The sequence below is a fragment of the Leishmania braziliensis genome, chromosome 36 (genome assembly GCF_000002845.2).
Source record: "Leishmania braziliensis MHOM/BR/75/M2904 complete genome, chromosome 36".
In the NCBI taxonomy this organism is placed as follows: Eukaryota; Euglenozoa; class Kinetoplastea; order Trypanosomatida; family Trypanosomatidae; genus Leishmania; species Leishmania braziliensis.
The window spans coordinates 336812-404952 of NC_009327.2; the positions used below are offsets into that span (position 1 = coordinate 336812).

Genomic DNA, 68141 nt, shown 5'->3' on the forward strand with positions numbered 1-68141 from the left:
TCGCAACACCGTACCTGGTCCATTTCTACGGTGCGTTTGCGCACGAGGGGTCTGTTTTTATCGCGATGGAGGCGATGGACGGCTCCCTCGACGAGCTCTACAAACCGGTCCCGCCACCAGTGCTGGCGTGTATCACGCGACTGATGCTGAAAGGGCTGGCGTACCTGCATCGTACCCGACATCTCATTCATCGTGACTTGAAGCCAAGCAACGTTCTCTACAACAGTTGCACCGGCGACATCAAAATATCCGACTTTGGTGTGAGCTCGAATCTCGAGTCCACCAAGGCGGATGCGCACAGCTTTGTTGGTACGGTCACATACATGAGCCCTGAGCGGCTGCGTGGCGAGTACTACTCGTACGGTGCCGATATTTGGTCTTTGGGGCTGGTTGTCGCTGAGCTGGCAGTGGGTGTGTGTCCCTACGCTGGTTTGCGTGGCGGCAGCAGCGAGGCGCGCTTCTGGGCACTGTTGCAGCACCTCAGCAGTGACGGCCCAGCACTAGAGCTACCGCCGGAGATGGACGCCGACTTGGCTGACTTTATCAGCGCGTGTGTCGTGAAGTCCCCTGACCGACGACCGACATGCACTGACTTGTTACGTCATGCATTCATTGTGAAACACGCATCCTCGACACCGGTGTCAGAGGCAAAGCAGTGCTGGACCACCACTCCCACCGTTCCTGCTCCCGGAGAGCTCCTCCCGCCTCTCAATAGCCACTCGCCTGCTGTAGGGTCAGTTGCACCTCTTGCATGTGAGGGTGCCACTCTCAGGGCTTCTTCGTCATGCTCTGCGGCGTCGCCGCCGTCAACAATGCTGCCCTCTCCCCTTGAGCGGTACGACGGCGAAACGGATGCGGACGTCGCAGACCGCACGGTTATTGCGCGATGGATTCACGCTATGATGAAGCGGGAGGCCTTTCGCAGAACGAAGGGGAACGGCTACGAGGTGTCGCACCGGGAGCCACTTGCTGACGTGTCGGTCTCCACAGCTATAGATTCAAACGAAGGCGGCAGGACGGCGGGCGCCCCTGCGCTCACCTTAGACAGGTCACGCACTAACGAGCTAAGAGAGCTCCCCGCCGGGAGGAGTCGAGACCGACAGTCGGGTGACAGCGGCAGTGCCTCCATTGCGCATGAGTGCACCAATGGCGGACACCCTCTCACATGCAACGACGTGCGACGGACCGCCACAGTGGAGTCGTCTGTGAACCTCGATGATGAGCTAAACAAGCTTCTCTTCTGAGGGGTCTTGCTGCTGTTGGTGGTTTTGGAGTAGTCTTGCTGTCTCGTCCTTTTTCCACTTTCTTCCCTCGTCGTCAAGGGCAACAACGCACCACATTAAGGGATAATGTGCGTGTGCGTGGATGGTTTAAGACTTGATGAGCGCAAGGAGACTGTAACTTGACGGTGAGAGGATACCAAGTGCTAGTCCTGTGCGCCGCTGCCTGGTCGTGGTGGCGCCTGTCCGCTGCGGTGGCAAGCGAGTGGACACAATAGGAGTGGTAGAAGAGGCTGTCCAAGGTGTGCCAATGTGCGTTGGAGGGGTTCTGGGGACTAAAAGAAATCCATGAATGAAAAGGGGTGGGTGGGTACGCCTGCGCACACGCAGACATCCTCTTCATGACACGCGCACTTCCACTGTACGGTAGGACAACTGACCACACGCCACCTTTCTCTTATCGGTCTGCTGTTTGCTCACGATGATGACTAATCTCTGTTTGTTGTTTTTGCTTGGCCATCGTTTGGGGGTCCGGTGGCGTACGCGGTGTGTTTGCTGCAGCGCGACGCCAAAAAAAAAAAGAGAGGAAGTGAGAAAAAAAAGAAAGGAATGCGAGATGTCGTGCCGTGTTATGTTTTTCTTTTTTTTTTTTTGTAGCGGCGGTGGTGGTGGTGGTGCGCTGTACTAATTTTTTTCGTTTGCTTCTTTTTTCCTGTGGAGTGTGTTTTGGTGTGGGTGGAAATTTTTCTTTTTTCTTTTGTGTGTGTTCGTGTGCGTGTGTTTTGTGTTTTGTGTGTGTGTGTGGGCGTATGCTCTCTCATTTTCCTTTCTGCTCAACCGCAGCTGAGAAAGAGAGGGGCAGGGGCCGAAGGTGACGGAAGGCGGAGCTGCGGCGATACCTTTTCTTTCTGCGGTTTATTTTCTGTTCTTTTCGAGTCATTGACTCCTCCTTCCCACTGCCTTTTGTTTCTCGTTCGATTGCTGTTTCACATGTGTCTGCTGGCAAGGAGGATCTCCCTGCCGTTCTCTGTCTCCCACTGTTCCTTGTGGTCCTTGATGTGGTGCGTAAGGCACACTTATCAACTTTACGACTTCCATGCATCCCTCTTCTTACCCCCTCCCCCTTTTTTTTTCGCTCTGTTAGTTCACTTCTCTGTCTGTCTTCCGGCTTTTTTTTTTTGCTCTCCCGTCTCTCTTACCTTACGTCTTGTCCTTGTGGCGCTGCTGTGCTAATATTTCACACACACACACACACTCTCTCTCTTTCTTCCGGTGGTTCCCCTCTCGAATTCCTTTCAACGCCCGTTGCGTTTCTCTGCACATGGCCCAACTATGTTTTACCTTGAGTGAAGCGTCATGTGGTTCGGTGTGCACCATGATAGAAATGATCGTGGACGTTGTCTTTGTTTGGAAGCATCTCCTTTAGTCTCTCGTCGCTCCGCTTCTTTATTCTCTCTCTCTCTCGTCTTGTTCGCTCGTCTTGGCTTTTGTGGGTTCCTCTACGTGTTGGTCTTTCTATCATCCCTCCGGGACCTCCTCGGTTCTTTTGTGTGCACACGCTTCGGTTGCTGATCACAGGACCTCTGTTCTCACAGAGGTCTTCATTATCGGAGAGATGCGATGATCAAAATCTCCCTTTTCTCCTTTTACGAATCGCTGTTATATTTAATTCCTACGTAAAACGTTGCATATATGGCTCTCTTCGTCTTCTATGTGTGTGTGTGTGTGTGTGTGTGTGTTGGCGTCAGTTGAGTTGGCGTTGGCAGTCTTGAGCCTTTTTCCCCCTTTCCGTGTTCTACTTCTTTGCCAGGAGATCTTTGTGACTTCTTAGCTCTGTGATAGCGTCTCTCTCCTCATCACTCTTTGCGTGAAAGCTTTCTGCCACTGTCCTCATCATTCCTCCACGTAATTTAGTTGCATCGCTCCCCATAACAGGCACACAGACACCCATCTTTGTTATCGAAGGTATTCATGTATGCCGTGCAGCAATGAATCCGACTCGATTCTACCGAGGCCCTGTCCCAGGCCCAACTGCATGGCGTGGAGCAGCCGTAGACGCACGCGTCACAGCGATGCGTCGACTCGGTGACCGGGGAATGAGCCTCCCCTCCCCCTCCCTGCCTCGATCTCTCTGCTCACCCCCTGCTTCACAGCCGCTCACATGGTGCCACTCGCCAGGCGGTGCGTCACTCTCGGGGGGAGGGGGGGCACTCCGGCTCCCCACGCCACTGGGCGGCGAGGGCCGGGCAAGATGCACTCGAGTCGCGCTGGCACCCTCTCCATCACGCGGGTGGCACAGCCGTGTGTACTGTCGCAGGTCGCTCCGACGCAGCGCCACCCGGTGCGTGGCCGCCGACATGCGTAGCTCTACATCGATCGCGCTCCCCCAGATCGTAGGGACCTGGCCTGATCACAACCGGAAGCGGCTCGGCATTGGCATGGAGAGGGGGGCTGTCCTGGCTTCCCCACAGAGTGGGGCTAATGGCCCTGATAATGCCGGTCACCTTACCTTGGCATGGGGTTCGTGTGCCCTCTCTTTATGGGAAAGCGAGTAGCGCACCACCGGCTCTCGGATACGGTCGCCGACGCATGCTGTTGACAAACTGATCTTTTCTGATGTTGTGTGGAAGAAATCGTAGGAATTCTATCATGGAGTTTACTGATTCAATGGGAATCGGATCGCTTGTTGATGGAATCGTCTCTTACAAGACGGGACGAGGTGAAACCTCCTCTCTTCTTCGCCTCTGCCTCATTCTACTTTTTTGAGGTATCGCCGTGAGCGCGGAGGGCTCTCTGGAAAGGCACTGCATCGCTGACACACAGGCCGTCCGGGAGCAAAGAAGGAGAGGTCTGTGCGCTCTGTAGCGACTCGCCGTTTCTTTCTCATTCTTTTTCTGACTCTCCTTGTTCTGCTGGAGACGTATAGTGTTCGCAGTTTCACTGAGGCTGCCGCGCACTCGGGGATGCAGAGCAAAGTGTCAGAGAGCTGGACGGCCGCTCATTCAGATCCTTCAAGTACTGCTGCCCATGCGCAGTTTCCCTCATTCTTATCGATACCGTACCCCTCCTTGTTCCCTCTTTCTCTCCCGAACACATCATTGACTTCCTCACTTTCTCCTGCGTCACACATACATGCGCACTTGAAATGAACAAGCCATTGCGGCATACACGCTTGGCTCTCGCCGTCTTACCTGCCCCAACTCTACCTACATGGACAAGGAGGCTTTGCGGAGGGCTCAGCAGGCTTCGCGGGCGGCCTTCCTACGTAAGGAAGCGGCTCAGCGTCATAAGGCAGCCAACACAGTTGTCGAGCAAAAGCTGAGGGACATTGAGCAAGGCGTCGTTCCTGCATCTGTAGTCGAGGCGGACTTCTTGCTGCACCGCTCCGCCGAGGTAAGCACCGCGAGTGACCTTTTCGACGTCGCACGCCGGCGCCAGGCCCTCGGTGGCGAAGACGAGGCCTTGGATCGATGGAGCGAGCTGGCAGCAGAGCTGCAGCGTCATTCACACCTAGCCACATCTCCCGCCGACATATTTTCAGTTGCGAAGGAGGCGAACAACAATAATGCTCGTGTGGCGTCTGCCCAGGCCTCGGCAGAGGCGGTGGACGCGGCATCACGGCCCCTCTCCTCCGCAGGTTATGTGGCGATGAGTGAGCCGGAGGTGGCGGAGCGGTTGGCAAAGAACGACTATGTGCGAGAGAGAACGTTCAGTGAGCTCCAGGAGGAGCGTGCCGTAGCTCTGCAGGGCCAGAAGGCGCGACTTCAGCAACAGCGCAGAGGTCTGCCAATATTTCAAATGCGGGAGAGGCTGGTGCAGCTCATTCGCGACAATCGCGTGGTAATCATTGTGGGGGAGACTGGATCGGGGAAGACGACACAGCTGCTTCAGTACCTCTATGAGGAGGGCTTCCACCTTGGACCCCAAACGCGAGATGGGCAGCTCCCCACCCCTGCACGGTCGGCTGCTTCCTCGATGGTGAAGACTGAGGCTAACGGCGAAGGGGATGGCGCCCTTGCGGAGGAGGGGGCGGAAGAGGCGCTCCGACTCATCTGCACACAACCTCGACGAATCGCCGCCATTAGTGTCGCAGAACGCGTCGCGCAGGAAGTAGGCTGCCCTTGTGGCAGCATTGTAGGATATAAGGTGCGCTTCGATGACAAGACGGGTCCCCTCACTCGAATCCTCTACGTGACGGACGGTATGATGCTGAAAGAGTTCACCAATGACCCCGATCTCTCCTCGGTCGGTGCCATTATGGTCGACGAAGCCCACGAGCGCTCTCTGAGCACCGACATTCTGCTCGGCCTCCTGCGCGATGTCATTCGTCGCAACCCGAACCTGAAAGTAATCGTCGCCAGTGCAACCATCAACGCTGAAAAGTTCAGCGACTTCTTCAATAAAGCGCCGGTGTTCACTGTTAGCGGACGCACCTACCCAGTTGAGCTCTTCTACTCAGACGAGCCGGTGGCGGACTACGTGACGGAGTCGGCCCAGACGGTGCTGGCTTTGCACCTATCGAAGCCGCTTCCCGGCGATGTGTTGGTATTCTTGCCGGGCCAAGATGCCATCGAGACGTGCGCAGAGACCCTTCAGTCGTATTTGGACGAGGCGAAGGGCCAGATGCGGCCACTTCTCATTCTCCCGATTTACTCCTCGATGTCACCAAAGGAGCAGGCCCGCATCTACGAGCGCACGCCGCCTGGCATGCGGAAGGTAGTGATCGCCACGAACATCGCCGAAACATCCATCACGATTGATGGCGTTGTCTATGTGGTGGACTGTGGACTCTGCAAGCAGGACTATTACAACCCGCAGGCAATGGTGGAGGAGCTGCGGGTGGTGCCGACATCTCAGGCAAGCGCCACGCAGCGCGCGGGGCGAGCCGGTCGAACGCAGCCAGGTGAGTGCTATCGGCTATTCACGGCCTACACCTTCCACAACGAGCTGCCGCCAGAGACGATACCAGAGATCTTGCGCTGCTCGATGAGTGCAGTTGTACTGCAGCTGAAAGCACTCGGCATTCACAACCTCCTCCAGTTTGACTTTCTTGATGCCCCGTCGACCGCGTCACTGGAGCGCGCGTTGGACCTTCTTTTCCTCCTCGGCGCCATGAAACCGGACGGCCGGCTGACTGTCACGGGGCGACGCATGGCTGAGTTCCCGCTGGAGCCATCTTTGAGCAAATGCTTGATTCGCGCGTGCGCTCTGGGCTGCGGGCGGCACATGGCCATGGCAGCCGCCATGATCACGCTTGACAGCATCTTCATAAACACGCGCGATGCCAAGGAGCGGAGTCATATTAAGAGCGCCAGAGAGCATCTTTTCGGCTTTGGTAACGGTGACGTGACCGGGTACATCCGACTCATGGAGGAGTGGCTGCGTGCGGGCCCGCGCGCTGGCGAGTTTTGCCGCTCCAACTACATCAACGTGCGCTCGATGCTGCGCGCACGGGATGTATTGGACCAGATTCTGAAGACGTTTGACCGCATTGGCCTTGACGTGGAGCTTGTCTCCGCCAATAGCGGCAACGACAGCAAGGTCCTTGACGACGACGACGGTGCGCTCGAGAAGGCACTGAGCGGTGCTGTAAATCAGATCGACGTGGAGTCCATCACGAAGGCGCTTCTGTCGGGGTTCTTCTTTAATGTGGCGAAGCTGGAGGCGAACGGCTGGTCGTATTCGGTCGTTCGACCAATTGACAGCGGCGTGCCAGCTGGACCGAAGCGACTCGAGAGCGTGGGCGCCGATGACGCTTCCCTCGCCGAGATCCACCCTGCCAGCTTTCTGTTTGCTGCCGGACGCAGGTCTACCTCGAGTCGAGATCTTTTGGGTGCCACAGGGGCTGAGGCTGGTGTTCCCGCTGTTCTGCGAGAGAGACCCGCTCTCGTTGTGTTTCTGCAAATGAGGCGGACAACGAAGCGCTTCATGACGCACGTCACTGCTATCGCGTCTGCGGAGTGGGTACTGCAGAGTGCTCCGATAAATTACTTCCAGCCTAAGGAGCTCGAGACAGGTTTGCGCAAACGACAACGTGCGTGATCTTCTACATCATGCAAGACAAACGTAGGCAGTAATGTGATGTGGCATAGCGCGGCATGCAATATGAGGGCGGGGGTGAGATGTCGCCGCTGCGCTCTCTCCAGTCGATCTTCCATGACATGGCACTGCGAGAATCACCAGGGACGCGCCTGCACGCACGCTTCAACCCAACTGCAAACGCCCTTTGTTCACTTTCCGCATGGGTTGCCTTGTACAGTTTTACGGGAAAACATGACAGAGACCGAATGCGGCAGCCTCCAACAGCACCGCCTGCACAACATACGAGTGAGACGCGGTGCTGCTTTTCGAAGCGATCGTGGGGATTGCTCGAGGCTCTGGAATGAGTGGGGCGCCTGCGACGTGACGTGCGTGTCCGCTGACGACATGTGAGCTGCTTGTTATTCGTCCCTCTTTTACGGTCTCTTCTGGGGTTTTCTGCGCCTTATACTCAGCTGTGGCCGAAGTTGCACAAACACTGTTCATCTTGCACAGGGCACGCGCTTACTTGTCATGCTTCTCTACTGACCTCTTCTGTCGTCACCCCCTCTTCCTTTTCGTTTCTCAAGGTTGCAGATGCTCATGTACTACAGACTGTTGTGCCTAGTATGCTGCGGCGTACGTTATGCCGTCGCATGATGCAGCTGCATGCGCAGCCCACCCCTAACCCACTCTGCCACTCCTTCTCCATTCCCGCAGACAGCTTCGAGAGCTTTGTGCCGCAAGGGCAGTCGTGCGAGGTGGCGCACCGCGGCCTCGCATGGGTGCACCCGCTCTCCCAAGGACTCTTTGAGCAGTACCCGCAGGAGGTGATGTGCGTCTTCATCGCGCCTCGGCATGTGTCCATTTCGGTCTACACGAACGTGGACTGGTCTAAAATCGAGTGGAGCATCAGCAGCTTCCTAGGACACTACCTCATCTTCAATAACGCGTGCGTATCTCCGGCCAAAGAGTACACCCTCATCGAGGACGACCTGGAGCTGAAGGACAACGACTCTGAGGTGTTACAGTGCATCAAGGAACTGCTGCGAGAACAAGTGCGTCCGATGGTTCAGCGCGACGGCGGTGACGTGAAACTGCTGAACTTCAACGAAAAGACTGGGGTTGTGTCACTTGCGATGCTTGGCGCCTGTAGGACTTGCCCCTCTTCACAGAACACCCTTAAGGACGGTATCGAACGCGTCATGAAGCATTTTCTCCCCGAGGTGACGGAGGTGATAGAAGCCAAGGAGCACCAGTTCTATGAGGACTACGGACTTCTTTTGGACTCGGAGAAGGCGCTCTTCAAGGAGGCTGCGCGACTAGATCGAGAGCGGAAGGAACACATTCAACCCAAGCTAACTCCCACAGTTCTCTCCTATGATGCTCTTAGCGAGCCGGATGGTGATTGAGTGCTACCGCGACGCATTGGTGCTCGCGCTCATGTGTCGGTGTTGGTTGCAATGAACACCTCCTGCTGCGCGTTACCGCCGACGCCTTTCGCGCCTACAAGTTTCGGATCCGTTATACACACATATATGTCTTGTCATTTGCGCTGTGGTGCGTCTTCAAAGCGGCTTGGGCTGCGGTGTTTCCGCATTTCCTGTTCGATGGAAAGGGGGAAGGAGGGGAAGCCAGTGTCCCCCCCCCGTCCCCCGCAGGTGCTGCATTATTTTTCTTTTTTTTTGGTGAGGAAGGGAGGGGGGCACGCCATCGGACGAGACAATGAAGTCAAGCAAAGCGACTCCTCCCCCACCCCTCAGAAAAAAAGACACAATAAAGAGAGAATCATATCAGCTCACCAAAGGACAGAGGTGTGTGTGTGTGTGTTTGTGTTTGTGTATACAGAGATGTATACAGATTATGTTGCTGTCCGCCGGTGAGCACCACAAAGACGCCCACATACACGCGCACGTCGAGTAGGACGTTTTGACGGCGGTCGAGCGGCGCTTTGCCTCTTAACAACGCCGCTCTACGTCTCGCTATTTCTACTAGCGGCGACTGCGACTCCCTCCCCCTGCCCGCTTGTGCGATACTGCTACAAGGTGGACACGGGCAATGTCTTCCAATTGGTGAGCCCCCTGTGGCAGCTCCTTGGTCATCGCGCGTATGTCTTCCATTTCCGCTCCCACTTGTGACAATATGCGCTTCCGCCTCGCGCTGTTTTGCACCCAAACCCACTTCACTGTTTCTCTTTCCCTCTCTCTGTGCACCCATGTTCGAGACATCATCCAATAGCCGAAAGAAAGCAAGAAAGGCCACTGACGAGCTGCCAGCGCTCTTTGTTGGGCTTGTATGTGTGTGCATGTGTGTGTGTGTGCTTCACTGCAGGCTGCTTGACGCCTAGTCTTTTTCTCAACTTTTTTTCTTGCTTTGTTTGTTTTGGCGTCTCCCATCTACCCCGCTTGTTCTACTTCGCACAGCTCACTTCTCGCGTTCCAGTGCGTCTAGCGCGCTCGCTGTTTGTGGGCTCCTTTGCTTCGTGCCTAGGCTGAGTATAACACACTCACAGACTCCACAGTGATCTCTCCTCATTCGTCTCCCCTCATCCACTCCTCACCGGCACATCTATTACCTTTAAGGCAGACGATGTAAGGTGGGCATCAAGAGCAATCATGACGCTGCGTACCCGCTTTGAGAGCTCCGATGATATTGGTGTCTTCTCTCGCCTCACCAACGCTTACTGCCTTGTGGCCGCTGGCGCGTCGCAGAACTTCTACTCAGTGTTTGAGCAGGAGCTGGCAAACCACATCTCTGTCGTGTACACGTCCATCGGCGATGCCCGCGTGATTGGCCGCCTCACCATAGGCAATCGCCACGGGCTCATCGTACCGTCGATTACGACAGATCAGGAGCTACAGCACCTCCGAAACTCGCTACCCGACTCCGTGAAGGTGCAGCGCGTCGAAGAGCGTCTCTCCGCCCTCGGCAACTGTGTGGTTTGTAACGACCATGTAGCGCTCATCCACACGGACCTGAGTCGTGAGACGGAGGAGGTGATACGTGACACTCTGCAGGTGCAGACATTCCGCACCTCCATTGCGGAAAACGCCCTGGTCGGTAGCTATGCCGTAGCCACGAATAAGGGTTGCATGGTGCACCCCAAGACCCCTGCACAGGACATGGACGAGATTTCGTCTCTCTTGCAGGTACCGGTAGTGGCGGGCACGATCAACCGCGGCAATGCCGCCATCGGCTCTGGCCTTGTAGTGAACGACTGGGCCGCATTTTGCGGTCTGAACACGACAGCGACAGAAATCACCGTTGTGGAGCGCATCTTCCAGTTGCGCCGCGAGACCGTCGGTGGTGACGAGGGCAACTTACTGCAGAACGTTCGTGAAACCCTGGTGGACGAGCTGGCGTAAACAAAAGGGTGCACAAGAAAAATGTAGAACAGTCAGCTTCGGGAAGTGGGGATGCCACGCACCCCGAGGAACTGGAATCTCCGCACACCTCTATGGAGGCTCAGCAGACGCTATTTTTTCGCGAAGCCGGACACGAGGCGTTCTTTGCCTACTATTCCGCTCTCTGGGTGTGGTGCGTAGTTTTTCTTTGTACGATTCCTGAAGTTTTCTTTGTGTTCTCACCTCACTCTTGTCGTATAGTGACGTTCCTGTGTGCTGTTGTGTCTCGTGCGCTGCCGTGTTGTTGTTCTCGTGCTTGTGCCCCTCTTTGCGCGTTGCGTCTCTGCAGTGGTGCGCAGTGCTGGTGCGGCGCTCTTGAGTTTTTGCTGTTGTCGTCGTTCGTTTTCTTTTTTGTTTTCACGGCGGCCCGCGAAATCGGTGGCTCTCTCACTTTTTCTCTTTTCCTCTCTCGCTGGACTCTTTAGGGTGATGTTAGCCTGAGAAGGAGACAAAGAACTGAAAGCACTCCTCCACCTGTGTTACTGGGCGTGTGTACGTGCGTGCGCGAGTGCTCAGTGCTGTTGTGATACGTAGTTGCTCGAGGTGTGTGAGTGTGTGTGTATGTGTCTGTGTGTTCCCTGTTGTGCGTCTTTGGAGCTCCTATTGGATCCCTGCGCAGCTTGTTTTTACTTTTCTTGGTCTCTCCTCTTGACGTCGCGCTTCCTGCCCCAGTATTCACCACCTCCGATCCTTCCTAGATTCGAGACTCCTGCTGGGACTTTTGTAAATGGGTCGCCAGCACCAGCCGCGCCAGCGTTGAAGCCTCATTTTATGTTGTCTTCATGACACAGACATCATTCACTTTGCACCTGTGAGCGTGCTGGCACCACTAACATCACTTCGTGCTGGATACCAGTCCATGAGATGATCGCTGGGTTTACCACTCCGACGCGCATACAAACCCGCTGGCGATTTGGTTTTCATTCGTTGTTTCCTTCTCTCTCTCTTTTCGACTTCCACTAAGTAAACGTAATATGTGGATAACTCACACAGTAACATCACTCTCCCGCTGTTAGGATAGCAAACAAAGAGGGTGAGAGTGTGCGTATGTATAAATTCATTTTTTTTTTTTCGTGATGGTCATCTTTTTTTTTTTTTCTGTCTCTCGCCTTCTCTCTGTGTCTTCCTCCTCGTGTCGAGCGCGCCAGCTGTGTCGCGCTGATACAGCCAGCCAGCCAGCCAGCCCCCCCCCCCTTATTTTGCTTTCAACGCCTTCATCTCTTCGTCAACACATGCACGTGGGCGCACATCAACACCAATAGGGTGAGGGGGGAGGGCGCGGTTCTCTTCCTTGCAGGATTGTTTTCATTTGACTCACTTCTTCTTCGGCATCGATGATGACACTCCACTTCCCTAGCGTTCCTGTCAGCGAAGACTGCCCTGTGCCTATGGGGTAAGTCACGTGTAAGTGAGGTGGGGCAGGGGCAGGTATAGACCAAGGCGAGGCAGCGATGGACTTGGCTGGAAGGACTAGAGCTGCAGGAAATACAAGGAGATGTCGCGACACGCAACACGATAAACGATGGTGTAGGGGGTCACGCACCTAACAGTCGCCAAGCTAAAGGGAGTGTCTCTAGTCTTGGTCTCAGGCACACGCGCCTAGTTACTCTAGGTAGGAGCACGAAGCTCCATCCTGGGTAGTTGGTGTACTGACGCGTATCTTTCTGCTGTTCGCTATCGCCGTGGCACGCACACATCAGTGCACAAAAGAAAAGGGCATGTGGTGTGCAGCGTCGCTTTGGTACACTACTGGCTGTGCCTTCGAGTCGATGTATATTTGCTTCTCCACCTCTCTCATGCAGCACCGCAACTCTGCAGTACCTTCTTCCCCATCGCCGCGTCTCTCTCTTCCCTCCCGTTTTCCCCTCTCGAACTTTCGATACATAAAACGCAAATGCCCTGCGATGCGAATGCAGTTGCGAAACAAAACAAAGCACAAGTCCCCTCCCTATAAGAAAAAAAAACAGTAAAGCAGCAGCAGCTCCCCACAGGCGTGTGTGTGTGTGGTCTGTTGCGCACTCATTGTGTTGCTTAGAATCTGTTCTCACAACACAACTCAATATCCTTCTCCACGCTTTCTTGTCGTAATTTATTCCTTATAGAGCATTGCTTTCTCCGCATAGTCCCCCGACGGAAACGTCGACGCTTCAATTCATAGGAACGCACAAACCAGTCACCACCGCACAATAGCACAGCCTCTTCGAGGAAAAGATTACATCATTGTTTCAGGCTGGATATCGTTGTGGAGCACGCGCATACGAGCACATCCTCTTCCATCTATTCATACACACTGGGTTGTTCTCACGGAGGTGTATTGTGTGTGCGTGTGTGTATCGTTTCTGCTGTAAATAGACGAAGCCGTCGTTAGTCATTCGCACGGGTGCCCTCTGTTTCCCTTCGTGCTTCTCTGTCATTGTGTTGCAGATTGCGTACGATCTGTTTCCCCGCCCTCCGCCCCCCTCTCCTCCTTCAGCATCTTTGTCTGACTCCTTTTCGTCTATTTTTCTTTTTTTTTGTGCTTCTCTGGCGTCTTTCTGGCCGTCTCTCTTTCTCTCTCCTCAATTATTTCCCCCCGTTTCACCAGGAGCCTCCTTCTCCCCAATTCCCTTTCCAGAGTGCAAGCTAGAATCTGGTGGACTCCTGCGTACATCGTGGCGGGTTGCATTCTCTTTCTTTCTTTTTTTTTTTCGCGCTTGTTTCGTATCTCAAAATTTCTCACATTGGCTGTGCGTCTGTTCATCCCGATCGCGAAAGCGCACGCTGTTTGGTGTTCCTTCTCCCTTTCGATTGCACATCTCATTTCTGCTTCTTGCATCTGTTTGTCGGCGCTGCGGCTGATTTTCTCTGGTGGCTGATTTGGCATCATCTCTTATCCATCCCTCCCTGCGCCCTCATCGTGACCCTCTCCGTCTTTTCGGCACCTCCAATACCCTGGAAAATAGGGGGGGGGGCTGAACAACAGTGTAGTCTCAGCAAACGGAGCGTTCGCCTCAGTTTGTTGTCTTTTGGACAATCAATGCACAGGCGATTGATGCGTACAGAGCGGCTTTTATAGAACAACACGGGAGCGAGCAAGAGAACACGAATCCACGAGAGCAGAGGTACCGCTGACTGACAGACATCCCTTTGGTTTCGATCCGCTGCACTTCATCACCCTTTCCCCTCCTCCTGTGGAAGCGCTCCTACGCATGTGTGTGTGTGTGTGTGTGTCTCAATCTGTTTTTTTTTGTTGTCCGCTCCTTACTTTCACCTCCCTGTCTTGTCTCACTCGGCGCGCTGTCCCTTCCTGCGCCTCTCTGTCTTCGCTCTTCTCACCATTTTTTTTCCACCGAATATTTGTCATAGCACCTTCAGTGTGTGTGCGCGCCGAGTCCCGCACCTCCATTTGCGCTCTCTTACACAGCCATACACGCACACGCCCATAAAAGACGCTACCTTGTACTACCACCCCCCACCCCCCTTTTCAAAAAACGCCACCGCTCTTTTCTGTGTGTACCTGACCGCTCGGTTCTTGCCTTTCTCCTCCTTTTTGTTGTTGCAGCTTTGAGCTCATTGTATGTGTCTGCGAAGCTCTTTTTCCTGCTCTGTTTGTTTGTTTCTTTGCTTGTTTGGCTGATCCAGTGTGCTTGATTTGTCGCCTGTTTCTTTTTTCTCTGTCGTTCCTGTCCCTGTATTACTCTAGCTCTTTCTCGTTGGCGTTCTCTTCCTTTGGCGGTATCATTAATTGTGAGCTGCCTTCTTTTCCCCTCCCCCCTACCTCGCGTGCGCTGGTCTTGTTCCCTCCTGCGGACGCCGCTTTCTACCCTTCGCAGTTACGCCTCCAGTACATCGGTGGAGACAAAGAAACCCAAAGCGTGGAGCACGATGGCCAACACTCAGCGCAGCAATACCATTCTTCCCAAGGTGGGCCAGCGGTTTGGTCCCTACCAGGTCGGTGAAACCATCGGCCGTGGCACTTTTGCCAAAGTAAAGATCGGATACCATGAAACAACGAAGGTCCGTGTAGCGCTCAAAATTATCTCACGCAAGCTGATGGACAGCGATGCGCGTTCGGCGCTGAAGATCAAGCGCGAAATCAAGATCATGCGAGTGCTGCGCCACCCGCACATCACTCGCCTCTACGATGTCGTCAAGACGAAGCACGATATTGTGCTAGTCATGGAGTATGTGTCTGGCGGAGAGCTGTTCGACTATATTAGCCGCCAGGGTCGACTAGAGGAACCCACCGTGCGCACCCTATTTCAGCAGCTGGCCGCCGCTGTCGCCTATTGCCATCGGTACCGGGTCACTCATCGAGACATCAAGCCGGAGAACATCATGATGGAGCACGGCTCCCACAGTGTGAAGCTGAGTGACTTTGGCTTATCCTCCATCACGCATGATGGACGCTTCTTCGAGACGAGCTGCGGCACCCCCAACTACGCGTCCCCGGAGGTGGTAAGTGGGCGGCTGTACGGAGGCCCAGAGGCGGATGTGTGGAGTTGCGGCGTTGTGCTCTACGCAATGCTCTGCGGCACCCTGCCATTCGACGAAAGCAACATTTCTGTCCTTTTCAAGAAAATTCAAACGGCAGACTATGTCATCCCTAGCTACATCTCCCGGCAGGCGCAAGACCTGCTGCACCACTTGCTGGTCGTGAATCCCCTGGAGCGCGCCACAATGGAGCAGGTGATGCAGCACCCCTGGCTGCGACCCAACTTTCCCCGCTATCTGTTGTCACTGCACTACGCCGCGATCGTGGAGACAACGCGTTTTGCAAGCACCTATTATCTCACGGAGGACATGCTGGATGTGGAGGTGATCTCCGTCGTCGCTTCCCGCTTCCACGCCTCTCCGGAGACGGTGGCGTCGATAATTATGGCGGAGGAGGAGCGCATCCCGTCGATGCGGGCCGTCATTAGCGACGAAGACAACCCGAATTCCATGGCGCGTCGCTACCCCGCGGCCTACTACTTTGAGATGTACTCAAATGTGTTGGACTCGAAGCTGTGGCCGACACCAGTGGAGATTGCCGCCGCCGAAGTGGCCCTGCGCAGCGAGGCCCACGACATCTTTGTGTCGTATGTCATTCTAACACAGAAAAAGCAGAGCAAGTTGGCCCCGCAAGAGCACGGCACAAATGCGTCGTTTGGAGAGAGCGCCCACACCCTCCTTCAGTCGCAGGCTCAGCAAGGGTACGGCTCCCTCAACGCCAACTCGCTGCATCAGCGCTCCGGGAACGCAAGCTTCACCGGCCTCAGCTTCAAGGAGACATCTTGGAGGTTGAACGCGCATACCACCGTGCCGCCCACGCCAACGAAGCCGAAACACCATAACGAGAAGACGCTTCAGCATCTACCACCGCCGCCGCCACAGTCTACCATGAGCTCGTGCCTTTTGGTACCTCCCGCTGGAGACCCTTGGCAGTCGGGGTACAACGCCGTCGCGGCGCCGTTTCTTCCCCTCCATGCAAAAGGCTCGACCCATACCGTGCTAGGACACATCCTACATGTGCAAGAGCTCCCGGTGCAGTTACTCCTGTCTCGCAGAATTACAGTGAAGCCAGTAAAGAGGGAAACGTCTTTTTCGCTTTCCTCGTCTCCAATGCATCAGAAACGAAGTTCGGGCTTTGACTGTGTCAGCGACCCCGGTAGTGCGTCAACCTCGATGCTAACCGTTCAGCAAGGGAATCTACTGCAGCCGCAGCGAACCCACACGACGAGGGCGTCCTCATGTACACCGAAACTCTTGCACCCGCAATCAAAAATGGAGGCGGGTCTTAGCTGCTCCCATTCGCAGAGCTACAACGATAGCCCACTGAGGGGCAACGGCGCCGACATGCGCCACAAACTGGCCGTCGCAGGCGGTGAGACGGCGCTGGACACGTTGTACCATGCAGAGACGGTCACGCGCTTCGGCAACGACTTCATCCGCAATGGCGTTGCATTTGTAAACTCCACCAGTCACGAGACACTGAGAGAGGTGTACGAGGCCATGAAGGAGGAGGGGTTACTCTGGAAGGTCATCTATGATTATTACTTCTCCGTCGTGCGCTATCCAAACATCAAGCTACAGGTAAAGGTGTACCGGACAACGTTGGACGAGCAACTGGTGGATGTCAAGGTATCCACACAGAGCGGGATGGCCGCCTACGACGTGGCGTTGTCGTTGCTAGAGCGGCTGCGCACCCGCGCGGTGAACAGGTGCAATGCGCAGATTCTTCAAAACGGCGGCAGCTCCCAGAAGAGCCACATGCCGAGCATAACGTGAGCGCTTCCTCCCCCTTCCCCTTGTTGCTCCTTCTATTTGAATGAAGAGCAACGTGGCATCGACTCGCTCTGGAGCAACCCCTGAAAGAAGGCGGAGGGGAAACAATAGTGTCCATTGGATTGCGCTTATGCCAATGCCGGTCATCTGTAGCGGCACTGTCCTCTTGTGTCCGATACAACAGTAGTTAGACAACCTCCCTCTGCAGCGTCAGTCCGCTTCATGCGATGCTTCTCTTTTCTTTTCCTGTGCCTGTGTGTGTCCGTGTGTGTGTGTGTGTGTGTGTGCCCTGAGCCACAAATCAGAGGACGTTTCAACCGCCTTCTTTTCGTTGCGAAGAGTTTTCCAACCATATCTCCTTCACCCATATGGCAGCGCAGATAATCCTACATTCGTGTTCCATGGTAGAATGGTGTGCAAGTAGAAACGCACACAAAATCCATCACCCCTCCCCCTTTTCTCTCCCTTTTCCATTGTCCCGCTTATAGGAGTTGCCGATGTTTGTGTTTCGTGCGTGTGTTATCGTGTACTTTTTCAGTTTTCCTCAGGGGATCCGTCGATGTCCTCTACGACCCCTTCTTCTATCCTCTCCTCGACTTTGTTGCTGCGCATGGCTGAGATAGGCTGTGTGTGTGTGTGTGTGTGTGTGCTTGGAGAGCATACCTGCTTCACCGCTGCTCGACAAACGTACCCATGTGACGTTGCGAATTGGGGTGTGGTGCCGCGCTTCCACCTCCATATCCTCTTGCCGGCCTTGACACACGGGTTTACGGCTCCGTGGCATCCGCCTAATCTACAGTTTTCTCGTGGAGGTCTCATCTAGAGACCTCCACTTTTGCTTTCACATCTCGCTCTCTCTCCCTCGCCTCCTGCTTCTCTAATTGGCGCCTTCAAGACGAAGGTGCGCAGTCGTGCATGAAACCCCCAAACCCTCCCCCTTTTCTCCGACAAGGAAGTCCGAGGGAAGGAAAGTGCCAGGAAAAGGAAAGGAGAAAACTTTTGATGGTACGCCTACTTAGCATACCATATCGCCTACCTCAACTTCTCTCTTCCTCCAGAGCGCCTCTCCCTTTCCGTTCCTCTCCTTTTCTCGGCGCCTCGGCTCTTTTTTTTCAGCGGCGACATCACAGGGAAGGAAGTACGCCTGCTTCTTTCTCCAGGATCTTAAAACTGTCACCTCTCCTGCACTACGACTTCCCCCCCTCTGACTTCCCTTTCCGTTCCAACGACAAAATAAGTACCTGAAGACGCACACCTCTACGCGCACACATACACGCAGATACCTTCGCTACACAATCGATCACGCGTCCTGCCGCGCATACGTGCAGGAGAGAGAGTCGCACTTATACATACCGACACACCCCTACCCCTTTTTCCCATACACAGGTGCTCAGGACGCCTACGTATGATTTTTTTTTTCCACTCTCGACTGTTGCGTTTCTGCCTATTCTTCTTGGTAATTTTGTATTCGTTGTTGCTTCGTCTCCGAGTTTTCTTCCTTCGAGTACTTCACACGACTCCCTCGTCCACGCTTTCCCCTGCCGCTCTCTCTCTCTCTTCCGCTTCACTCGGCTCTAATTTCTTCGCTTTCGCTTACCGTTCTTCGGATGTTACCGCAGCCGTCCGCCATCACTATTTCAAATTTGTCTTTCTCGACTTTCCTCACTTGTATCGCTATTCCGCACCTTCACACCGTTCTGCTCTTCGTTTTCCCTGTCTGTGCTCACCGAACAGCAGCGCGTGTGCGCCAGTCTTTCTTCGCATGCTCACGCGCCAAGGGCACACGTCCGCACACTTTTTGGTTCTCCTTCACTTCGGCAGAATTGCATCTTGAAGTCGTTCTGTTTCGCACGGCTGCTGTTTCTATTTCTGCTGTGTGCGTGTGTGTCTGTGGCCTCTCTACCATGTTGTGTGGACATTGAGCGCCTGGCTGGGGGGCTGTGGTCCGCACCCTGTCCACACTCACCATTGTCGCCATCTAGAAGATCCGCTGAGCGCATGTCCATCCCTCTCCATCTGCTCTACAAAGACACGCAAACAGGCCTTCGAATCACCCTTCTTATCCGATATGACTCGAGAGAGTTTATGACTACATGTCCGCAAGCTGTCGTCATGGAGTAAGGCGTCCCTGCGAGCGCAGCCCTCCGCCATGATCGTTTCTTTGGGTCATGGAAAGCCATACTTGGAGTGCGCACTGATTGTGTATCAAAACATCCGCCCTCTGTCACCGGAGGTGGGCGAAGTGAACGAGGCAGTGCTGAGGGCCCACCTTTGTCTATCTGCCATCATGGACGAGCTCGTGCTCTCCGTAGGTCACTGCAGCCTTCCTCGGGAAGCAGGTCAGCAAGGGTGGCTTCCAGTAAAATATTTGGGAGTGGGCGCAGAACTTGAGCAATGCCACTGGTTTGCCACACGTGTTCTAAAATGTGGCAAGTGCTCAGGTGCTAAAAGCGCTGGGAGGACCAATGGTGTTGGAAGGAGGAAACTCCAGCACAGCGGAGTCGGTGCGGGACGCGATTGATGGCAGCGTGGATAGAGGGAGCTCTGATGTAGGAAGCGGAACTGTAGCAACTGTGGCTCCGGTTTCCCATCGAGAATCCCATGCGAGCTGTTGCTCTATGTAAAGAACTGTTTCGACGGCAAGGTTAGGTACCTGAAGGTGGTGCTGCGGGATACGGCGTGCGGACTTCGACGTGATGAAGAGTGGGGAAAAGTACCGCTAGGACATCCATGCTCGTCACATGCATGCTGATCAACCTCAAAGCAAACATGGGAATTGGCAGCAGAAAGTGGTACCTCGATTACTTCCGTGAGGCCTGCTCCATGACAGCGAAGAGTACCCTGTTCCTCTAGCGGCCGTGGCGGCCCTTGTTGGAGGTGGCACTGCGGACGAAGCAGAAGCACACTGCAATATAGTCCGCCGGTGGACTTACAGAAGGCGCACATATTCGCCGAAGATCACAAACAGCAAGGCCGACGAACGCGGAGACGAGACCTCGCCCTTTCTCGCGTTGTCGACCATGGGTTCTCAGCCGACGGAGCGGCAGGGGGATCAGTGCAGAACCCGAGTCCCGTGCGGGTAGCGCACCCGCTCCTGCGGGTGCTCGATAGGTGGAACTCTACAGCGGTAGCGGGGTGGTCCACGCAGGAGTCCCCAGCATCTACCGGCGCCGAGCGTGACGAGTGCCACAGTGCTCGCGAAGCGTTCCAAACACTTTCATCTGCGAATAGTACTCCTGTCGCCACCGCCTCTGGGCGTAACTCCCCTAAGCGGGGGCCGCTGCTGTTAGCGCGCTGTACCGCAACTCTCACCTTTCCCTGGCAGTCCTTGACACATCGCTTTCTAGCACCACACGCCGGTGGGAATATCTGTGGACGTCAACTCTGCAGAAGCCAGCGAGCACTACGCTAGATTACAAGAGCCGATGGAATTCAGCTCTGGAGGCACACTTAGAAGGAGGGAACGTTTGTGGGTAGGCATGCACGCGATTCCTCACACTGCTCCGGCAAATATGTATGGGCGGAAGGAGTTTAGCACAAAGTTTGCCTTGTACACTGACATGGCTCGATCAGCTCGTTGTCAGCGCTCGCATCTCCGGTGCCGAGTTCGGGGCCTCCACGTAGGCATGCCGCCGCCGCCGCAGTACTGCATCCCCTCTTATCCCTCACCGCGCGTCGAAGGCGGACACCTTTCCGAACAATGCCCAAAGAACTTTGCTCACGTGCCGCAGATTCTCACTTTCTACAACGTGTTGAACACCCATGTGCCAATGCGTGACGTGCCGACACAGAAGACCGGCTGCGCGATTAACTCTGTTCATGATAGGCCTCGGCATTGTGCCGCTCGGCCTGTGGGAGGAGAAAGCCCACGTGCTCCTGAACGAGTCTGTGATGCACCCCGCTACTCCCAACGTCCCAGGCTCGCCACCGCCAGAGGAGAGTGGGAACGATGTAGCTACCGAGGCGCATCTGACCGTGGCCGTTGATGGTCTGGCGACCCTACAAACGTTAAAGTAAGGGGAGAGCCTTTCCAGCTTGTTGAACTGACACAGGAAGCGCTGCTATCGCACCTTTCCCGAGTTCGTGCAGTTCAGGGCGTGCCGCCTCAGGATACCGGGGAGCACTTAGCGCTGGCTGTGCCGATGGACGTCACGGTGCGGTGCTACGGCTCCTTTGGAACGTACACGGTCAAGTGATGTGGCTTGTGGGTGTCCATCCTTTCCGGTATTGGGACCTCAACTTGCACGCCCTTCGCGGTGTCAATCGCACCAGTAAAGGGCTCGAGGGAGTGCAGCCGCACCCCCCTCCCCCTGGAGGGGTGGTGGTGGGTGCCCCCCATGCACCACGTGCCTACTGTGATGCAATCTACCGACGACCGGCAGGCGTACCAGCAGCAACGGCGGATCAACGTCCTCTGTGGGGAACTTGCCGCCGGCGGGTATGAGGAGCAATAACGGCCAAACAGCATGCATGTCGTCGTCATCGCCTACCTCCTCGGCAGCTGGGGCGTCGAGCGACCGCGTCGGCAATAGTGGTGGTGTGTATGGAGCGCCGAGCTGCCCGTCGAATCCGATCAGTGGGGAAGGGAGCGGCGACGTTGGCGCAGAGGCTGGCGAAGTTCAAAGTGATACTAACCCCGTGAGCACCGATGTGATTGAAATGAGAGGGTCGGTTGTGTGCGGCTACTCGTTACTGCTACGACACCTTCTCTACTGGCGCAATGCGCTTCTTACGGATTGGGAGCACCACAGTGCCTGCGGGTGCTGCAAGCGGCCCATTAGGCTGCCGGCGACGTCTCTTTGGGGTGTGTGTGCTTCGTGGCAGCGATGGAGGTGGTGGTGAAAATGTCAGGGCTTTTCCTACGACTTAGTTGTTGGCAACCTGGTCACCAGAGGAGTCAAGTGCGTGCGCCATCGAAAAGCACATGAACAGTTCGTGGGGTAGTGGGAGTTGTCCGTGTTACGGCACCCCGCTGCGTTAACGGGAAGTAGTTCGCATAGGACGAGAGCGAGAGGATTGAGCAGTGAGAAAGTAAACGCAATGCTGACGATGCGCGTGCGCGTCAACGTCTGTTCTCTCCGGGCTGCATTTTGAGCGCCACATTGTGATTGACCTTACCTTCACCCGTGTCGCTACACAAGGTACGATACCCGTACCACACTGCCCTACTCAAGCCCTGCACAGGCATACCACTCACACACAACAACGATGGAAAAAAAAAAATACTCGAATAAATCCGAAATGGACGTGCTAAAAAAAAAAACTTACGAGTACTTCATGAATGGTGAGGCAGCGCTGCTGACCTCCTGCCCTCTTTACTGTGTTTTCACCGAGAAAATTGTCCGCTGAAAAGGCACGAAGAGTAGCACGACTCCTTACCCTCCTACGCATGATCGTGCGCTGCGATGCCTCTCAGTTTGTGGGCCTCTTCCTCCTCCTTACCTTGTGGGGATGCTTGTCGCTGCTCTCCGCCATGCGGTGGTGTCCTGCGGCACCTCTTTACCTTGACCTTTGTTTTCACCTCCTTTTTTCTCTCTAACAATTGCGTTTTTCGACTGCTGATGTCTCTGACACTCTCCCTCGCTGCATTTCTTCTGATGATGCGTCACGCTCAACACACTCCTTTCGCACAGATACACACTCGCTCAGTCGTCGTGCGCTTGAAGGCGGTACTACCCGCCTGTGCAACGCGACTCCCAAGTCTGTTTAACACGTCTACTAGAGCGTTTCTTTCCCTCTCTTTCCTGTTTATCTCCATATTGTCTTGCCCCTCCCTTGCCCCCGCCCCCTCCCCATTCCCTGACGTCCCCCCAGCTCAGGTTTCCTCAGAGGCGTGTGACACGAACGGGCGTACACCTTATCGGCCCTGCCCCCTCTCTGACCACCGCCTTTACTTGCCAGAACGTGGGCGTGAAGACAAGGAGCATCCAGAGCTCCTCTCTTATTGAACACAAGTGTGGAGCATAGGCGAGGACCTGCTGTGACATTGACAAAGCCCTTATACAAAGACGCAGAGTCGGGTACCGCGAAGTAGCCGTCTCTCTTTGTGATCACTCGGTTGTTTTGAGGCATTCTCAATCGCTCTCTTCTTTGTTCCTCTACGGTGACACTTTTTGGTTCATTGGATTGGTTTTCTTTTATTATTTTATTCTTCTACTCACGGCTCATTATCCCTTTCCCTGGTGTTTCCCTATTAGTGACTTTTCACCATCTCTTTCGTGTATCTCCTGCAGGAACCCACTGCAGACGTGTTTCCTACACAAGCCTTTTGTATATTCTGTGTATTCTTGTGTAGCTCTGCGTCTGCGGGAGCTCTTTTGAAGCCAGGTCAGACGATCTTTCTTTTTCTCTCTCTTTGTTGATCGCGGCTGCCATTCCGTCGCTTTTCATTTCAGTAGCCTCGTTTCCTCGTCTCTGGCAGCTTATTCGCCATCGTCTTTGCATTCTCGTGGTACATCGCTGTTCTAGACGAGGTGGGAAGCTAGTGCGAGCACACACACTCTCTCTCCCTTGCCTTTTCGCGTGTGTTTCTGCTCGTGCTCCCTGGATTGCTGTAGTCACCAGCATCGGTGGCCTAGACCTTCTCTTCTTCGTCCAGTGTTTCGTGCCTCATCCACCTCTCCCCCCCCTTTTTTTTTTACATTTCCCTTCTCGTGTTAGGGAGAACGAGAATCAACGGTACTTGCGTGTCGGTGGCAGTATTTGTTTCGTCTTTGCGCCACTTTCAGGCTCCTATTTTCGTTTTTTTTTTTTGGTTGTTTGGCCTTCTTTTTTTTTTTTCTTTCCCAACACCACCTCCCTCACTTCCCTGTCTTCCAAACTTCACTCCTTCCGTTGTTTCCCTTCTGCGTTCCATCACATTTGTGCCGAGCTTCCATCCCTTTTTGTTGGTTTTGCTGCTGCATTCACGTTTTATTAAGGTCACACGGGGCATTACGTACTCCGCAGCTCTCGTTTGCGTTTGTTTGGTCATCTTCCACCCGTCTCTCGCTCTCGCTTGCTCTGTGTGTGTCTCTGTGTGTGCATGTCGTTGGCTTGTTTGTCTTTGTTTTATTTCGGACTGTGCTTTTGCCTCCCAACTTGCTTCTTGTTTTCGTTTTCCCCCTCTCCTTTGTTTTTTCTTTTTTTTTTTGCTGTTCACACTTGTTTGCGCATAACTGACTATATAGTCGATCCCACGTTTGTTTTTGCTGACCTACGTATTGCTCGTTCGCGTCTATCGTGTTCTTCTCCGAGTTTTTCTGTGTCGTATATCCGCTGAACAAGAGCGACCCCTCTGCTCGTTCTCTTCCTCCCCCTGTTCCTCGAAAAGACAACAACAACAAACGAACATCAAGAAAAAAATAAACAGAAAGGTCAAGGAGAGTGCACATACGTGTGGTGGCTGATACTCTCCGCATAACGCTAAGTAAACTTATGTACGCTGCGTTCTCGTCAACCCCCCCCCTCCCCCCGTATTGTGCCTGTAGGCTGGTTGGGTGATTTCTGAACTCGTTTTGTCTTCTTCGCCCGTCCTGCACTTCCCTTGGTGGAGTGTTCTTTCTGTTTTTTTTTTTTGTTGTTGTTGTTTCTCTAACTAATTGACCTGCAGACTGAGCAAGTGCCTTACTTCCTGGCCGTGCTCTGCTTTTTTTTTTTCGTTTACTTCGTCTCTCTCCCTTCTCTGGTGTATCTCCCTTTTTCATCCTCCTTCCTCTTCTTCTTCTCCGCATTCTCTGATAGGCTTCTTTTTCTTGGCTTCATAGTTTCCTTTTTCTGTTAACTTCTATCCGTCATTTGTGAGTGACACAAGTACGGACGCAGAATACCGCTTCGTTCTCCTTTACTTGTTTTGCCTGGTGCTTGTTGTAACAGTGGTAGTTGATTTTGCGCGCTTCTCGCGCTCTCTCTTTAGCTTGTGTGCATTTCTGCGTCTCGGTGGGTCAGCTCTCTCTCCCCCTTCTCTTCCTTTTCTATCCACTGGTCTTATTGTGTAGAAATAAGCAAGTGGCACTCTGCTCCCTTCATTTTGTTTTCCCCTCTTCTCAGTTTTGGTCTGTTTCGCACTCCTGCCTGTGCATGCCTGCGTGTGTTTGCTTTGCCTTTCTTTTTTTGGGGGGGGGGAGGGGATTTGTTCACACCTATCATAGATTCGGTTGTCAGAACGAAATCACTCACACAAAGAAGGAGAGAGGTCGATCACCGCGGTGGTCTTTGTTGTTTCTCCCTTTTCGACAGAAAAAGCGAAGACTACTTAAACTCACACCTGCGCGTCAAGATAGCGTTGGAGATAAATATATATATATATATATAGTCTAGTATTTGGCCTTGAGCTATCGCTCTTCGGGATTGAAGAAGTGCAGTCAGACCTTTGCTTTTGGGCGTGTGTGTGAGCGCGCGTTTTACAAGTAGAGCTTCGTGAAGAAAGAGTGACAAAAAAAACGTCTTCTAGTGGCATCGAGCACCCTTTTCTTTCCATTTCTGTGCTCTCGTCCTTGTGGGTCACCGAGCTGCCATTATCAACTCATCCGAAAATAACAAAAAGCCCACCATTTTCGGTAAGTAGCGTTGGATCTTTTTTTTTTTCACGTCGTGCTCTGCCGTACTTGCACTCCTTGTGATCTTTTTTTTCTTCCTTCGAAATTCTTTTTTTTTGGAGGGGGGTATTTTGGCTGTTGTCTGTTCCATTTTTCTTTCACGAAGCAGTGGAGCGGGAAACAGTGAGCGTTTTTTTTTGCTAGTGATCTCTCTCAGTGTGTGTACATCTTCGTCTCTCCCCTCCCCTTTTTTTTCAGTTCTCTCCCTCCTTCCTTGACGGTAGGCGAAGAGTGGCCACCCTTACCTTTGGTGCCCTATTTTCTGTGGCTCTTGGTCTTTTTCGTTCTCTGTTTGGTTTCTCTCTCACGCTACGCTTTTTTTCTTTTTTTTTTTTGACTGCAGTTTGTTCAATGTGTGTGTGCTGCAGTTCTCTCTGATTCTCCTGTAATTTGGCCAAACAGCGTCTTGTCTGCGTGTGATTCTCTCTCTGTCCTTGTGTCGCGTTTGTTTCTCTTGCTGCGTGTGTGTGTGTGTGTTCTCTCCTCCGCTTCTTAGCTTGCTCGTTGGCATAGCTCTGACTCTCTGTGCTTTTTCCTTTTCCTTCTCTCGACATTGCTGAATTCATCATCTTGTATCCTTTTTTCCGCCTCTTGGCACCAGCGTCTTAGTCGTACGTTTACTGTTCTTCAAAAGTAATCGTGGTCCAGAGCCATACACACGCACCTGGTCCCATACACCCCGACACTCATAGTCAAACACTCTTGTCAAGCGGAGAAGGAGCGACCCGGGTCAGATTCTACGCTCAAGCGGCTGTGTGTGGATCCCTTTCATCCTTACTTCTGTGACGACAGCCTCACGCTTTGTAGACCTGAGACTGCTGAAACGATTCCTTTTTATTTACTTTACCTTCCTCCTGCTCATTGCCGCTTTACACCTCCCCCCCCCCGTGCCTTGGCGCGCTTCGTCTACGACTTTTTTTTTGCCTCTCCTTCGCATCTGTCAGCATTACACAGACCTAGAAGATCGGAGACACCGACTCTCACAGAGTTTACATCGTAGCGTGCACTATCGACTTTACTTTCCTGTAACAGCAATATACATTCGCCTTGCAAAAAGAAAAAAAAGAGGAGGGGGAGAGGTTGCGGACTGGGTTTCTCTAGAGATTAGCGCAAGCGCTAAAGGCTGTTTTCGTCCTTTTGCTCAAACACACACACCCACCCACACTCCACACACATTGACACCTTTCCAAGCAATACTACTCATAATAAAAAGGTGAAGAAGCGCCAGCTCGAGGATACCCTCTGCACGGAGAAAAAAAAAAAAACAACCAAACAAAAGAAAAACAAAAAAAGCGATACGCGCACTCGTTCTGAGGCGTATTTTTCCTTATCCTTTTTGGAGGTGGGACTTTGCTTTTGATTTCTCTTCCACGGTAACCGAGTTGTTTTACTCCCTTGTGCTCTCTCTCTCTGTGGGTGCGTGTGTAATTCACTGCATCCAACTTTCTTTCAGTCGTTCGTGGGGCCTCTTTTTTTCTGAGCCTCTCTCTATTGCTTGTTTGTTCTCTGACTTTTTTTTTGCTTGCAATTCTTGTTTGAGGTTACTTTTGTATGCTCAGCCCTCAACACGTGCCTGACAGTCGCTGTTCTCTTTTTCCTTTCCTTTATAAACCACTACCACCACCACGACCAAGAGGTGTGCTGCGGCTTTACTTCACACTTGCGCTGCGTTTGGGTGTGCCTGTGTGTGTACTCGTGCACTTTGCCGCACCACCTTCATCAACTCGTGTCTCTCTCCCCCATCTCGAGCGTTATCAAGGGAAACAGCACGAGCAGAAGCGAAACGCTTATCTTTTGTCAAGCACAGCGCAGCAGGCACTGAGGAGGGCGCAAAGAAGGCGCTGCACTGCGGCTCATTCTAGGGGAGTCCGGGTTGGTCTGCCTTGGTCTCTGTCTCGTCGTCTTTGCTGCTGGCTCATCTTTTTTTTTTTGTTTCCACTTGAACGTACTGGCATTCTTCAGCTCCACACAGTTTTCTTGTTTCACTTTTGTTTCCCGTCTTTCTTGCTGGTGCGTCTAACGTTGCTTTCACCTCCATCGTATCGTTTTAGTTTTCTACTGCATCCCTCGCCTCCCTGCCGCGCCGAGGGTTTCCTTTTTTCCTTTTTTTTTCTCGTTCATTTGTTACGCTTTACGCAGGGACATGCTGAGACGCAGTAGGGTGTTGCCGCCCATTTCGGAGCCCACTCACGGCATCGAGCTGCCGGACGTCGAAGCAGAAGACGCAATCTACACGCATGATAAGGAGAGAAATCCACTGGTGCGGATTGGTCCTCGCTGTGCAACTCTCTGCTCCGATCACGAGCACAAGTTGTTGAGTTGTTCCAAGTCATGCGCTACGGTGCCGGCGCCGCAGCACCAGCGTGTGGGCGATGCAGTTGTGTTCAATGTGCCCAGTCTCTCGTCTGGTGAAAACGTGGCACGGAGCAGCAGCGCCCGCCGTCATTTGCGCTCAGAGGACGGTGGCGTCACTGAGGCGCCTCAGCCTGCATTCCGAGAGGGTGGGACGACCGAGCTCCCTGAGCCCACCCCGGCCTGTGCTAGCCCACCGACGTGTAGCAACGACGAAGATAATCAGGTAGCCGTAGATAGCCAAGCCAACCACTCGGCGGACTTCATGAACTCGGGTCGCAGCTGCAGTAGCGAGATTCAACCCACGTCGGCAGGCAGGGATGCTGTTCTCCTCAGTGAATCCAAGGAGGACCCAGCGGATTCCGCTGTACGACGGAAGCTCGCGCGAGTGCGGAGCAAAAACTGCGTTTTGCTGATTGTACTGCTGGCGATCGTTATTGTGCTGGCCTTAGCTGGTGGCGTTGGGGTTGGCTTTGTGAATAAGAAGTACTTAATGTTGATGCACCGTATGTATTTGGTATCGAGAGAACGCGTCATTCTCAACAGCTCGACGATGCTGCTTAAAGATTACCATACTGCACTGCATGCAGAGACGCGAAGTCTCATGGCGTTTGTGCACAGCTCGATGGCCGACAAAACTCCAACGAACACAACCGAACTGCAGAGGGCCCTGTATATTCCCTTTTTCAACGTGTGGTGGACGTGGCTGTACTCCGCTAACATCCCAACGACGCATTCGATTTACGTATCCCTCTGCGAGGAGTCCCTGATCAGCACCGAAAAATGTCCCCTCATGGCTCTGACCATCGCGTGCCTGCCGCAAAACTCAAGTCTGAGGTGCTTTTATATGCGCTCGTATGAACTGAACAGCTCGCAGATGGTGGTCAACCACATCGACTTTGACAAGACCGGCGTTCCACGGATTGGCCCCTTTTACAGGCTCGTGCCACTGGTGGTGAACCATATGCCCAAAAGGTCCCACCACAGGTATGACTACTTCTTTAGCCAGGACCACTCCATCTTGCTCAACGGCGTGGTGCACAACACCCTGACCATTCGGCATCAGACGCAGATGAAGGACCTTATGGTCATTTGTGATACCAGCAGTCGCATTGATAGTTGGTTTGAGAGGTTCGAGCGCGGGCTCCAGAAAAGAGATGGCAGCCACTACATACTCTTCAGCAGCAACGGCACGATTCTGGCGTACTCCCATGATGATGACCAGGATAATAATGGGGAACCAGTGTCCTCCAGCTACAAAAACCGTAGCTTGATTCGATCGAACGAGCAAGGAGTCGACAAAGCAGCTCTGGAGAAGCGCATGGTGGCCATCTTCGCCGAAGCACTACAGAACACCACGTTACTGACAGACCATTCGCTGTCGAGAGACCCGTTCATACTCACGAAGAGGATAGACAACTACGTTGTGTTCTTTGAGGATATCTTACGCTTTCGCAGGGCCCACGAAAAATTCAACACCTTCTTGGTAGCCGCGTACGCTGTGCCGCTGGACATTTCTCTGGGCCTCCATGGCTTCGTGCATATTATGATTTGTGTGGGCATCATCATCATCTGCATGTCCCTCCTCGGTGGGGTTGCCATGGTGACTATGAACGAGATGCAGCATGTGGTGGAGTTCATTTCGAGGCTCTCCACGCACGCTGCCACATACGACACCAAGCAGATGCGCATTGCACTCGATCGCCAGAAACCAGGCATACTCGCCCGCATCATTACTTCCGCTGATGTGATCAATCACGAGTTTCAGTGCATCTTAGCAAATCTGAACGCGCATCGCCCGTTTCTGCCGCAGTCGCTGCTCGCCAAGTGCAATGAGTCCTTCGACGAGGCACTAAAGCGGCCGAGCCTCGAGCGCCGCGACGTGGCCCTCGGCGGCGACTCCGCCAACGCCTTCTCCGTCAATGAGGACGAGATACCCGCCGAACCGCTGGCGCTGCCCTACCTGGGGAACACACTCGAGGGTAACGCTACGAACCCGATCGAGAACTCGCGACTCTTGCAGCGCGGTTTTTACCGAACGAAATCGACCATTCTTGTCGTCAGTCTCTCGAACGTCGCCTTGGATGCGGGCGACTCCGTGGATGTGGTGAACCTCTTTGTGCAGACGGTGCTGAATCACGCGACAAGCGCCAACGGTGTGGTGGAGGTCATCGAGTTTCAAAAAATCGTCATCTCCTTTAATTCGCACTTTCCGGTGCCGCGGCATCAGGAGAAGGCGTGTCTGTGCGCGCTGGCGATGCGCGACGCATTCTACGGCATGGGGTGCAGCGTCGGCATGGGTATAGCGTCGGGGTGCAATTACGTTGGTACCACCGGAACAGAGCAGCTAAAGGCGCGTGTAATCATGGGCGAGAGCGTTGTGGTGGCGCAGTCGCTCACAACTCTCAACAACTTCCTCGGCTGCTCTATTTTAGCCACTGACCAGGTGGTCTGTGAGGCCATCGTGACGGCTGTCCCGGTGGATGTCGTGCAGCTCTACTACGAGCAGAACCATCAGTGGGTGCAGTACGGTGTCTCTGGGATCATCGGTAGTCAGCACACCATTCTTTCTCCAGATATGCAGCTCGTCAAGTCTGTTTTTAAGCTAATCCGCTACCGCCAAGCGGAGGAGGCGCTGGAGGTGGTGCGGAGGTACATGGACGCTGCAGCTGAGCGGCGCGAAATGCCTTCGTGGCCGGTGCGCCGCATGCATGCCCTAGTGGAGCATCAACAGCAGTTGATCAAGAGTGGTTATCGACGACAGTGTCGACAATGGCAGACCCTCGAGGGGGATGAGATTATGATGAACCGCCTCTCCGAGGCGAACCATTTATGCAACTGGCAGCGGCAGCACCGTCTCAAGACAACTGTCAGCACCACCAACGAGGACTCCCTCGCCAGATTGTCGGCCACAGCCAAAGTGGTCTCTGGTGAGTTCGGCTTTGTCCCCAGCGACACCTTCAACTCGGGCTGCGAGGCGGCACTCGCGCGAGCGTTGATGGGTGAGCAATCAAAGCACATCATGACGCGGCAGCACTTGGCACCGGTGTCGAACGTATGCTTGGGTGAGGATGCCCTCTTTCCTGTTTTCGCGCTCAAGAGCAGCGACGAGGAAGAGGAAAAATCATCAGCCTCGACGCCGTCGTTGTTGCTGCATGACTGCGGCACAGGCAGAAAAGGGGAGACCAGTGGTACGGACTCTGAAGAAATGAGGTCCATGCTGCTGGTGAAGACACGCATGCCGCTCAGCGTGGCGCGTGAGGCTTTGCGCGTCGGGGCACCACTGCTGCCATCCACCGGCTCATCTCCATCGCCTGCTCTACCGTCCGATCACACTGAGTATGCCCATAGCGTACCTGGTATCTCGACCTCGTCGAATAACCACCATCAGTCGGCGCTGGATGGCCAGCGCAACGGTGCACCTAGCTTTCCACACGGTGGTACTTTTCACGGAGGGGCCTTGGTGACATTGGGCACGCTCGAGGGCAACACTGGAGGAGGATTCACTACTGGTGCGGGCGTCGTTCACATCAATGGTGACTCCGATCGAGGCACACCGGACTCGGGACATAGACAGAACAGGAATGTCGCTGGTTCAGCGAAGACGCACACAAGCTGCGAACTGCCGCAGCGTATAGTGTCGGTCAGTGGCCAGGTTTTTCACAGGACCTCGCAGATTGTGGGGCGCGGGTCCTTTGGGGAAGTGTACCTCGCCATATCCGAGACTGGCTCGCTGAGCGCCATTAAGGTGTTCCCGCTGAATGACCAGAATGCGCCGCAGCTCATTCGCGAGGTCGAGGCGCTATCGCAAATGCGGCACGAAAATATCGTCGGTTACGACTGCTGCGCTGTTCAGGACAATTTCTTCTTCATCATTTGCGAATACATGGCTGCTGGTACGCTTGGTTCGCTCATTCAGAAGCTCGGGATGATCCCAGAGCGGGCGGCGCGCAAGTACGCATGCGACATGCTCTTCGGCCTCGACTACCTTCATCAACACTCGTGGCTGCACTGCGACATCAAGCCGGAAAATATCCTCATCACCTCTGACGGCACGTGCAAGCTGGCAGACTTTGGTGCTGCCTCACTGGGGCGAAGTTTGAGGGACGCCGTTTCGGTGCGCGGGACGCCGCGATTTTCGGCTCCAGAGGCTATCCTGGGGACGTGGAATCGACAGGCGGATATCTACAGCTTTGGTATCACCGTTGCTCAGATGGTGACGGGCGTGCACCCATGGCACAACTACAATGAACCTGACCACCTGTTCGTCGTGCGCTACGCGGGCGAGATACGGCATAGTCTACAAACCGGCACGCCATGCGCAATGCAGCCCGACCTACCGACCACTCTGCAGGACAAGGAACTGCAGAGCGCCATCCGCCGCTGCTGCGAGTTCGACCCTGCTAAGCGTCCGACAACTGAGGAGCTGGTGACACTGCTCTCCTAGTCGCTGCCGCTCTTTTTTTTTTCGCTCGACAATGTAAAAATAAAACTACAGTAGAGCGTGACCTCTCTCTCTTGCCTTTAATATCTTTTCACGTCCGTGTGTGTGTGTGTGTGTGTGTGTGTGTGTGTGTGTGTGTGTGTGTGCTCTGCTTTGCTCTACCAGCTCCCAGTCTTTGCTTGCCTTCGACTTGGTTTTTCCTCTTCGTTGGCTCACCCTTCCTCCCCTTGTTCTTCTCCAACTTTCTCTGCTTCTTTTTAGGCGAGCCTACCTCGGCATGGGCTGCAGGGTCCAGCACCTCCCACTCTGCTGTGTGGGGAAGCCAGGCAGCCCCCCCCCCCCTCTCCCTGCCAATGTCAAGCCACCTCTGCTCGTCTCAAGGCTAGGTGACTCCGGCGTAGCGCAGTCCGAGGGACTTATCGCCACGGATCTCGGCGGTCCGGTCCTGGAATGGCGTTGCGTCCAAAGGCCCTTGCGGCTGTGATCCAGGTTGTGCCACCCATATGCCAGACAAAGTGTGAACGTGACTCGAACACATTCCACCGGACCCTCGCTGTCCACTGGTGGTGGTGGGGGGTGCCTGTACCACCCCGAGAGAGGGATGGACCGGGTGGCGAGCGGCTGTGAAGCAGGGGGTGAGTAGAGTCTGCGGCAGGGGCCGTGCTCAGGTGACGGAGGCGGCACATTGCTGCAGCGCGTGCGTCTAGCGCTGCTTCGCGCCATGCCATTAGGCCCGTGACAAGGAGGAGGCAAGTGTGACGCTTGACGCATGTTGTATGGCAGGCATGGGCAGCTTGAGGAAGCAGTTTTTTCTCTCTTCTGCGAGCTACTGTCTACTCAACTTTTTTCTCTCTCGTCCTCTTGTGTAAATATCGATCCTGTGAAGATCCATGACTGGACGAAGTTGGCGACCGTGGTGGTTAAGGAATGGTGTGGATACCGCAAAGGCCAGGAGTGCGCTGGACCAGGGGCCATGGAAGGATCTTATGCTCACGGAAAAGGATACGGAGAGCGTTGAACATGGAAAACTATGCGTACAGAGCATGACGCCTCTGCAGTAGCTTTACCCACGTCTCCTCCAATGCATCCTTTCATTCGACCTCCCCTACGCTCGTACTTCGTGTGCACGCATGCGTATGCGGCCTCTCGCTCACTGTGCATTTGTGCACCCGTGTATACCCGCTGCCCCTTCTCTAGCCCCTCAATTTTCTGAAGTGATTCACACCTTAGCCTATTTTTTTTATATGTGTGTGCGTTTCTTTTCTGTTGTAATTATGTATTTCCTCAGCATGTTGTAGCCCCTCGGCTGCTGCTCTGTGTGTCAACCGGTCGTTTGGCACTTCCGTTGCACGTTTGTGAAACTGAGTGTTTTTGATTGCTGTGCGCGTGCACAAACACTCTTCTTGAGCTTCGTGCTTCACCCAGATGTATGCGGTCGCCTCTTCTTCTGAGGTGATGGCGCTTTTTTTTTTTGCTATGACTTATGCGTGTTTAAGCGGATGCCCCTGCTTGAAATGTTTATGCGTGAAAGTTCAGTTGCGGAGCGCGACTACCCTGCGGTGCAACCTGCGAAAAGGAGGAAAGACACATTTTTGCTGGTTGGAGTGAAAGAGCAAAACAGCGCGAGCGTCTCACCAAGGAAAAGAGAGACAAGGAAGAGAGCAGCTCATGCATGCCGACAGAAACGAAAAAGGGCACACCCACCATGGGAACAAGCAAATGTGGTTGAGCGTTGATAATGCTCACCGACTCCCTCTGCATGCTGTGGCCTTCGTGCGTTAAGGGTGGCGCTACAGTGCAAACGGCAAAGAAAACACACGGCATCGTCGACAAGGGAAAAAAAAGTCAACCGAGAGGGACCATCGCAAGTGGAGGTTTCATGTGTTGCGTTGGATATGGGTGGTTTGACCATCGGGTTTTTCCTCGTCAAGTTGCACGTACGTGCGTCTGCCTCTTCTTCCTCAACCGTGACGCGCCTTCCTGTACACTCTTCCTTTCCTTCTACGCCTTTGGTGACCACTTCCTCTCTCGCCCTTTCGCCTGGCGGGAGGAATCCACAGGCACACAACTGTTACTGGTCGAAGGTGCCTAGTTGGATTTTTTTGTAACTACTTTCCGACGCTCTATCACGCGTGCCTTAGACTTGCGCGGGAAGTTTGCTCACTTGCGTGCGCACCCCCTCTCCGTGGCAGCTGTGATAGCAAGGCGGAGCGGCTACCGTGCGCACATCCCGCATACCACCCTCGTCATCTGCTTATGTTGATCTTTATTAGTAGGCAAAGACTGGCAGACAAGGCGGCTTGAGACGGGAAAACAAGAGGCCTCCACACACACACACCATAAAAAGAAAGAAAGAAGGAAAGAAATCGTGCTAGCCTCGGGTACCCGATGCAGCTTCGCCGCACGTCCGCATGGCGAGCGCTTTGCCGTATTCCTCGTGCCGTATGTATACAGTGCTGTGAGTCAGTTTCGGTGGCATGTACGTCGTCGTCGCGGCCAACACCATGTGAGCCGACGAAGCGTTTCTCCAGCCCGATGGTGCAAGAGTGGTGGGTGAACGCTGCCCAGGAGGCAGTCATCTCCCGAAAAGCCATCATGCGAGCAGAGCGCATTGTTACGGAGGCCGACGATCCGCGCTCCAACAAACGGCCCTTCTATGACAGTGATACCAGACGCTGCCTCGTGTGTGACACCCGTCTGGAGGGCAGCTACAGCACGCATAGCCACACTGTTGACCACATACCACGCGTTGCGCTGCTGAAACGCACAATCAGTATGATTCTCACATTTCTCGAGCAGGCCTCGTCCTCACCGTCGACGCCGCCGCAGGCCTTGCCGGAGAAGGCTGGTTCACTGGCTGGCAGTAAACGCTTGCTGAAGTCGGCGTTGCCTCACACAGCAACGGCCACCGCCCCTGCCCCTTCTTGCTTCCACACCCTGTATGCCGAGTCACCGCTCTTTGGCGAGGATGGCGTGCCTAGCCGCGGTCTCCTCTACCACCGCCCGCACACGCTGCGCGAGTTCGACCTGGTAGACGTAATCATGCGACGTTGGTGGAACACCCTGCATAATCCACCACCTAAGCGGGGTAGTCTTTCGTTTGACCGGCTCCTTTCGCTGTCCTCGACGGAGCTGCAGATGCGACGATGGCGCGTGCGCTATCTACTCTACTTTCTCAAGTCCCGCGGTGTTCTGCGCGTTTCTATGTCAGTGAGAGGCGACGATATGAGTGCGGTGGCGCCTTCCAGCGAGCGGATCCACCGTGGAGAAGCCTTTGAGCGTCTCGAGATGGTTGGCGACTCTTTCTTCAAGAGTCTCACCCCCGACCGTATGCACGCCGTCTTCCCAGCTGATGAGGGTGGACTCACGACTGGTCTCCAGTATTTTGAGCGGACGTTGGATTCGAATCATGGTCTGCTGGCCATCTACGACTACCTTGGGCTGGACGACATAATCGGCTGCTATCTAGCCAACAACAAGGCAAAGGCCGACGTTGTAGAGGCAATTATTGGTGAACTGAAGGTCCTATTGTGGTCGGCCGATGTGGTGTGGGGCATGGAGTACTACGCCGTACCTGGGGAGCGCGCTACGCTGGTGTACCTCCGAGCACTGGTGGCACACACCATCGCCGAGCTGGGGCACACGGTGCTGATGTGGCAGTTGGAGAGCACACTGCGCAATTGTCGAGAGTTTATTCTCAAGCATACTGTTGAGGGGTATTTGACCGCCAACGGGGCGAGAGAGCATCGAGCTAAGGGCGAAGAGAGCGAATTCGAATTCGTTGCGGATCTTCCCAAATACGCACCGCTGCCGCCGTTGCTCGCGTGGGAGCGACAACGCCCGGGCGCGTCAGTGCCGAAGGGTGAGGTGCAGTACGCCACTAAGCAGTTGCTAGCCAGAGCACCACCTTCTCCCCAGGATCCGCTTCGCAGACTCGCCCCGACCGCGAGCTGCATCCCAGAAGGTATTCGGAAGCACTACGCCGTAGGGCAGAAAAAATGGAACCCAAATATGTGTGCCGCAGCCGTTGAAGCCCTCTGTGACTCCCTCACACTATCTGCACTGCCACGCAACAGCGGCCGCACCGCGGACGCTCTATCGTCTGACCCCCAGTCGGGATCGTTGCCCCTTTATCCAGAAGCGCAGCCGTCCAAGACCCCGCCGGCGTCCAGGGACGTACGTCGCCATGTACTGCCAGCTCTGGTGACTGCGAATTGCATAGTAATTTGTACTACCAACCTGCCTCTTGCTACTACCATGTAGACTAAGAAGTTCACCGGGTAGCACTGCCGCACACCACGTCGCCCTCTCTTTTCCGTTATAGCGTCCCTTTCGTCCTCGCCAGCAGCTCGGTTTTTTTTTTTCACACTGCAAGTCTTCACTAGGACTCCCCCGGTTGGGCAGCAGGGCTCTATGGTCGAAGTGTGTGTGGGTGGGTGTGGGGAGGAAGCGAGGACCGAAGAAAAGACATTCCTTTCTTTGTTTTCCCTTTCCTCCCTTCCCTAGCTGCGCGATCTCGCTTACTCTTCTTGAGCTCCGTGCTCCTCGCGGCGTGAAGTGGCTGACGCCCCGCTCCCTTTCAAAGAAAAATGCGCGGCCTTCCTCTCAATGCCCTAAACAAAAGGGTCTTGTCCTTCAAAGCCAGAGAGTGAAGCAGTCTTCGTCGCGTGTACCGACTCGCACTTGGCATTGTGACCTGCATTCGCATGTGTCTCTATCTTTGCTGAACTCGGCACGTTCCTATCTTGAACTCCTTGCTGCCTCCCCTGCGATGTTTCTGTGGTGCATCCTTACTGTCATGCTCTCCCGAATCTTTTGCCTCATTTCTGCATGTCTACCTATCGCTCGTATCTTTCCCCTCTTGCTCTTTTCTCTCTGGAAGCTGATAGAGTCACATGGAGAGGCGCAGATAGCTATGTATGCATATACGCCAACAATCGAGCTTTGCCTGTAGTGGTACGTGCATACACCAGAGCGTCCGCAGATTTACTTGCTCTGCAGCCTCCCCTCTTTTTAAGGCAGATCGGCGTGTCGGTTCTTGTCGATCTCTCTCTTCCTTCCTTTCTCTTTCTCTTCTTCTTGCTACGGCTTCGTCTGCTGTGTTGGTACGGCCTGAGGCGCCGTTATGCGCTATTCATTCCATGTAGACGAGGAATTGCACACGCACGTCACGAACCACTCTCACAATCGAAACTGGCTCTTCCTCTTCCGTCTCTGTTTGTTTCTCTTGACAGTTGAGACCCTCTCCTCTTGCCTTGCTTAGGGTTGGCTCAGCAGTCTAGCCTATTGTTGTTATCGTTGTTAGTCGTATCCTCGTTCTGCCTCTGTTCTCTCTATTTTTTTGTTACTGCTCTGTGCGTGCGTGTCCCTCCTTTAGCGCGTGCATGCTGAGAGTATTTTTCTCTCGTCACCTCTCTTTCTCTTCTTCCCGTACGCGATTGTGTACGTGTTGTCCACCCATTCGCCTTGGAGGGCAACCATATGGGGGTCATAGTGCTCTCTTTTTGTTTGCTTTTCTCTCGAGTTGTTATGCCTTTCATCCCGCAGCCGTCAAAAAGGCTCACGCAGCCGCTCTCTGTCGGAGTGTCACTGTCTCTGGAGGTGCCTTTGCAGACGTCTTCCTGCATGTTCTCCTCCTCCACCTCGTCCACATCTTTTTTTTTTTTTCACAAGCGACTCCCTCGTGAGACACAAAGGAGAAGTGACTGTATAGGGGTATGGTGGGAGTAAATCTGGAGACGCAACCAGGAAGGAGCCACCGAGAGTAACGTTTGCCTGGCGCAGCATCGCTTTGTTTGCGTTGCGTGAGTGTCCCCTTTTTTTAAACGGAGTTCGTGGGGGAAAATCCCTCCCCCCTCTGCCCCCCCCCCCCCACACATAAAAAAAAACATCAATAGATGTTAGTATCAAATGTCTCGGTGCGCAGAACTGGAGTGCTACGAAGGAAAAAAGGTCCTCCTTGAGCAGCAAAGTACGCGCGGCTGTACAGGAGATGGGGGTGCACCCCCCCCCCCCCCCCAAAAAAAAAAAAACTTAACACACACACGCAGGTGCCACTGAAAGTGGGCAATGAAAGCGTCAAGGTAACTTGGAAGGACCGACACGGACTCATAGTCAAAAACACTGTTCACACACACGCATAAATTTTGTAGGGTCGGTTGAAATTTGTTGCAACATCGAAAAAAAAAGGACATACTGTGCTATTTGTTTAGCACTGGCGTAGCAACCTTCACGTTTCAGCATCCCCTCCAACACCCATGTACACACAGGATTGCCGGTAGAAGCGAAGGAGATGCTACACCCAGGGTACTCTTGTTTATGTTATTTTCCCTTTAAGATGGTTTCAACAATGTGAACTTCTCGGATACACTGCTGATCTCTATCTTCGTTGCCAATAAATGTAAAAGCGCTTCCGTGCCTCCGTCTCATCCCTATACCCGCAGGGCTCTCTCATGTCTATGTGTAACTAAATCATCCTTTTCCCTGTTCCCTCACCTCTTATTCTCGCTAAACGTCACTGCGTGCGTCCCACACCACACTGTTTTCGCCCGCGTCACCTTCCACCCTCCCCCCCGGCGTACCACACGTGGCGCTGTTCTGCTTTCTCCCCTTTTCGTGCAACTCTCACCGCCACTATCTGCAGAGTATCCAAGGATGTCTCTGACGCTTATCCCCGATCACTTCCAGCACATCGTGCGTCTGCTTAACACAAATGTGGAGGGCAAGCGCAAGGTGCCGTTCGCGCTGCGCATGGTGAAGGGAGTGGGTATCCGCTTCGCCTACCTGGTGTGCAAGAAGACCGGCATCGATGTGGAGCGCCGCGCTGGCACTCTGACAGCGGAGGAGCTGGAGAAGGTCGCCGAGGTGATCGTCGACCCCGCGAGGTTCAAGATCCCAGACTGGTTCCTGAACCGCCAGCGCGACCCCAAGACCGGCAAGACGGAGCACCTGTCCAGCTCGATGGTGGATACCCGCCTGCGCGACGACCTTGAGCGCCTAAAGAAGATGCGCGCGCACCGTGGTGTGCGCCACGCGTACGGCCTGCGCGTGCGCGGCCAGCACACGTGCACGAGCGGCCGCCACGGTAAGACGGTCGGCGTGTCTCGCGGCAAGTAAATCCAGTGGAATACCGCCCGTGCGTTTTCTCTCCGCTCTTTATCCAGCACGGGTCCACCGCTCATCGGACGAGCTTCACCACGTCGGCTGTCTCAACGTTTGTGGCGGTGAGAGTGGAAAAGGGGTCTGTGCGGGATTCTCGAGTGGAAGGGATGGTGCTGGGGAGTGAAGGCTCGCATGGAGTTTTGCTTGTTCCTGAGCAGTGGACAGTATACCCATGGCCTTCTTTGGTTACATCATTTGCTCGTTTTGCTTTCGCTTCCTTCTATCATTTGGCTACCCCCACCGCCACGAACATCCCAAACAGGACAACAAAAACTACAGCCGCCCACCCACGCGGGTGAAACAGCACCCTCACTTCCTCGCTCCCTCTTCTGATTCTCGGTTTAGTTACCGGCTCTCTGGACTGCAGCACAGCGGATTCCAAACAGCGTATGCGCTGGAAGAATCCGCATGCCTGTCGCATATACTATCAGCGGGGGGAGAGGGCAGCTATGCTGGCGGAAGAACTTGGAGGGGCATCAGACAGATAAACTGACCGCGCAGCTTTTGGTGTCAACCAGAGCTTTTTACGCGCCTAGAAGAGCCTTGTTGGCTGTGCCCCATGGTATGCAGCTGGTAAGACTATCTCCTCCACCGGCTGTCAGTCTGCATCGCGTGCGTTCACAGTAGTAAATTTCTCGACTCACTTATTCTCAGTCTTGACGAAATGCGTTCCCTCTCCGACCTTTTCATTGGCCCCGCCTCCTCCTCCCGTGGGTGTATGCCCGCCCTCTCTCTCCACGGTATCACCCGCTTATCAACACTCTGATGTTGCTGCACTTTGGCGACTCGCTTACGTACATCATTGTCTCACGAACGAAGAACACAACAAAGAGAGTATCCAAGGATGTCTCTGACGCTTATCCCCGATCACTTCCAGCACATCGTGCGTCTGCTTAACACAAATGTGGAGGGCAAGCGCAAGGTGCCGTTCGCGCTGCGCATGGTGAAGGGAGTGGGTATCCGCTTCGCCTACCTGGTGTGCAAGAAGACCGGCATCGATGTGGAGCGCCGCGCTGGCACTCTGACAGCGGAGGAGCTGGAGAAGGTCGCCGAGGTGATCGTCGACCCCGCGAGGTTCAAGATCCCAGACTGGTTCCTGAACCGCCAGCGCGACCCCAAGACCGGCAAGACGGAGCACCTGTCCAGCTCGATGGTGGATACCCGCCTGCGCGACGACCTTGAGCGCCTAAAGAAGATGCGCGCGCACCGTGGTGTGCGCCACGCGTACGGCCTGCGCGTGCGCGGCCAGCACACGTGCACGAGCGGCCGCCACGGTAAGACGGTCGGCGTGTCTCGCGGCAAGTAAGGTTGGTGCGATGGAAGCTCTCCTTCAACTCTGCCCCGCTGCTTTGCTCTTATTGTTTCCGTTGAGCTTCGACTCACGGAAATCGGAGTGGGAATGTTTGCGGGGGATGGAGTGAAGTGCAGGTGCTACCGCAGGAGGGGACGAAGGGAGATGGGAAGGGAGATACGTGAATGGACTGTGTGCGTTTTTTTTTTGCCTTTGCGTGTTCTCCCTCACCAGCTGTCACGTGGGCACAACAATGCGCGCCTTCGCCACGTCTCTCCTTTTCTCTTTTTTGGTCTCTTCAGCGCCTTCCTTTCGTGTGCGTGTTTGTTGGTGTTTTTTTTTTAAATTTCAACTCATTTTATTTTTTTTTTTTTTATGGCGTGTGTGCGTTTGTTTTGCCGCGCCATTTTCGCACGATGCGCGTTCGTTTGTTGGTGGTGGTGGTGCTCTGCGCTGTGCCTCTGTTTCAAAGCAAAACGAAAAAAATACGCAAACAATCAATAAAGACGAATGCCGGTACGGCACAGGGCATCGGCGAGACTTGGGTGGGCCGGGCGTTCGGTGCTCGGCAGCGCCTTATTTCCGCCGGCAAGGCCCAAAGCGTCCGCGTTTGTGTCATGGCGATGCCTCTCGGGTCTACTGCGGACGCTCAGTACGATGTACTGGCACGGGAGGGTTAAGCGCACTGCATTTCTACTGGCACACTGGACGTCAAGTGGACACTTTTTACAACGCACCAACGACGTTCATGCACCTCCCTCACCTTTTACTGCAATGTAAGTCGCTCATAACGTTACACCTCGCTGTTAACCTCTTATACCGCCCACCTTCTTTTCCCTCACTCTGTCCTCTGATGCCCCTCGGCCCTGCGATGCTCACCCTCGCCTAAATACGCTGAGTGACTGACCATCCCACAGGTGTCTGAGGGCGAAGCACGCGCCGAATCATCGAAGACGTTCTGCCGATTTCTCTGAGTATTCACTGGTTCTTTATACAGTCTCAGCGAACACGAGCGAGCGAACACGTAGGAGGGGTAATAGAGCATCGAGAAGAGCTAAGAGGCAGTAGCGCTGCTTGAGCCACGTCAATCTTTGCGTCGCTTGGCTTCCTCGGTTCCTTCTCTCCCTTCCAGGCCCCCTCAGGCGTAGTGCTTCACTCCATCACCTCCTTCTGTTTGAGTGTTCTTTTTTTTTTGTCCTTCTTTCTCAGGTATGCGTGTGGCTGCTGCTTGTCGCGGTTTCTATATTTGTGCTTTGGCTCGGCCTTTAGGCACCCTTGCGCATCTCCACTTTGACACACACACACACACACACACACACGCAGCGCCTTTTAGCTCAACAACCGACCTTCCAGCCACTTCTGACGAGAACACGAACACTGAACGAGCCGTTCCCTCGAACTCATCGCCGTCGACCTGTTGCCAACTTTTCTCTGTGCTCGTGCGCGTCTGTGCATTCATCACGTGTCTTACTTTCTTTTTTATGTCGTGGGTGCGTCCGCTTTTCCATCAAGAAACGCCCGATTTCACCTGCACTCAACCATGTCCATTTCCTACGAAGAGCTGCTCGCCCTTCGGCGCGCGCAAGTGGCAGAAAAGCAGCAGCAGCTGCAGGCCACTGCGCCCTCGGCTCCGTCGGCTACGTCTCCGACTTCAAGCTGCTGGAAAGGTATACTAACGGCACCCGAAACCCTGCAGTGCCATCGGCTACCACAGGCGTCCGAAAGTGCCCCGGCGTCCACAACGCAGAGCACCGCGGTCAGCCCGTATTGGCAAAGGACAGATGGGAAGACCACAGCCTGCGCATCGAATACCGTGGCAGCCGAGCTGGAGCCGAAGGTGATGGCGCCCACCTTCTCGGTGCGAGGTGAGGTGTCGCGAGCACAGCTTATCCAGCGCAAGCGTCGGCGCATCGACGCTGGTCCTACGCTCCCCGAACTGCTAGTCACGCGGGTCAAGTATTCTACCGCGACGGAGAACCTGGAGAGTAGTGTGGAAAAGGGCAACGCAGGAACCGCCCCTTGCGTTGTGACCGGAGATTACGCTGCGTGGCTGCCTCTGGAGGCCTTTGATGATGCTTTTCGCTTCGAGGAGCTGTCGCCAGCGGACTGGGCGGCGCGTGTCGCAGCGGCTCCGTCGGGTTTCCCTTGTCTGTTTTGGAAGCTGGACCACCGGCAGCCTCACAGGGGAGGCATCTGGGCCTCAGGGCGTGTTGTAGAGGTCGATGTGGATAAGCAGCTGTACCACGTTTCGCCGGACGACGTCAGAGACTTTCGCAGCGCCATACCAAAGAAAGCCGACGCCTACGGCAGTGCAGAGGACGCCGTGTTGCTCGCGCTGCCGCGCGTTTTCGTGTGTTTCGCTGCCGAAGATCCCGATAACTTTGCGGACCGCTTCACTGCCGCCTACAATCGCCGTAGCGCTGCCGAAGCCGTGCTGCGCACAGAGTTGTACGTCGACTCCATCCCTCTAGACGAGTACACCACACTCGATCCGCTTGTTGCCCGATGCGTGCGCGACGCCGCTCTCAGTACGCCGACGCTTGTGGAGAGTGAGTCGAACCTAAACGTGGCTGGTCTACTGGAGGAGGTGCGCACTGGGTACAGCCGCGTCATGAATGCCGAACTTTTCCGCTTCATAACGCAGGGCAGTGGCCTTTCACAACTGACGGGTCCCTCCGTTACGTCGTCGGCGACGTTGTCGGCCTCGCCGTTATTCGCAAGCGACACAGGGTGTCCAGCCCCGCTCTACGGCGTCCCCCCTCACCGAACCGAGCGCTTCGCAGCTACGGTGGCGGCATTCCGCCAGAAATGCTTCTGGAGCACCTCCCCGGTGCTTGCAGGCCTTACGCGGGCCGTGTACCAAGCCAACAACACCTTGCTATCTCGGTGTGCGTTCGTGCTCTACTCCACGGCGAAGATGAAGTGGCCGCTGAGTCTCATGGAGCTGGAGGAGATGGAGACGACTGCGATGCGCGACTCCTTCTTGCATGCCAGGGACAACTGGCTGACCCCGACTGTTGACATGGCCAAGTGCACGCTTAGCGCCCTCTCGTCCACGGACGCGGTTCATTTATATCACTACGACGTGAACACCTACACGGGTTGCACCACGGAGCGATACCTGGGGCAGATTCAGCTGTGCATGCAGGACGCCCTCCAGCATTACCTGATGAGTTCACTGGAGGCGTTGACCCGCTTTGTCGAGCACGCCGGGGACAGCGAAGTCACGATTCGTGGAATGGCCGATGTCGAGGTCACACGCGGAGTCCATCCCGCTCCACAGACCCCGTTCGGCGCCGACCAGCGGCTTACTGCGGGTTTTCTGTTGCCTCCGCCGTACCCGCTGCCACCGTTGCTCTCTGTCGTACTCCTGTGCACGGCGCACGACGATGGCAGCGCGAAGGCTACACCGGAGGCGCCCAATGCTCAGACGGCCGCGGCGCAAGCTCTGATGGCAGACGTAGGTGACGTACCGGAGGAGGAGAAGGGCAATGCAGAGAAACGGACTACTGCGTCCTTGAGCTACAGCTGCTCCGTTGAAACGATCCGGTCGTCGCTGCACGGACTCCTCAAGCGGTGCCTGACACAGCACAGTACTCTTCATACGGTTGAACGCGTCCTCTTTGACTTTCTCTACGACTCCGCCACGGCGTTTCTCCAAGTACCCGACACGTCGTGCATGCTGATGGAGTCGTGGATGCAGCGACTGAACGTGGTGCTTGACCGCGTCGCCGTTGCCATGAATGCGTACAAGGAGACGTACACCCCCTTTACGGCAGTGATTGAGCTGGACTTGGACGCCTACATGGCTACTTTTGATGAGGGCTTCCCACACACGCGCGGCGTCGAGGCGGAGGTGCAGCGCTTTCTTACACTGCAGCAGGAGGTGCTGAATTGTATTCCAGTATCCGCAGACTTGGGCCTTGTGCGTGTGAATTGCGGCGAGCTGCGCCGCGCATTGTCCAAAAAGTGCGCCATGGGAGCCTCCAAGGTGCTGGACGTTGTGGCTGCTCGCGCGCTTGGTAAGGAGATCACGGTGAGCGAGCGCTACAGCGAGCTGTACGCAACGCTGCGCAAGCCGACCGAGACACCGGAGGAGGTGGTCGCCACAAAGGACTTCATCAAGACTATTCCAGAGCACGCTGTTGACTTGGAGGCGGCCATCGAGGAGGCGAAGGAGATGCACGACCTACTCGACAGCTTCCAGCGTCCCCTCTCTGAGGAGGAGTTCAACAAGAAGTGGAAAGCGATTACCTGGCCAGGCCAGCTTGACAGCGCCGTCAACGAACGCATTGAGGAACTGGAAGAGACGAAGCGACGTCTCTTGGCGTCCATGAACCGAGCGCAAGATCTCTTCGAAAAGGAAGTCGACCGAATTCAGAAACTCGTCGATCAGTACAGCGAGCACCGCAACGCCAGTCGCATGACTGAGATTGCTGAGGACGTGATGCGGGTTCAAGAGAAGATACGTCAGCTACGCAGCCAAGCAAACACCTTCAACACCCACGAGTCGCTCTTCCACATGGAAGAGACCGACTACTCAGCGGTGCACCAGCTCGCCACAGACTTCGAGCCGTACGAGGCGCTCTGGCTCACCTCGGCGAACTGGTACACCTCCCTTAAAAAGTGGCACCAGATAGCGTTCATGAGCATCGATGCGGAGGAGGTGGAGCGGGTCGTAGGTGACACTCTTCGCATCATGAACACGTGCACTCGCAACCCGCAGCTGACCCCGGAGCTGGTGCAGGTGGCGGAGCGCACCCGCGAGAATGTAAAGCAGTTTCGCCCGCTTGTGCCGACGATCAAGTATCTGCGCATGGAAGGCATGCAGGAGCGGCACTGGAGCCAGTTGTCAAAGGAGCTTGGCCAGGAAGTGGAGCCGGGCCTCACGCTGAAGAGTCTCGACGATGTGGTTCGCATGAACTTGACTCAGCAGAACAACGTGCTCATGCGCATTTCCGAAATCGCGTCGCGCGAGTTTCACATTGAGATGTCGCTCGCGAAGATGAAGGCAGGGTGGGCTGACATGCGGATGGGTGTCACGTCGTACAAGGCGACGGGATGCTATGTGGTGTCAAAGGATGTGGTGGATCGGACGCAGGAGAAGCTGGACGATCAAATGTTACTGACGCAGAGCCTCGCCTTCTCGCCCTTCAAGCAGCTTTTCGAGGACGAGATCGGCAACTGGGAAACCTCGCTGAAGCTCGTGCAAGACGTACTGGATGCGTGGCTGCGGTGCCAAAAGTCATGGCTCTATCTCGAGCCCATCTTCCAGTCGGAGGACATCTCGCGCCAGCTTCCGGGCGAGTACAAGCGCTTTCAACTGGTGCACAAGAATTGGAAGTTCCTGACAAACAAGGCGCACGAGGTGGACCGAACGCTAGATTTCTGCACCACAACGGAGCGCTGTCTCGAGCTGCTCAACGAGAACAACGACACGCTGGAGGTGGTGGAGCGAGGCTTGAACCAGTACCTCGAGAACAAACGCGCCTCCTTCGCCCGCTTCTACTTCTTGTCCGACGACGAGCTGCTGACGATCTTGTCGGAGGCGCGCGATCCACAGAAGCTTCAGCCGCAGTTCCGCAAACTCTTCGAGAACATTGCCCGCATCGATATGCGCAACGCCGACAACGAGATGTTCGGCATGTACTCACAGATGGACGAGTATATCCCTTTTGTGCAGTCCGTGCTGCCGCGCAAATACGTCGAGAACTGGCTGACGGAGATTGAGCACATGATGAAGATTTCGATCCGGGTTCAGCTGGAGGCGGGGGTGAAGAACTCGGCCACCATGCAGCGCCATGATTTTGTGCTGCAGTCACCGGGGCAGGTGGCGATCGCCGTGAACCAGATTATGTGGACGCACGAGTGCGAATTGTCGTTGAAAGAGCACGGCTCGCTCGCCCCCTACGTCGAGACAGCGCAGGAGAACTTGATGGTACTGGTGGAGACAGTGCGGCAGCCGCTGACAAGCCTACAGCGCATGAACCTGAGCGGCCTTATCACGATTGAGGTGCATGCCAGGGACATTGTTGAGCAGCTCGCCAAGGCGAGGGTGGACAGCGTCCACGCCTTTGAGTGGGTCTCGCAGCTGCGTAGTTATTGGGAGAACAATGACTGCTTACTGCGTCAGGTGGAGGCGCAGTTTCGCTATGGCGGCGAGTACCTTGGCAACACTACGCGTCTTGTAATCACGCCCTTAACCGATCGAATCTACCTGACCTTGACCGGAGCGATGCACATGTTCCTCGGCGGTGCCCCAGCCGGGCCTGCTGGTACTGGCAAGACGGAGACAGTGAAGGATCTTGCGAAGGCCGTAGGAAAGCAGTGTGTGGTGTTCAACTGCCAGGAGGGTATGACGTACGCATCGATGGGCAAGTTCTTTAAAGGACTAGCCCAGGCCGGTGCGTGGGCGTGCTTCGACGAGTTCAACCGCATCGACGTCGAGGTGCTCTCTGTTGTGGCGCAACAGGTTTCCTCGCTACAAGAGGCGGCGCGCACCCGGCAGTTCCGCATTCCTTTCGAGGGTACTGAGATCCTTGTAGACCCCTCCTACTCCGTCTTTATCACCATGAACCCTGGTTACGCTGGCCGAACAGAGCTGCCGGATAACTTGAAGGTGCTGTTCCGCCCCGTGGCGTGCATGGTGCCGGACTACGCCATGATTGCGGAGATTCGCCTCTTCTCCTTCGGCTACTCTGATTCTCGCAAGCTAGCGCAGAAGATGGTGGCAACCTTTCGTCTGAGCTCCGAGCAACTCTCATCACAGGATCACTACGACTTTGGCATGCGCGCCGTCAACACGGTCATCTCAGCGGCTGGCCTGATGAAGCGCGAGCACCCCGATGAGGCCGAGGACGTGTTGCTGCTGCGTGCGCTGCGGGACTCGAATGCGCCGAAGTTCCTGGAGGAAGACCTGCTCTTGTTCGACGGCATCATTTCAGACCTCTTTCCAGGCGTCCAGCTCACCGCAGTCAACTACGGCGACCTCTTCACCACTCTCGAGGCGAAGGCGTCCTCGATGCACCTGCAGCCGACGGAGATGTTCCTCAAAAAGTGCGTGCAGATGTACGAGATGAGCGTGCTGCGCCATGGCCAGATGGCGGTGGGGCCGACGATGGGCGGCAAGACGTGCGCGACACGCGTCCTGCAAGCGGCAATGACACACCTGCGAAAGGAGCAGAAGAACACCAAGTTTGCCGAGGTCAAGACGTACTGCTTGAACCCCAAATCAATCACAATGACCCAGCTGTACGGTGGTTTTGACGAGGCAACTGGGGAGTGGCGGGACGGCATCATTGGCGAGGTGTTTCGCCTAGCAGCTCGAGACACAAGCGACGCGCGGCAGTGGATCATCTTTGACGGCCCAGTCGACGCGCTCTGGATTGAATCCATGAACACGGTACTGGACGAGAACAAGAAATTGTGCCTCATCTCTGGCGAGATCATCACGATGACGCCCTACATGAACTGCTGGTTCGAGGTGGAGGACTTGGCGGTCGCCTCGCCAGCTACCGTCTCACGGGCCGGTATGATTTACCTGGAGCCGAACACGTGCATCGGCGTGCGTAACTACATTCGCAGCTGGCAGCAGTACAGACTTCCCATCACAATGGACCCGTACAAGGAGCAGTTGCAAGAGCTGTGCGAACAGCTCTTCCCGTCGCTCATTCACTTTGTACAGACGGAGGTGAGCGAGTACAGCCCGTCCACCTGGCCCAACCTGGTGATGTCGTGCTTCAACCTATTTGACTGCTTTATGTCGCCCTACACCCCAACGCGCACATACGAGGTGCCGCAGGAGAAGCTGGACTTGTTGCGCGAGGTGCACCTGCATCTCCTGGTCTTCTCGGTTGTCTGGTCCTTCGGCGCCACTGGCGATCGGCCGAGCCAGGAGCGGTTTGACAAATTTTTGCGCGACGAGCTGCGGCTGCGCAACGTCAACGTTGAGCTGCCCGTGATTGGATACCTGCAGGATTACCAATTCCTCCCGGAGGAGCGCGGCTGGGTCGCGTGGACGGAGCGACTGCCGCCGTTCACGGCACAGGTAACACAAAGCAACTTCTCCGACATCATCGTTCTGACGACTGACGTGGTACGGTACAAGTATGTGAATCGAATTCTTCTGGAGCATTCGTACCACACTCTATGCTGCGGGCCCACCGGTACGGGCAAGACGGTCCTGATGCGGCAGCTGCTCATGCAGGAGATGCCAAAGGAATGCACGCCAATCTTCTTTACCTTCTCAGCCCGCACAACCGCCAATCAGACGCAGGATCTCATATGCTCGAAGTTTGAGGTGCGCAAGCGCGCATCACCGCAGGTGTGGGGTGCACCACTGAACCGCAAGTTCATCATCCTCGTCGACGACATGAATATGCCGCTCAAGGAGCAGTATGGCGCACAGCCGCCAATTGAGCTGCTTCGGCAGTTCATGAACTACAGCGGCTGGTACGACTGCCGTACCCGCGAGTTCTTCTCGATTGTGGACGTGGTGTTCGCCGGCACGATGGGCCCACCCGGCGGCGGTCGCCATTTCATCACGCAGCGTTTCCTGCGCCACTTTCACCAAATTGCTTTCCCTGAAATTGAGGACGACAACATGCGCCGCATCTTTGTCTCCCTGCTGGAGAGCTACTTCTCCGTCTTTGCTGAGGATGTGCGTATGAAGCTCTCCTCCGTCGTGCTAGCGTCCATCGAGGTCTTTAACACTGCCGTCAAAGAACTCAAGCCGACCCCTGCCCGTCCACACTATCTCTTCAACCTCCGCGACCTCGCGAAGGTGATGGACGGACTTACGAACGCGACACCCGCTACAGTGAAGACGGTGCCGGCACTGGTGCGACTGTGGCTACATGAAGAGATGCGAACCTTCGAAGACCGCCTGACGAATGATGTGGACAGGACGTGGTTTCAGCAGCTGCTTGGGAAGCAGTTGCAGAAGCATCTGAAGCTGTCGGTGGGCGAGGTGTTGCCAAGTCAACCTAGCAACGGTGCCGGAGGAGTCGAGAACCAGCAGCTGCCCACATCGGCGGCCAACATGAACGCCCTCATGTTTGTGGACTTCATGGGCACCAAGGCGGAGCAGCGCGTCTATCAAGAAGCGAGTGACTTCAACGCCGTGGTCAAGGTACTCGAGCACCAGCTGCAGGAGTATAATCAGCAGTGCGTCGGTGGCCGTCAGCTGGACCTGGTCATCTTCTCCGATGCCGCGCGGCACGTTTGCCGCATTGCGCGTGTGTTGCGCAAGCCAAACGGGCACGCGCTGCTCCTCGGCGTCGGCGGCTCTGGCCGTCAGTCGCTGTCCCGCCTTGCAGCCCATCTGAATGAGTACGAGCTGTTCCAGGTCGAGATGGCGAAGGGGTACACGATGAACGCCTGGCACGAGGACCTGAAAGGGGTGCTGCGGCGCGTCGCGCTCCAAAAGAAACAGGTGCTTTTTCTCTTCGCCGACACTCAAATTGTGCACGAGTCCATGCTCGAGGATGTGAACAACCTCCTCAACTCCGGTGAGGTACCCAACCTCTTCTTTGGGCAGGAGCTGGAGGAGCTGCTGAATTCAATGCGCCAAGTCTGCGTGGCGGAGGGCCTGCCGGTGGACAAGGTCACCATTTTTGCCCGTTTTGTACGCAGCTGCCGCAGTCAACTCCACATCTCTCTCTGCATGTCGCCGCTGGGCGAGGTCTTCCGCAGCCGTCTGCGCATGTTTCCGGCGCTTGTGAACTGCTGCACGGTGGACTGGTTCTCGGCGTGGCCGCAGCAGGCGCTGAGCAGCGTGGCGCACAACTACTTTGCCGCCATGCCGCTGCTGGCGCAGGAGGCGAGAGCGGTGGAGGTGTGTACGGAGGTGTGCGTGCGCGTTCACGTGAACGTCGAGGCCGTCTCTGCCCGCTTCCTCACTGAGACGCAGCGGCACAACTATGTGACCCCCACGTCATTCCTCGAGCTCCTCCACACTTTCCGCGCGCTCATGGAGACGCAGACAGAGAAGAACCAAACCACGAAGGACCGCTTCGTCAACGGCCTGGCCAAGCTACGCGAGACTGAGGACGCTGTGGCCGAACTGCAGCAGACTCTGTCGCAGAGTCAGCCAGTCTTGCTGGAGAAAAACGAGTCCATCAAAGCTCTCGTCGCCGAAATGGAGGTGCAGACGGCTGAGGCGGAGAAGACAAAGAAAGAGGCACAGAGGGAGCGCGAGGCGGTGGCGACAATGCAGGCGGAGTGCGCAGCCATCGAGGGTGCTGCGCAGGAACAGCTGGCTGAGGCGCTGCCGGAGCTAGACCGAGCTCTGGAGAGTCTCAAGAACCTTAAGTCGTCGCAGATTACGGAGGTGTCCGGCTACAAAGCGCCGACTGCAGGTGTTGTCATGACGATGCAGGGCATCTGCATTCTCTTTCAAATCAAGCCCCAGATGCGCGCCGCAAACCCGATGGAGGAGAAGAAACCCGACTTCTGGGCTACCGCCAAGGAGCAGCTACTCAACAACCCCAACCAACTCCTGCAGCGACTCATCCAGTACGACAAAGAGAGTATTCCGGATAAACTTATCCAGGCAGTCATGCCCCTCGTCAGGTCCGACGATTTCACACCGAAGAAGATCGCTGGTGCCAGTCAGGCTTGTGCCGCCATGTGTCAGTGGACACACGCAATGGTGCGCTTTTACGAGGTGAATAAGAAGGTGGCGCCGTTGCGAGAGGAGCTGGCGGTGGCACAGCAGGCGAACCAGGAGGCCCAGCAGAAGCTGAAGGCGGCCGAAGGCCAGCTTGCCGAAGTAGAAACGCGGCTTGCCGATATGCAGTACCGCAAGGAAGAGGCTGAGCGAGAGATGGGGGAACTGGATCAAACGGTGAAGCGCACGGCGCTGCGGCTGGAGCGGGCCGCGATGCTTATCGACGGCTTGGCAGGCGAGAAACGCGCTTGGATGCAGTCGGTGGAGCGCATCGACGAGTCAACCCGGTACCTGATGGGCGACATGCTCGTGGCGGCTGGCCAGATCGCATACTGTGGTCCCTTCACGTCCGTGTACCGGGAGGACCTCCTGCAGTCGTGGGGCAAGGAGCTGGACCAGCGCTCGATCCTGCATAGCGCGCAGTGTTCCATCTTCCACACGCTGCAGGACGCGGTGGAAACGCGGAAGTGGATCTTGAAAGGGCTTCCAATGGATACCCTGTCGATTGAGAACGCTCTCTTCGCGAAGAACGCGCGCCGGTGGCCGCTTCTGATCGACCCTCAGACCCAGGGTAACCGATGGATCCGGAGAACGTACCAGGATTCGCTGGAGGTGGTGCGGCCAAGCCAGAAGGACCTTATCAAGCGCATCGAGTTTTGCATCCGTGCTGGGCGGCCGGTGCTGCTGGAAAACGTCGGCGAGGAGATCGACGCCAGCCTCAACCCTTTGCTAGAACGACGCATCTTCGTGGAGGGTGGGACAGAGATGATTCGCATCTCCGACACGCCGATTCCGTGGAACCCGAAGTTCAAGTTCTTTATGACGACGAAACTGCCGAACCCCCACTACATCCCGGAGGTGATGGTGCGCGTCACGCTACTGAACTTCTTCATCACCCCTCACGGACTCGAAGACCAGATTCTCGGCGTTGTAGTTGGACAGGAGCGCAGGGAGCTAGAAATGCGGCGCAGTGACCTGATTGAGAAGAACGCTGCAATGAAAGCCGACCTCGTGAACACGCAGGAGAGCATCTTGTGTAAACTGAAGGAGGTGCAGGGCGAGGTGCTCGACGACGTGGAGCTTATTGCCTACCTGAATGAGTCGAAAGAGAAGACGATGGAAATTACAACGCGAGTGGCCGAGGCAGAGGCCGCCGAGGTGGAGCTCACGGCTAGCCGCGAGGAGTACCGCCCCATTGCGCATCACTCCTCGTGCCTTTACTTCTGCTGCTCCACCCTGTCCCACGTCGACCCCATGTACCAGTACTCCCTTCAGTGGTTCGTGCAGCTCTTCATCGCGAGCATTGACCAGGCGAGGCGCTCCGACGACCTGGTGCAGCGCCTAGAGAACCTGAAGGAGTATTTCACCTACAGCTTCTACCAGAACGTGAGCCGCTCCCTCTTTGAGAAGCACAAGCTTATGTTCTCCTTCTACCTCTGCGTGCGACTCAAGGACCAGCGGGCGGAGGTGGACCCCGCGGAGTTCCGATTTTTGCTGCAGGGCCCCACGCTCGTCGCCGACGCGAACGACAACCCGGACCCGAGCTGGATCACGCCGGCGACGTGGAACGAGTGGTGCTACCTAGGCCAGCACTTCAGCGCCTTCTGCGGCCTCAAGGGGCATCTTTGCGCCCACCTGCCGTACTACAAAGAACTCTTCATGTCCTCTGCCGCTCATCGACAGCCCATGGCCGCAGACTGGGCAGACAAACTGACACCGATGCAACACCTGATGTTCCTGCGCTGCGTACGGCCCGACAAGGTGATGGAGAGGTTGCAGGACTTTGTCTTGGCGGAGATGGGGGAGAAGTTTATCCGGCCGCCGCCATTTGACCTGATCACATCCTTCAAGGACTCCAGTCCGGCGGTGCCGCTCATCTTTATCCTGTCGCAAGGTGCGGACCCGTATGACGACTGGAAGCGCTTTGCCGACGCGCAGAACATGGGCAAAAAGCTGTACGACGTATCGCTCGGCCAGGGGCAAGGCCCACGCGCAGAGCGCATGATGCAGGAGGCGATGGAGAACGGCTCGTGGGTTCTGTTGCAGAACTGCCATCTCGCCACGTCCTGGATGCCGACGCTGGAACGGCTGGTTGAGTCCATCACGCCAACCACGCATCCCAACTTCCGACTGTGGCTGACGTCGATGCCAAACGCGCATTTCCCGGTGGCGGTGCTGCAGAGCGGTGTGAAGATGACAAATGAGCCGCCGAAGGGACTGCAGGCAAACGTGTCGCGCTCCATCGCCGCCTACGCAGGCGACTTTCTGGAATCCTGTCAGAAGCCGACAGAGCTCAAGAAGCTCTTCTTCTCCCTGTGCTTCTTTCATGCCCTGGTGCAGGAGCGTCGCAAGTTCGGGCCACTTGGGTGGAACATTGCGTACGAGTTCACCAGCGGCGATCTGGGCTGTTGCGTGACACAAGTGAAAATGTTCCTTGACAAGTACGCCGAGGTCCCCTACACGGTGATCCGGGAGCTGAGCGGCAACATTCACTACGGTGGACGCGTCACAGATGAGTGGGATCGCCGCACCCTCAACACACTACTGGAACCCTTTGTGACACCGGATGTCATGGCGGACGGTTACTTGTTTTGCCCGCGGCTGCAGGAGTACCAGTCGGTCCCTACCACGCACCGGCAAGGGTACCTGGACTACGTCGCCTCGTGGCCACTGAACACCAGTCCAGAGACATTCGGGCTCCACGAAAATGCGGACATCACCTGCGCCCGCACCGAGACGTTTGAGACACTGCAGGCGATCGTGCTTCTACAAGGCGACCAAGGTCGCGGGGGCGACGGTGCCTCGTCGTCGTCGGCAGCTGCGTTGACCCCAGATGACATGGTGAGGACGTTCGGGGAGGCGATCCAGCGCAAGGTCGCTGCGCCGTTTGACCTCGATCAGTTCCGCCGCAAGTATCCGACAAAGTACGAGGACTCCATGAACACGGTCCTGGTGCAGGAGGCCATCCGCTTTAACCGGCTGGTGATGCTGCTGCACCAAACACTAGAGCAGCTGCCAATGGCGATCCGCGGCGAGGTGGTCATGAGCAAGGAGCTAGAGGAAGTGTACCTGGCCCTGTACAACAACCAGGTTCCTGCCCTGTGGTCCGAAAAGGCATACCCGAGCCTCAAGTCTCTCGGTGCCTGGGTGGATGACCTGGCGCGACGCCTTGCGATGGTGCAGGACTGGTACTTGCACGGCCACCCGAACATGTACTGGATCTCCGGCTTCTTCTTCCCGCAGGCCTTCTTGACGAGTATACTGCAGAACCACGCGCGTGCGATGCACATTTCAATTGACACTATCAGCTACGACTTTGAGTGGATGTCCGCAGATCCATCATCGGTCACAGCGCGGCCGGAGGTGGGTTGCTACATTCATGGCATGTTTATCGAGGGTGCTCGCTTTCACCCTTCTACGCTGAGGTTGGCGGAGTCGTTGCCCAAGGTGCTCTACGAGCAGGCACCGATGCTGTGGTTGAAGCCCGTGCGTGACCGAGTGCCACCGGCGAGCAACATCTACGGGTGCCCGCTGTACAAGACGGTACGCCGCGCCGGCACGCTGAGCACAACTGGACACTCGACGAATTATGTGCTCACTGCCGAAATTCAGACACCACCCGAGGCGGGCGCGAATCACTGGATTCGACGCGGTGTAGCTCTTGTATGTGCGCTAAGTACGTAGCAGAGGTACGCAGTGAACCGCTCTGCTCCCACTGCAGGTCCATTTCCGTCTGCGTGTGAGCTTGGTGGAGGGAGTCGTGTGTGTGTGTGTGTGTGTGTGTGTGACGTGGATGTGTTGTTGGTGCGCCATAGCAATCACGGCGCATTTATTTCCGTCTTGCCAGGGGTGCTGTTTTGTTGTTTTTTTTTTTCTTTTCTGACACTCTTCTGCTCCTTTCGTGGTTGAGGTCACTTTACCTTTTGGGTTTCCGTGTCCTCACATTGTCGCTGCGCCACAGTAGGTGTCGCCGTAGCTGCAACATACGGAGAAAGGAGGGGGTAGACGCCCCAACAATGTACACATCGGTGAGCAATCGCACACACACACACACACACCATACACACCGTCAACACTGTTTGCGTCTCCGTCTAGTTTATTAGAATGGAATATGATGTACAGCCCCTGGTGAACGCGCTTAAAGGAGAATCGCGTTCTTTTGTTGTCGTTGAGGAGAGAAGAGGTGGTATCGATGTATACTTGAATGCACACCTCATAGAAAGGCACATGTGCTGTCCGCACGTGTGGCAGTGCCGCTGACAAGACAGGCGAGCTTCTGCGCAGTGCATATCACACACATGCACACCCGCCAAGGAAACTAATGAACCCAACTTGGCGGCTGAGCCTTATCGAGTTTCTTCGTGGACTCCGAATAACGATATGAACGCGCAGCTGCGCCGATCAACACGCGGACGCGCAGGCGTCTTCATCAGCTTAAGTTTCCCCCTGGCGAGAGCGTTGTTTTTCGCTGTAGGCACCTGTGCCGCTTTTGGTTGCTGCATCCTCGTGTCGAAGCCAAGCACCAACTCCGTGCACGCACGTTGCAATGCCTCTTTCCGTAGTCGCTGTTACCGCGCTTGTTCACTCGATGTTTTCGCTTTCTCTCCTCTTTATGTTATCGTATCTGCTTTGGAGTTTGACCGTCTTACGGTGGCCTCGATTTCAGCCTTCTCTCTTGACTCTATTCGGTGACTAACACCGTTTGTTGTTTGCCTGTCCCATACAGCTGTGCATGTGAAACAGAAGTAACCTTTTTGGGCGTCTTGGGGGTCGTGTGTTCTCCCCGTTTCCCTTGTCCACCCCCGCTCAGGGGACTCTTGCATCCGTTAGTGGTGTGAAGAGGAGGGGCGATCCGATGGTGAACACCTCACGCCATGCAGAGCCGCGCGCGCACGTCCAGGCCTGGCAGGGATCTAGGCGGACTCTCTCCACGCACTGAGGCCTCCCTGTGACCCCTCCTCCTCCTTTGCTCAGGCGAAGGAAGGACAGGGGCTGTGGAGATTCACAAACACAAAGTGGAGCGGCACCTGAGCGTAGCGGCGAGCTGCAGCAAACGAAGAAACAGAGAGAGGAAGGCAGTAACAGAGCAACAGTGGTAAGGGTGTTCTCGACATGCTTCGGGCTCGTCATCTTCCTCTGGGCTCGATCCCTGTTCCTTCTTGGCCACCGTCCACGGTCGTCCTCTTCATGCTCACTGTTTCCTCTTCTTCTCCCATCAATCGATTTCCTCATGGTGAAAACGTATCCTTTGGGGGTGGTGGTGGGCGGCGGCGGCGGTCGCAAGGAAGCGGAGAGCTCGTGAGCACTTGCTTCCTTTCCTGGTGCTGCTGTCTTCGAAGCTTGGCTGTTTTGCTTTTATCCTCCGACTAGGACCCCTTCACGATCAGACCACTTGTCTTTTCAGTCCCCTCCCCTCACATTCATACGCTCCTCCTCATCCCCGCCTTTTCATACCCGTACACCTACGGGCTGTAAAGATAACCGAGCCTCCACTGATTCCCTCGGCTGCCTGCTCCCCCTCCCTCCCCCCGCTTTGCTCATCCCACCCTTCATCGGTGAGGGCCTCTGTCGCCCACCTTTCCGTGTCGTTACGACTCGTGCATTGCCTCTTTTTTGAACGGCGCTGCCCCCCTAAGTACAAGTGCTCTAGGGCTCGATAGCTGGGCGTGCGTGTTTTAGCCACTGCCAGTGCAGCGGAGACAGCGAAATTTTCACTTCGTCCGTCTCTTGTGTCTTTTTCGCACTCCTCCCACGCCCCAGCATGGCGCTGCTGCCGTGACTGACTCGCCTTTTTTTTTGCTCTAATTATTATTTTATAGCTTTCGTGTTGCTCCCATTTCGTGTGCAGCATTTTTGCGCCTTCACACCACTCCCTCCTTTTCGTGTCTTATCCGAGGGTCACTTGTCGTCGACGGTGCTGGTACTGCGGCACCTCGTCTCTCACCCGTCCTCCTTCTTGTTCCCTTTTCTTTGTTTTGCTTCATGCGTCCGTGTCCCTCGGTACGTATCATAAACATTTCCTGCAACGCCGCGCAACGCTTTCTGCCCTTGAAGACGACAAGTGGGCTGCTGTTTAGTTACCTGCCAGCACCGCGGCATCTTGGGGAGCTTCTCTCGCACCGAACCGGAACGATCGGTGAGGCAAGGGTGTGTTGTGTGTCGGTAGATCTCCATCGCACTCTTGTTATTCGCTACCTGCATCGTGTTTATCACCAAAGCGCTGAGTGTCAGCTCTTTTGCTGTCCTGTTCACTGCTTTTTCAGTCGCCCGTGGATACGGCAACGTTTTGTGAGTGTGCGTGAAGTGCTCAATCAGCAAGACAATTCTTGGTGCCCTCAGCCCTCCCCCCTCCCCCCGAACACGACACACACACGCACCCACAAAGGCAGCTGTAGGAGCATGCACCGCACAGGGGGCCGGCAACTGGCTCTACGCAACGGTGCTGGCAAGGCCACCGCTGGCACGACATGGCTACGTGTTTTTGTAGCTGCCTTAATTACCCTCTCGACTGGGTCGGCAGTGCTGTACGTCACTATCCTCGGCCTCGACGATGTTTATTCGGTGCGAAACAGCCAAAACATCTACTACGCGAATAATTCGCTTACAGCGTCAAATGACACGTCCTCGGCGACGCGGGACCCAGTCGAAGGCCAAACATTACTTTTTCCTGAACTACACGCCTCTATTGGCTTCCACACCGTGTGCGTCAGTCATAACTGCTTCGCGCGCTCTCATGTCAGTGGCATCTCGGCCCTCGTCGCGAATGCGGCCCAAGGATCCACGGGGCCCCCTCTACCCGAACGTCTGGCTATCGCGTACGAGGAGGCAACGTCCCAATACATCTTCGGCTTTGACATAGGCACGCCGTGCGGGACGTCACGGGCCAAGATACAGTCTCTTAGCAACTTGGGCGTGGCCGCGTCGGCGTTGTCACTTGTATTGGTGCTCGCTCTCTTCGCCATAAGCATGATTCTCTGCTGGCTGGTCGGCGACGCGACTGTCAACCACGAGCTCCATTGCGTAACCGCTAACACGGTGGACCTGCCGACACCGTATGTGCTGCACAAAATGAGCCGGCATCTACGACTGAAAAAGACGCTTCTCTATAGCGCCATCCTTAGCTTATTGGTCTTTACGATGGCTCTCTGCACGATGGGTGTCGCGGTCGGACTGAACGGGAGCACGTCAAAATGTGGACAGTCTGTCTGCGCTGCGTTTGAACGGGCCATGGAGAACTTCTATGCGCTGGCAGACTCCTTGAGCATGAACGTCTCCACACCGCGCGTCTACTCGTGCCGCTACGGCAGCACCTACCTTCTCATTATGGTGGCTTTCTCTCTCTCTGCTGTCAGCCTGATAATGAACGCGGCAATGCTCTTCGTCTACCATCGATCGCGATATCACGAAAAGGTGTCGGCGATATGCGAGCAGCTGCACCAGGTGACAGGCGTGCAGAGCCGCACAGATGACAAGAATGACGCCTGCTTGCAGGCGCGGCGAGAGTCAGCCTTGGAAAAGGTCTCCTCGATGAAAAATTCTATGGCGGCCGTTTCCCGTGATGGCTCCGACGTACTCCGCAGCGACGCCCCCTTCGCCGTCGGTGGACTGGCGCGGCGTTCTTCGTTTCTGAGTACGCCCGCGGATGTACAACGGGCTGCTCACAGCGTTGGTGGTCGCATCGAATTGTATCGGCGGCTCAAACAGTTCAAGGCGGTGGAGGAGCAGAGGCGTTGGTGCATTGAAATGGAAAGGGGTATTGAGTTTCAAGCATGTCTGGCACTCGGCGAAAAGCTGGGGAGCAACGAGGGGCTTTGCAGGCTTCACAAATTCATGCTTGACTGGTTTGTCTCTCCGATCCTCGATATGTGCGTCTCGGAAACGCGCTGCAGGCAGCAGCTAATGTGTGAGTACTACACCGGGGCTACTGCACTTCTCGCTAGCTTAACTGACGGTACAACGGTTGACTCGTTAGGACCTGCTCAGCACCGAGGGGAGGGTGCCGTCCTACGGGAAAAGGTGAGGGCAGTGGCGTCACAACGCATGCGACAGTGGCAGGAAGTACAGGGGAAGATGTGCCCTACCTTTCAACGCACCACCTCGTGCACAGCTGCGGAGCCGCGACTGAGACGAAGTTTGTCCTCCCCGAGCAATTCAGAGCGAATCATACACGCGGAGCTGAACGTCGATGGGTGGATTCGGAAGTTTGAGGAGCTCCTCACAGCCTACGTGGATGCAGCCTTCTTGGTAGAACCTCTTGCGAGGCATACTCTCAAAGCGAATGTGCGGGATCAGGAGGCGAACATGAGCAGCTGCTTCTCCTATTCTAGCCAGTACAAGGCTCCCTTGCTCTACAGCAGCAGAGACAGCTTCGTTGCCGTCGGTGGTGTGCGGTCACACGTGCGTGCTGACAGCTTATCAGCTACTGGCGCCGCTGAGGCGTTCGAGTCTCCGTTCAGACAGCAGAAGGTGCTGGCGGAAGGTTCCCGTGCATCGCTCAGCGATGTTCTGCAACGCCGAGAGGTGAGTGCACGCGCGGCCGCAGCATAGCACCAGTTCCTGTACCAAGGCCACACAAAGCCTTGAGGGGAAAGAAGGCTGCTCAACTGGTGAAGAACACTTCTTCTACTCCCATGAACACTATCCTTCCTCGCGCCTCTTCTGTCCCTTAGCCAAGATGTGGCATCAGCAGGTCGCCGCCGCTGCGGCCGACGCTGCCCATCTCGTCGACGGACAGTACATTTTATCACAGCACCGACACGGTTTGGGGAGCTGCGGAGTCGCATAGCGCGTACCAAAGTGCTTCGGAGACAGAACCTCAGGAGGACAAACTCCATGGTCGCCAACAGCATCGCATCTGGACGAGTCTTGCCTCTGTATGCACCTTAGCATTAGAATGAAACCTGAACTCCTCCCATCCGACGGCGGCGGCGGCATCTGCAGTGAATGGCCTATGAGGTAAACGCAGGGACGTGCAATCACTTGATGTAAGCCGCTGTTACACAGAAACAAGCGTTACCCAGTTTTCTCTCCTATTCCTGTGTCACCTCCCCTTTCCCTCTTTGGCTCCTCCGCTCCCATGCCGACGCACCCAAGTGAGTCATGTTCGTTCTCTTACCAAAAGAAAAAGCTCTTCGACTGCTCTTGCACCTCTGGGAATCTTCTCGTGTGTGGTCCCCCTCCCCTTTCTCCCTATCGCGCTCCTTCTCATCGTGTTGTTTCTGCCTATGGTGAATTGTGAGTGCTTTGCCCCCACCTCCACACCCGTTTGTTTCGTTTGCGCTTCATCGTTGTTCTCTGTTGTGTGGGTCCCCTCGGTGGTAATAGTGGTGGTGTGTGTGTCAGCCTCTTTTGGCTGTCGTTCTGTTCTTCCTTTTCTGTTTCTGCCCTTGTTTCCCCCTTTTTCTTCTTTTCGCTGTATTAAGTGTAGCACAAAATGGCCGTCATTGTGTGTGCTGCTGCTGGTGCTGCTGGTGCTGCTGCTGCTGCTGCTGTTCAGATCACTCTTTGAGGGGTTTCGACTTTCCACTCTCCATAATTTGTTGCCTGCTTCTCTCTAGGCTGTGTCGGGGTCTCCCTCGTTTCCAGCGCACATGTGGGATACTAGTCTTTTCCTTTATCTACAGACAGCTAGGAAAGCTGCTTGCCTCCCCGCCCTCGTTTCCCTTCGCTTCTGTGTGTGTGTGTGTATTGAGGCCAATGCGGTGTCAAGCAGTCCTGACTATTCGGCCCCGATTGCAGCGGGCTCCCGCTACATCTCTACATAAACAACTTTCTTCCTCTCGCTTGGTTCCGTTTTATTTGTTCCTTTTTTTTTGGGTGGGTGGGGGGGGGGGGGGTAATTTCGGTGCTCATGAACTGTGTCACTAACATATTCGATATCTTCCACCCGCTACCTCCTCGCCGCTGCCTTGTATTTTCACTGGGCGTCCCTTGCTCCCTGCATCATGTTTGCCTTTTCCTGAAAGGATGTCATCTGCAACTTTTCTCCCTCCCACGATCTCCTCGGCTTCCTTGTCGCCGTCGTTACTCCTCGTTGCGCATCACCTCCTTTTCTCTCGTTCTTTCCGTCTTGGCCTGTTGTTTTTCAATGCATGGATATGTTCTGTTTTGCTCCCCAGCTCAGCTTCTTTCAGCGCTATACCCCCACCACCACCACCACCACCACCACCACCCTTGTTCCCTCCTCCCTCTCTCGTTTCATGTGCCTGTGTGTGTGTGTATGTGTGTGCGACAGGGTTGTCTTGATGAAGTCTTTTAGGACTTAGCACCGGTGCTAGGATTGATCTTAATGATGATCCCGCATCCTGCTTTCCAGTGACACGGGCCAGCAAACGTGGGGAAGTTACCGGATCGAGTGGTCTCATGTTGACTGGGCGAGCAACTCTAAGGCAACCTCTAACCACCACAGTCTGGCCTCCGCCCATGCCGCTTCACTGAGGAGCTTCTGTACCTGCCGCTCCGCAAAGTAGCCTGACGCCAGCCGGGTACCACGGTAGGAGCCCTGTGTGTGGAACACGCCCGGTGGTTCGACGCGTTAGGTTGCAGAGCTATCAGCACTGCTCTGAAGAAGTTCAATGTAGACCCCCTCTCCCTTACTCACTGAGTTATGAATTTCTCAGGCGATCGTCACACCTGTCGTCGCTTTTACTCAGAAGGAACTAAGGTGACATAGCTCACATGCAGATCTCCACAGGGATCAGTCCGGGACTCTCTTCCCTTCATCCTCTCTGGCGGACTCACTGAATGGGGAGCTCAACACAATGCCACGGGCTGCACCGTGCCTTCTCCGCTGCTGGCCTCATACTCCGCACATTCTCCACAGAGACAAGGATTTCATACAAGCGACAGTGCAACTTGCCCTCTGGGAGTGGAGCACTGGGCACCGGTGTATTTCGTGGAGCTCTGTGAGACTCCCAGAACGCAGTACACACACTCTGGTATGCGACACCGCCACCAGCTGAAACACTGCGCTGCGCGCACGCAGTTGGAAGAGGATCGATATCCCCGCCTGCTTCGAGTGGACCTCCAGCTAATGTGCGGGATCGACCGACACGTTGCAGAAACGATCAGAGTAGCCGGGCCTCGACTAGCCAGGCTGAGAGACGTCAGCTCGCACGCATGGGGCCCGCCGATGGATCTTCTTTGATCTTTCTACTTCGAACCGATCGAACCAGAAGCAACTTTGCAGTGCCGCCGTGTGATGGGCTATTGCTTGCAAACGCCGCAGGGAGGCACTTGAGCACTTTCACACCAAAGAAGCCGCCGTCAGAGTGGGTACCGCAACCAACATGGACGACAGAGTCCTCTTCAAAGAGGTCCATCTACTGTCCCTCGACGCCATACTGTTGCTGCGTCGCTTCCGACAGCATCTCTTCTTAGCCACACGAAGAGGTTACTCTGTGCATGTGGCGTACACGCTGGATTACGAGTGCTGTCATAGCACTCTGTCAACTCTCCTGCGGGTATGCAGGCATAGGCCCCACTCAAAGCTCTCCACCTACACACATCCCTCATGCGGAGCAGTGGCTTGTACTTCCACCGGTCCATCGCGGAAGGACTCTTCAGACGAGGAAAAGCTAGCGCCATGCAGGTACCGACACTCCCATATTGAGAAACTTCCCTACTCACTGTGGGCCGATGGAGAGGCACGAGCTGTCCTCAAGTCAAGGGTGGCCGCGATTGGCTATAATAGGGATGCTCTCACGGGTGCAGCGCCAAGAGGCCGCCCCCCCCCCTTTGCCTGCAGCTGTCGCACTGAGTGTGAAGCTGTAGCGCTAGGGTAGGAGCTACTGCAGAGACATCTGGATCACCTAGGGCGCATCAAAACACGCGCGGGCGCTGCGGCAATGGACTCTCTCTCCCTCTTCATAATGCTCGACACGGACCCTGTAAGGGTGGACGGTGGCACAGTGTAGCGTATTGGGTCCCATGTACTGTCGTTACTAACCAGTCGCATGCACCTCTTAGTACCGCGTCTCCGTGGTTATTGTGAATCATAGCACGACGACAAAGCTGGCAAGCTTTCGAAGTCGACAAGATGAGAGGAGGCAAAGTTTAGGTGCGTGACTTACGGGTCCGATTACTGGTCTCATGCACCTAAATCCTCTCTCGCTTCTCCGCACGAGTGACACCACCGCTTCCGCCCTCGGGCAGGACCCTGTGCGTGGTCCTCTTTGAATCGAGGCGCGCAGTTTACCCAAGTCCATCGGGCGGCGATCACGTAGCCGGTATGCGAGGAATGGACGGGGAAGGAAGAGAGGAACCCGTACAGAGCATGGCCACATTTGACGGCAGGAATGACTCTTCCTAGACGGCCAGGGGAGTTAACCGTGGTGCAACAGAGAGACATGGAGTGAGCTGTGGTTGTGTGCGCGTATTGGTTGAGGTGCGCGTGGTCGAATGGACATGCTGTAGTGCAAATTGGCCTCCATGACCGTGTGGTCGTCTCTCGCGCGCGACAAGTCCCATCCATCAGTGCTCTGGAAGAAGAACAAAAAACAACAACGAGAGGCGCGTCACTGGCTGTTGTTTGACTTCGTCGCCTTCTCTCTTTTCGTTCCTTCTGAGGCCTTTCTCATGTACTCTCGCACCTTACGAGGGATGCGAAGAGGGGATCGCAACTTAACACATCGAGCGTACACCCACTCGTGCACGTCTGTCTCCTGGTGTGGGCAAGGAGGAAAGGTGAAGCACTCACGGTGCCATTGGATGGAAAGGAGAGCAGGTGGCAGGGTAGAGAAGGGGTGGTTGGGGTGCGGGAAAATACAAAGGACACGCGGCACGGTAAAGCAAATTGTCGTTGGGGCAGCTCTGTGTCGCCTCGTCCTGTCATCCAAACGACGAGGACACCAAACCCTTCTAGCGAACAAGGACGTGCAGGAGTACATAAACCACATGGACTCGTTGCTGAGGTCTCTCTCCCCCTCCTCCTCCTCACTCAGAAGTATTTTTGGTGTCTCACTTCGTTGAGAAGACGGAGTGTAGGTGACCTACTGCGCATGTAACGTGCGAAAGATGTCTGCTCGCGTGTCGTCGTCGTTGTCTCCCATCGAGCACTTCTCTGTTCATGCGTCAAAGCGGAAGAGCAGGGGAAGTGGAATCTCCAGCATCTCTCTTGCGATGTACCACGTTCCCCACCGAATAGCGCATTCTGTACGAGTGCGGGTTATCTGCGGATTCGCTCTCCGTTGCTCATGAGTGGTGGGCCATGCCATTGCGTGTCTTTCTCCTGTACCACCTTCTCCTTTCTCTCTGATTCCCCTCCCTATGTTCTTCAACCGCACTGAAAAATTCCCTGTGCATTCTTTCTTGTGGCGCCGGCGCGGACGAGGGGGATGGGGCGGGCGAGGCAGGTGTATAGAGCCAGCTCTCACCGCTACACCAGTCACCGTCTCTGTCGTTCTCTCTCTCTCTCTCTCGATTGGGGTGCCTTCTTCCGCTGTAGGGTTACTGTGAACTTCCACCACCACCACCACCCCCCCCTCCCTCCGGAAAAAAAGAAAAGACAACGAGAAGCGTCACTATTGTAGTGTGTCTCTGGTGGATCACCCCCCCACACACACACACACACACATACACATACACATACACACACGTTTTTCTTTTCCATACCGTTTCTTTTGATTTGCACCGCTTCATCGAGGCTTCTTCTCTTTTGAGTTTCTCATCTATACACTCGCCGCGAAGGAGAAGCGGGACAACTGCTAGGATTTGAGTCTTGTATTTACCCTCCGTTCTCTCGTCTTGTCATCGCGCTGTTCTTGTGCCTGTGCACCGACTTGAAGGACCACGCGGGCATATAGAGAAATACATGCAGAGAGGTCCAGTGCTTTGGTAGTGCTCAGCAAAGAGAACAAGATGTCTAAGAGTGTCGACGTGTTCAATCTGTCGCAGAATCGCCTGCGCGCTGCCTCGTTCCAGGATGAGGAGGAGCGGCAAAACGCCGAGTACGCAGAGCGGCACAATCTACAGGCGCTCTTCAGTGAGTTTGCCACACAGCTGCGCGAAAAGGATCCAAAGACAGAGCAAGAGGCGGAGCGCGTCCTACTCGATCTTCTCTCACACCGCAAGGCAGAGCGGGACCGCGCTGCGCTTCGTCTGCACTTTGTTACCTGTTTTGAAGTCAACCTCGACAATGGCCGCAAAGTCTTGAAGCTAACCTCTGGGTCGGAGATATGCACACTGCACATTGTGCAAAAGACACGCTCTGTTGCCGTGGATGACACCTTCACGGTGTCACTGGAGCAGGCGGAAGAACTGACAGAGATATTCTACGAGCTTGGCCGTTTCGTGGTGGAGTCCGCCAAGGGTGAGCTGACGGGGTTTATTAGCATCGATGACCGTGATGTGTACCTCCTCGCCGGCGGCAAGGACTGCTCCGATGTTGGTGACGAACTCTTCAACATGGCTTTTCTCATGAAGGCGTCATGCAAAGATTGAGGAGCGTATCAACGGTGGTAGGGACTGAAAACTGAGGGAGACAGACAATGGCTGAGGTGGTGGTGAGAGGGTGTCTATGACTGGAATAGGGCGGCATAAAGAAAAGCGTCCCACGTCGTCCCTGGGTTATACACATGCTGAGCTCGCGCATTTTGGATACTCAAGCGTATCCTCCCTACCCCCGATTGTGTCTGACGCGCGAGTGTGTGTGTGTGTGTGCGTGTGCGTTACTGCCTCCCTCTGCCAACCTGTAGCCTGTGGATGTTTCGCTTTCTTTCACTCACCCTCTTCCTACTTTTTTTTATTACAGTTGATGAAATGAAAGTTTTCTCTTTAGTTTTCCTTTCGCTTTAATTTGCTCTCGGTTTAGCTTCCACGCCAGTGTAGGCGTACCGTGCCGCGTGTGAGTTCGTCGTTTGGCGTATTTCTGTGCGCGTTCCCCTCACGTGACCGATGCACCATCGCGTTCGTTTTAGCGTCACCTCACCCCCCTCTCCCTTCCCATGCCTTTCCCTGCGCGTCCTTGCTTGCCTTTTGTCACGTACGGGTGTGTATATATATAGGGCTGTCTCGCTGGCCGAATGGGCGCAGTCGGAGGTGACATGATCAGTGTAGAGCGCACGACATATGCTGATACTGTAGAGAGAGAGAGAAAGAGACAAGGGCTCATCACCATGCATACAACGAGAAGACAACCATTTTTTTGTGTGTGTGGTTGCCCCTCTCTCTTTCCTGGTGAGGGTACCGTCGACGATGTGCTGAGCACCTTGACACGCGCTGATGTTGCTGTCTGCTGGAGCACCAAAATGGCGCTCCTATCGCTGCAGAAACTCTTCCCTGAGAGGCGCTCCTTCATCTTCCCCTTCTCTTCTTGCCCTCTTCTTTGGCGGTGCCTCCTCCTCAACCTCATCACGTATTCTTTGCTTCTTCCTCTTCCCACCACCGCCGGTACATGTGGCACGCCCATACGCGTATTTCTTCTCGTTCTCACTATGCGACTCTACTGGCCCCGCCTTAAGACTGTGCTGAAGCCGCAGCAAGAGCAATGTCGACTTACGTCCCCAAGTCGTCTCGCGACAACGTGTATCGGTTCTTCTTCACGGAGGGCGTGATCGCGTGCAAGAAGGATCGCATGGGCACGTGGACGGGCACCCTCGGCGGTAGCACCTTCACGGTTCCGTGCATTCAGGTGATGCAGCTGATGCGCTCCCTGAAGAGCCGCAGCCTGATCAAGGAGCAGTACGCGTGGCGCCACTACTACTGGACCCTGAACGACGAGGGTATTGCCTACATGCGCAACTACCTGCATCTTGCTCCGTCGGTGATGCCGAACACGCAGAAGCCGAGCAGTGTGAACTTCGAGAAGGTGACAGAGGGTCGCGGCCGCGGTCGTGGCCGTGGTGGCCGTGGGCGCGGCGAGGGCCGCGGTCGCGGACGTGGCGAGGGCCGTGGTCGTGGCAGCCGTGGCCGTGGCTTCGGTGGCGAGCGCACAAACTACCGTGCCGCCGCCGCCGCGGCAATGGAGGGTGAGGCTGCCCCAGCAGCGGCTGCGGAGTAGGCCTACCTTGCTACTGTGCGTCCGTACCTACGCTACGGCCTCGCTGGGCCAAGTCAAGGAAATGTCCTCTCGTCTTGCACGGTGAGTCGTGTTATTTCCTCTTGTTTTGTCGTTCTATAATTTTCATTAGTAAGTTTTTTCTTTCGAACGATCTTCTCTGCAGCAACTCGACGGACCCCATCGCCGTGATACCCTCGATCGGACAGTTGAGCTTGGACGGGGGTACTGTGCATGCGAAGTGTAAAACTCTACTTCTGCGCGCAATCGGTGGTGCCAAGGATGTGTTTCGCAAGGAGTACTTCCGACGCCCATACTTGCGCGACAGAGTGAGCTACCCTGCGGTCCGTTTGCACCCATTGCTCGCCACAGACGGAGATATTCTCACCCGCGTAAAGGTGGTTGTAGCTCACTTTTGCATCACTATGCCATCCTAGACGGTATCTCAAGGCCCTTTGATTCGTCAGGTAACCAGGGAATGAGCACATCATCGCATGAAGTGCGTACTCGGAAAAACTGCGTCTCAATTCTTCTCTCTCTTTCATTCTATTTTTCCGCCACCTCCCTCCTCACCCTTTCTCCGCTGCTGCTGTGACGGGGACTGTCCTCCACCGTTCTACAAAAACGTATACAACGCTCAACTGTCGCTCCTCTACTCCCCCCTCTTGATTACTACAAGTTTAGTTAAGTGGAAAATGTCGACTTACGTCCCCAAGTCGTCTCGCGACAACGTGTATCGGTTCTTCTTCACGGAGGGCGTGATCGC

At 55.3% G+C, this 68141-nt stretch overlaps 14 protein-coding genes across 14 annotated transcripts in view; all 14 read left to right on the forward strand.

Moving 5' to 3' along the window:
- Nucleotides 1–1244, forward strand: part of MKK5 (putative mitogen-activated protein kinase kinase 5) — a gene marked incomplete at both ends in the record, with an annotated part of 1581 nt that extends 337 nt beyond the window's left edge. The window contains one exon of the mRNA XM_001568671.2: nt 1–1244. This exon is cut by the window's left edge and continues 337 nt beyond it. Coding sequence (XP_001568721.2) covers nt 1–1244 — 1244 coding nt within the window.
- Nucleotides 1245–4430: 3186 nt separating this feature from the next.
- On the forward strand, nt 4431–7262 carry LBRM_35_0990 (putative DEAH-box RNA helicase; the record flags this gene model as incomplete). The annotated part of the gene is made up of 1 exon (XM_001568672.1): nt 4431–7262. One exon carries the CDS (start codon nt 4431–4433, stop codon nt 7260–7262), a length of 2832 nt encoding a protein of 943 aa, XP_001568722.1.
- A 605-nt stretch (nt 7263–7867) lies between these two features.
- Nucleotides 7868–8650, forward strand: LBRM_35_1000 (conserved hypothetical protein; the record flags this gene model as incomplete). Its single annotated transcript, XM_001568673.1, has 1 exon — nt 7868–8650. One exon carries the CDS (start codon nt 7868–7870, stop codon nt 8648–8650), a length of 783 nt encoding a protein of 260 aa, XP_001568723.1.
- A 1203-nt stretch (nt 8651–9853) lies between these two features.
- Nucleotides 9854–10603, forward strand: LBRM_35_1010 (putative eukaryotic translation initiation factor 6 (eIF-6); the record flags this gene model as incomplete). Its single annotated transcript, XM_001568674.1, has 1 exon — nt 9854–10603. One exon carries the CDS (start codon nt 9854–9856, stop codon nt 10601–10603), a length of 750 nt encoding a protein of 249 aa, XP_001568724.1.
- A 3903-nt stretch (nt 10604–14506) lies between these two features.
- Nucleotides 14507–16891, forward strand: LBRM_35_1020 (putative SNF1-related protein kinase; the record flags this gene model as incomplete). Its single annotated transcript, XM_001568675.1, has 1 exon — nt 14507–16891. One exon carries the CDS (start codon nt 14507–14509, stop codon nt 16889–16891), a length of 2385 nt encoding a protein of 794 aa, XP_001568725.1.
- Nucleotides 16892–27607: 10716 nt separating this feature from the next.
- LBRM_35_1030 (mitogen-activated protein kinase-like protein) lies at nt 27608–32263 on the forward strand (the record flags this gene model as incomplete). Its single annotated transcript, XM_001568676.1, has 1 exon — nt 27608–32263. One exon carries the CDS (start codon nt 27608–27610, stop codon nt 32261–32263), a length of 4656 nt encoding a protein of 1551 aa, XP_001568726.1.
- Nucleotides 32264–34795: 2532 nt separating this feature from the next.
- LBRM_35_1040 (RNA editing complex protein MP67) lies at nt 34796–36523 on the forward strand (the record flags this gene model as incomplete). The annotated part of the gene is made up of 1 exon (XM_003723189.1): nt 34796–36523. One exon carries the CDS (start codon nt 34796–34798, stop codon nt 36521–36523), a length of 1728 nt encoding a protein of 575 aa, XP_003723237.1.
- Nucleotides 36524–38914: 2391 nt separating this feature from the next.
- On the forward strand, nt 38915–39376 carry LBRM_35_1050 (putative 40S ribosomal protein S18; the record flags this gene model as incomplete). Its single annotated transcript, XM_001568677.1, has 1 exon — nt 38915–39376. One exon carries the CDS (start codon nt 38915–38917, stop codon nt 39374–39376), a length of 462 nt encoding a protein of 153 aa, XP_001568727.1.
- Nucleotides 39377–40265: 889 nt separating this feature from the next.
- LBRM_35_1060 (putative 40S ribosomal protein S18) lies at nt 40266–40727 on the forward strand (the record flags this gene model as incomplete). Its single annotated transcript, XM_001568678.1, has 1 exon — nt 40266–40727. The coding sequence occupies one exon, from the start codon at nt 40266–40268 to the stop codon at nt 40725–40727; it is 462 nt and encodes a 153-aa protein (XP_001568728.1).
- Nucleotides 40728–42552: 1825 nt separating this feature from the next.
- Nucleotides 42553–55065, forward strand: LBRM_35_1070 (putative dynein heavy chain; the record flags this gene model as incomplete). Its single annotated transcript, XM_001568679.2, has 1 exon — nt 42553–55065. One exon carries the CDS (start codon nt 42553–42555, stop codon nt 55063–55065), a length of 12513 nt encoding a protein of 4170 aa, XP_001568729.2.
- Nucleotides 55066–57780: 2715 nt separating this feature from the next.
- Nucleotides 57781–59928, forward strand: LBRM_35_1080 (hypothetical protein, unknown function; the record flags this gene model as incomplete). Its single annotated transcript, XM_001568680.1, has 1 exon — nt 57781–59928. The coding sequence occupies one exon, from the start codon at nt 57781–57783 to the stop codon at nt 59926–59928; it is 2148 nt and encodes a 715-aa protein (XP_001568730.1).
- Nucleotides 59929–65238: 5310 nt separating this feature from the next.
- LBRM_35_1090 (conserved hypothetical protein) lies at nt 65239–65820 on the forward strand (the record flags this gene model as incomplete). The annotated part of the gene is made up of 1 exon (XM_001568681.1): nt 65239–65820. One exon carries the CDS (start codon nt 65239–65241, stop codon nt 65818–65820), a length of 582 nt encoding a protein of 193 aa, XP_001568731.1.
- A 1045-nt stretch (nt 65821–66865) lies between these two features.
- LBRM_35_1100 (putative 40S ribosomal protein S10) lies at nt 66866–67378 on the forward strand (the record flags this gene model as incomplete). Its single annotated transcript, XM_001568682.1, has 1 exon — nt 66866–67378. One exon carries the CDS (start codon nt 66866–66868, stop codon nt 67376–67378), a length of 513 nt encoding a protein of 170 aa, XP_001568732.1.
- Nucleotides 67379–68070: 692 nt separating this feature from the next.
- The window catches only part of LBRM_35_1110 (putative 40S ribosomal protein S10), a gene marked incomplete at both ends in the record, with an annotated part of 513 nt that continues 442 nt past the window's right edge, over nt 68071–68141 (forward strand). The window contains one exon of the mRNA XM_001568683.1: nt 68071–68141. This exon is cut by the window's right edge and continues 442 nt beyond it. Coding sequence (XP_001568733.1) covers nt 68071–68141 — 71 coding nt within the window.